Consider the following 71815-nt stretch of genomic DNA (forward strand, 5'->3'; position numbering starts at 1 on the left):
AACACCCAAGCTAGGATCACAATCATTCTCAATGGGGAAGCAACACAGCATAGTGGTTAAGAGCGTGTTCTTTAGCCTCAGACTGCTTCCGTTCATAATGCCTGTTCTGCCCCTTCTTAGCTGCATGACCACAGGCAAGTTACTTCTCTGGCCATGGCTTCCTCATCTCTAAAACAGGGATGATAACAGTACTTGCCTCATAGAGTTGTTGCGAGAATTAAACGAGTTATTATATGTAAAGCACTTAGAACAGTGCCTGGCAATAAATAATAACTGCTATATATATTATTATTATTTACAATTACTATTATTACTAATTCCTCTCACTGACTCAACTTATTTAATTGGCCGTCATATCCTACTGATCTTTTCACTAAAATCTCTCTCAAACACATTTCTTCCATCGCTACTATCACTGTTTCAGTTCATACTATCAGACTGTAACATTTATTCACTTACCAAACAAATTTATAAACAGCTAGGCTAAGGATGAACCAATATTAGATTTGGGAGCTAGAAAGATAGAAAACAAATAAAAACTTACAATTTCAAGGGGCTTCCCTGGTGGCACAGGGGTTAAGAATCCGCCTGCCAATGCAGGAGACACGGGTTCGAGCCCTGGTCCAGGAAGATCCCACATGCTGTGGAGCAACTAAGCCCATGCGTCACAACTACTGAGACTGCATTCTAGAGCCCGCGAGCCACAACTACTGAGCCCGTGTGCCACAACTACTGAAGCCTGCGCACCTAGAGCCCATGTTCCCAACAAGAGAAGCCACCACAACAAGAAGCCTGCGCACCGCAATGAAGAGTAGCCCCCACTCACCGCAACCAGAGAAAAGCCCACGTACAGCAACAAAGACCCAATGCAGTGAAAATAAAATAAATAAAATAAAATAAAAATAGAAAACAAAAAACTTACAATTTCAAGCCTCAATGAATCTAGGGGAAGTCCAAAACAAATCAGAAATTACAGTACAGTATGATTAGTGCCACATACATGTATGCTAAGGGAATACGGGACTACAAAAAAGTATTTCTGACTTCTACTTCCCCCCAAAGACTTAGCATATATTTTCCATGTTCCCTCCAAACTATAAACATATCCCTACTGGAGCACTTAACACATTATATTGTTTATTGGATGTCCAAAGCCATCACAACTTAACATGTTAAAACAGACCTCAATTCCCCCACCTGCACTTCTGCTCTCAACCCTGCCTCCACCATGCTCCTTCCCGGTCTTTCCCATGTCACATGGCACTGTCATTTGTGCAGGGATCAAGGTCAAAAACCAAGGCGTTGTCTTTGTTTCCTCTTTTCCTGCACCTCATCAAATCCATCAACAAGCCCTTCGGATCTACCTCCAAAATATATCCCCAATCCATCCACTTCTGTACACTTTTATTATCACCTACTTGGTTCAAGCCACCATCATCTCCCACATGGATTACTGCAATTGTCTCCTAACTGGTCTTTTTGCTTCTGTTGCTCCCTGCAACCTGTTTTCCAAACTGAAATCCAAACAATCATTTTAAAATAATGAGATCCTGCTCAAAACACTCCAATGGCTTCCCACTGCAATCAGAATAAAAGTCAAACATTTTTTTTTTACTTTAATCTCTAGCCTACAAAGGTAGCTCATATTTTTTTTCTTTTTTTCTTTAACATCTTTATTGGAGTATAATTGCTTTACAGTGTTGTGTTAGTTTCTGCTGTATAACAAAGTGAATCAGCTATATGCATATGAATACCCTCTTATCCCCTCCCTCTTGCTTCTCCCTCCCACCCTCCTTATCCCACCCCTCTAGGTGATCACAAAACACCAAGTTGATCTCCCTGTGCTATGCAGCTGCTTCCCAGTAGCTATCTATTTTACATTTGGTAGTGTATATATGTCCATGCCACTCACTTCATCTCAGCTTACCCTTCCCCGTCCCTGCATCCTCAAGTCCATTCTCTATGTCTGCGTAGTTATTCCTGTCCTGCCCCTAGGTTCTTCAAAACCTTTTTTTTTTTTTTAGATTCCATATATATGTGTTAGCATATGGTATTTGTTTTTCTCTTTCTGACTTACTTCACTCTGTATGACAGTCTCTAGGCCCATCCACCTTACTACAAATAACTCAATTTTGTTTCTTTTTATGGCTGAGTAATATTCCACTGTATATATGTGCCACATCTTCTTTATCCATTCATCTGTCAATGGACACTTGGGTTGCTTCCATGTCCTGGCTATTGTAAGTAGTACTGTAATGAATGTTGTGGTACATGACTCTTTTTGAATTATGGTTTTCTCAGGGTATATGCCCAGTAGTGGGATTGCTGGGTCATATGGTAGTTCTATTTTTAGTTTTTCAAGGAACCTCCATACTGTTCTCCAGAGTGGCTGTATCAAATTACATTCCCACCAACACTGCAAGACGGTGGTTCCTTTTCTCCACACCCTCTCCAGCATTTATTTTTTGTAGATTTCTTGATGATGGCCATTCTGACTAGTGTGAAGTGATACATCACTGTAGTTTTGATTTGCACGTCTCTAATGATTAGTGATGTTGAGCATCTTTTCATGTGTTTTTTGGCAATCTGTATTTCTTCTTTGGAGAAATGTCTATTTAGGTCTTCTACCCATTTTTCGATTGGGTTGTTTGGTTTTTTGATATTGCACTGCTTGTATATTTTGGAGATTAATCTTTTGTCAGCTGCTTCATTTGCAAATATTTTCTCCCATTCTGAGGGTTGTCTTTTCATCTTGTTTTTGTTTTCCTTTGCTGTGCAAAAGTTTTTAGGCTTCATTAGGTCCCATTTGTTTATTTTTGTTTTTATTTCCATTTCTCTAGGAGGTGGGTCAAAAAGGATCTTGGAGGCGGTTGCCGAAGAAGGCGGAGGGGCAGGTCCTGGTTCTCGACGGCCAAGGCCATCTCCTGGGCTGCCTGGTGGCCATTATGGCAAAGCAGGTGCTTCTGGGTCAAAAGGTGGTGGTTGTGCACTGTGAGGGCATCAACATTTCTGGCAATTTCTATAGAAACTAGTTGAAGTACCTGGCATTCCTCTGCAAGCAGATGAACACCAACCCCTCCCGCAGCCCCTACCACTTCTGAGCCCCGAGCCACATCTTCTGGCAGACAGTGCGAGGCATGCTGTCCCATAAGACCAAGCAAGGCCAGGCCGCTCTGGACTGCCTCAAGGTGTTTGATGGGATCCTGCCACCCTATGACAAGAAAAAGCGGATGGTGGTTCCTACTGCCCTAAGGTTGTGCGTCTGAAGCCTACGTGGAAGTTTGCCTACCTAGGGTGCCTGGCTGATCAGGTTGGCTGGAAATACCAGGCAGTAACAGCCCCCCTGAGGAGAAGAGAAAGGAGAAGGCCAAGATCCACTACTGGAAAAAGAAGCAGCTCACGAGGCTATGGAAGCAGGGCAAAAAGAACAAGAGAAGAAAATTGACAAATTCACAGAGATCCTCAAAACCCATGGATTCTTAGTCTGAGCCCAATAAAATTGATGGTTTATTCTTAATTTTAAAAAGAAGAAGAAGAAAAAGGATCTTGCTGTGATTTATGTCATAGAGTGTTCTGCCTATGTTTTCCTCTGAGAGTTTTATAGTGTCTGGCCTTACATTTAGGTCTTTAATCCATTTTGAGTTTATTTTTGTGTATGGTGTTAGGAAGTGTTCTAATTTCATTCTTTTACATGTAGCTGTCCAGTTTTCCCAGCACCACTTATTGAAGAGGCTGTCTTTTCTCCGCTGCATAGTCTTGTCTCCTTTATCAAAGATAAGGTGACCATATGTGTGTGGGTTTATCTCTGGGCTTTCTATCCTGTTCGATTGATCTCTATTTCTGTTTTTGTGCCAGAACCATACTGTCTTGATTACTGTAGCTCTGTAGTATAGTCTTAAGTCAGGGAGCCTGACTCCTCCAGCTCTGTTTTTCTTTCTAAAGACTGCTTTGGCTATTCGGGGTCTTTTGTGTTTCCATACAAATTGTGAAATTTTTTGTTCTAATTCTGTGAAAAATGACTTTGGTGGTTTGATAGGGATTGCATTGAATCTGTAGATTGCTTTGGGTAGTATAGTCATTTTCACAATGTTGATTCTTCCAATCCAAGAACATGGTATATCTCTCCATCTATATGTATCATCTTTAATTTCTTTCATCAGTGTCTTATAGTTTTCTGCATACAGGTCTTTTGTCTCCGTAGGTAGGTTTATTCCTAGGTATTTTATCTTTTTGTTGCAATGGTAAATGGAAGTGTTTCCTTAATTTATCTTTCAGATTCTTCATCATTAGTGTATAAGAATGCAAGAGATTTCTGTGCATTAATTTTGTATCCTGCTACTCTACCAAATTCATTGATTAGCTCTAGTAGTTTTCTGGTAGCACTTTTAGGATTCTCTATGTACAGTATCATGTCTTCTGCAAACAGTGACAGTTTTACTTCTTCTTTTCCAATTTGGATTCCTTTTATTTCTTTTTCTTCTTTGATTGCTGTGGCTAAAACTTCCAAAATTATGTTGAATAACAGTGCTGAGAGTGGGCAACCTTGTCTTGTTCCTGATCTTAGAGGAATTGCTTTCCGTTTTTCACCATTGAGAATGATGTTGACTGTGGGTTTGTCATATATGGCCTTATTATATGTTGAGATAGGTTCCCTCTATGCCTACTTTCTGCAGAGTTTTTATCATAAATGGGTGAATGTTGTCAAAAGCTTTTTCTGCATCTATTGAGATTATCATATGGTTTTTATCCTTCAGTTTGTTAATATGGTGTATCACATTGAATGATTTGCATATATTGAAGAATTCTTGCATTCCTGGGATAAACCCCACTTGATCATGGTGTATGAACCTTTTAATGTGCTGTTGGATTCTGTGTGCTAGTATTTTGTTGTGAACTTTTGCATCTATGTTCATCAGTGATATTGGCCTGTAGTTTTCTTTTTTTGTGACATCTTTGTCTGGTTTTGGTGTCAGGGTGATGGTGGTCTTGTAGAATGAGTTTGGGAGTATTCCTCCCTCTGCTATATTTTGGAAGAGTTTGAGAAGGATAGGTGTTAGCTCTTCTCTAAATGTTTGATAGAATGCACCTGTGAAGCCATCTGGTCCTGGGCTTTTGTTTGTTGGAAGATTTTAAATCACAGTTTCAGTTTCATTACTTGTGTTTGGTCTGTTCATATTTTCTATTTTTTCCTGGTTCAGTCTTAAAAGGCTATACATTTCTAAGAGTTTGTCCATTTCTTCCAGGTTGTCCATTTTACTGGCATACAGTTGCTTGTAGTAGTCTCTTAGGATGCTTTGTATTTCTGCAGTGTCTGTTGTAACTTCTCCTTTTTCATTTCTAATTCTATTGATTTGAGTCCTCTCCCTCTTTTTCTTGATGAGTCTGGCTAATGTTTTATCAATTTTGTTTATCTCCTCAAAGAACCATCTTTTAGTTTTACTGATCTTTGCTCCTGATTCCTTCATTTCTTATTCATTTATTTCTGATCTGATCTTTATGATTTCTTTCCTTCTGCTAACTTTGGGTTTTTTTGTTTTTTGGGTTTTTTTTTGCGGTACGTGGGCCTCCCACCGCTGCGGCCTCCCCATTGCGGAGCACAGGCTCCGGGCACGCAGGCCCAGCGGCCATGGCCCACTGGCCCAGCCGCTCCACGGCACACGGGATCCTCCCGGACCGGGACACGAACCCGTGCTCCCCGCATCGGCAGGCGGACTCCCAACCACTGTGCCACCAGGGAAGCCCATTTGGGGGTTTTTTTGTTCTTCTTTCTCTAATTGCTCTAGGTGTAAGGTTAGGTTGTTTACTTGAGATGTTTCTTGTTTCTTGAGGTAGGATTGTATTGCTATAAACTTCCCTCTTAGAACTGCTTTTGCTGCCTCCCATAGGTTTTGGGTTGTTGTGTTTTCATTGTCATTTGTTTCTAGGTATTTTTTTGATTTCCTCTTTGGTTTCTGCAGTGATCTCTTGGTTATTTAGTAGTGCATTGTTTAGCCTCCATGCGTTTGTATTTCTTACAGTTTTTTTTCCTGTAATTGATATGTAGTCTCATAGCATTGTGGTTGGAAGAGATACTTGATACGATTTCAATTTTCTTAAAAAAGTCAAACTTTTTAAGGTCCTACATGATTTGGCCCCTGCCTTCACTTCCCTAAATAGACCTACTACTCTCTTCTTTGTTCACCCCCCAGCTTTATTGGTTTTCTTTCTGTTCCTCTGCTGTGCCAATCTCATTCCACTCTGAGACCCCCTCCCTTGCTTTCCCTCTGTCAGGAACATTCTCACCCCCAAGCCCTTGACATGAATGGCTCCTTCTTACCCTTGGCAATTTGGCTGAAATATCAGAGGGTCCTCCCCAACCTCTTACCTAAAGTAGCCTCTCTCCTACTCAATCACCCATTAGGTTATCGCACTGAACACTATTTAGAATTACATTACTTATTTCTTCATTTGTTTATTGTTTGTCACCCCCCACCAAATGTAAGCTCCAAGTGATCTAGGCTCTTGTCCAGTCACTGTTATATTCCTAATGCCTAGAAGAGTGCCCAGCACAAAGTTGGTACTCAATAAAACATTTCCCAAATAATGAATTTTGATGATTCAAACAAGGTAGTTTCAATGGTAGGAGGACTAACAAATGAATGAGTAGTAAAGAAAAAGAAATAGAAAATGTAGATTTCTTTTACAAAGCATGATTGTGAGAAGAAAGGTAGAACAAAATTTGGGAAAAGACCAGGGTTGTTGAAGGGCCAACAGAAGAGGAGAAAAACTAGCTTCTTAATTTCCTCTATGTCAAGGACCCCTTTCAGAATTAAGCAAAAGCCCTAGGTCGTTACCGCAGGAAAATGCAAACACATACAAAACTTTACAAACAATTCCAGGGGGTTCAAGAACTCCCCAAATTTCTTGTACTCCAGGTTAAGAATTCTTACAGTATAAACACAATGACGATTCCTAAGACATGGGTTAATGTTAACTTAAGGAGAAAGGCCAATAAGCTAGTAAGAGGAAACCCAGGTAAAAGGTGTGCACTGTCCTTTGAGACAAGACAGAAAAAAGCAAGGTCAGGTGACGATTTAGATAAGAAGGGGTAGAAATCTGAAGAAGTTCCTGCCTGGCAGAATTTTAATTTTTCAGTGAAACAGGAGTTAAGATCACATGCTAAAAAGTATCATCAGTGCTGAGCAAAACATAGTATGTGCTCAACAAACATCTATTGAATATTTTGATAGAATAATTGAAAATACTGGAGTATCTTATATAGGATTTTGAAATCTGGTTCCACAAAAGGTCAACTTGTTTTCTTTTTAGAAGATTGTCTCCAAATGTTTAGACTGAAAGACACTTTGAAGTAGGAGGGAATAGCTTCACTAACAGAAGGATGTAGAAAACCACATAAAATTTTATGAATAATTTTGAGGTGGGTTCTGTATTTATAAAAAAATAAGTGAATAAATGTTTTGGGAATTCACTTCAAACAAAACAGTAAGGTCACTTGTTTAACCTTTCTTAAAAAGAAATAATCTCTCCAGTCATTCCACCCAAACCCAAGCTCCTCGGTTCTCTTCAATCCAGACTGTACTGTAAAGAAATAACTTGCCCTTTTTAAGGAGCATAAAACAGTGGCCTTAGGAGAAGAATCATTTATCAGTTCCTCTTGGAAACATAAGAAGGGGGTCAAAGAGTAGTTGTCAAGAGGTTTTTCAGAACCAAAGGAATTTAATATAGACTGACATAAACAGCATAACTAAGACAAATAGAACTACCTTACTAACCAGCACACTTCAAGAGATTATCATGGGGTATGTGTACAAGAAAATTCACAGCAGTGTTCCTCATATTTACCAAAAAACACAGAAACCCTAGTGTCCACCAACAGTAGGTAAATTGTGGTATACTCTTACAATGGAACACCACACAACAAACTAACTACAAGCAATAAAAAGGATCAATCTTAAAAACAATGTTGAGTAATGAAGCAAAATACAAAGGAAAACTTAGTACAATCTCATCTACATAAAGTTCAAAAACAAGCCAAACTAGGAAGTGCATGGTCACATACAAAGATGGTGAAACTACAAGGAAAAGCAAGGAAGTGGCTATCACAGAAGTCATGAAAGGGGACAAGGAGGAGCGTGTGATGGGAAAAGGGAATGAATAACAACACCTGCTCTAACTGCCTCTGTATGTGGAGTACTTTTAAAAGCAAATGATCCTAAAACAAACGGAAAAAGAAGCACCTGAAGAAGAAGACAGAGAGGCCAGAGAACGTCTACATCTGTTGGGCCATAAGCAGTGATTTTTTTTCAGAAGGTAAACAAGATTTATTTTGGAAGCTGCCATTAAATAATGCTAAAGTGGGGCTTCCCTGGTGGCGCAGTGGTTGAGAGTCCGCCTGCCGATGCAGGGGACACGGGTTCGTGCCCCGGTCTGGGAAGATCCCACATGCCGCGGAGCGGCTGGGCCCGTGAGCCATGGCCACTGAGCCTGTGCTCCGGAGCCTGTGCTCCGCAAGGGGAGAGGCCACAACAGTGAGAGGCCCGCCTACCGCAAAAAAATAAAAATAAAAAAAATAATGCTAAAGTGTATACTGTTTAAAATAAATATATCATTAATGTATCTTCCTAGTTATTACTCACTAATTAAGACTAAATGGCTTAGTTCATTCATCAATTAACATACAAACAAAAATCAGTTTTATCCTGGAGGCAGATCTGAATAATGTAACACTTTCCTTTCATAGTTATAACTAAACTATTTTCTTCTAGTTGCAACCCGATTATTCTTCTATTTATTTCCTTACAGGTTAGGAAAAAACACAAAAAAAGTGTGCTTGAAATTTTGAAAACCACTAGAGGAAATTTAAAACAACGAATATCGTGAGATATAATGGCCTGAAGTGGAAAAAGGAAAACAAACAGAGACCCTGTGTCATCTGTGCAACGTTTCCTGAAATCGCTATCTTTGACTTTATTTAAAGAAAAAAAAATGTATTCCTATGCGTGTTTAGGTATCAGCTTCCTGATCGCCGCAGAGTTATTCAATTTAAACCTCAAGTACTTTTTCAAAGGAAAGCCACCGTACCCTGTCTTTCTGGTGTATAATTTCTACTGTAATTATATGACATTTTCATGCAATTGCCTACATAATCTTGGCCCTTCACCTCGCCAAGTCTATAAAGTGGCTTAGAAGTGAGAGGCTGGGAGTCAGGAAGAGCCAGGTTGAACTTCCAAATCTCTGGCTTCCAAATTCCTCAGCTCCACTCCAGAGCGTTTCTAAACAGAACAGTCCCCGCAACGACCAAGCGGAGAGCCGCGGTAGACAGCGAGGCGGTCACCATAGGAACTGGGCTCAACCCTAAGCTCCCGAGAAACGACAACAGGGGCAAAGTTTGCTCCTGGCAGGTTTCCCTGGACCGCAACTCCGCCCGCTACCGCCCCTAACAGCGGCTCCAGCAGCCAATACCCACCTCAGGGGTCGCCCTCAGCCCCTAACACCCGCCACACCCGCCCCCTGCAGCTGCCCTCTCAGAGGCCTTCTGGCCCACGAGATGCTTTTTACCCCAACACGGCGCATCCCCGCGCTTCTACCTGGGGCTGCGGGTCCCTCCCCAGACTTCTCGGCCTGCCGTCCTCTCCGGAGCTCATCCTGGCGACTGCCAGGACTCCGCCTCCGTCAGGGATCCAGGTCCCTCGAGGTCTCCATCCTCCGCCCCTTTCCTCTCCCCTCCCATCCCAAATCGACCTGGCCCCGCCCCGGGGGTCGGAGGGAGGCGGGACCCGGCGGGAAGGAGGAGGGGGTGGTTAGTGCCGGCCTGCGCCGCCATCGGCCCCGCCTTCACGCTCTGTACCTGAGGGGACTCCTCCTCCACCTACCCGGCGCCTTCGCTCCGCTACCGTCCAACGCCCCCCAAGTCCCTGTGCGCACGCGTACCTGGCTCGACCCTCCCTCTCGCGGGGACTACAAGCCGCCCGCGCGCACCCACGCACGTAGCGACGCGTACGTCCTCCTGTCAGCCTTACAGGGCGCTTGAGGATAAGGCCTCTTCCTGGTCCATCCGCGCCGCGCAGGCGCACGCCCACGCAGCGTCTAGACGACCCCTCCGAGAGTCCCGTCTCCTAGTAACCAGCAGCTTTCCCCTTTTCCAAGACTTTTTCCTTACTCCCTGGGGGCGGCGACCGCACCTGAGTGGAATGCGCATGCGCGGGGCTCCATTCCCTCCAGCTGCCTTCAGTTAGCTCAGGGACACCTGCTGCTTTGCTGCCGCTTTTTTGTGCTATTTTCCCCAGGGATCGAGTATCATTCTGGACCCACGTTCAGTGAATTCGTTACTCCGCAGAGTTGCTCTTGGGCGCTGGGAGGGTGGTGCGCTCTCGGTCCGCAGTCAGGGGCCTACTTGCGGGGAGCCTCCCGGGTCGGGTGCTGCTGCTTGCAGCCTCGGGGGAGAGACCGTCCTGTTGGGGTGAGCGCCCGCAGCCTGCAGTCTGGGGAGCCTGCGGACCCCGAGCCCCGTCCGCCCAGCACCATCCAGTCTGGGTTGAATCTGGGAGTGACAGAATTAGGGATGACAGCGCAGGTTCCTGACCGGTATGCCTTCTCCACAAGCCAGGCCTTCTCCAAGTCCCCTTTGAAGAAAAACTGATCATGGTTAACAAAAAAAAGAAATATCACTTGATATTTAATATTGTACAGATTCTGCTCCTGTTTAATACCGTTTAAACTTGTCCTCTCAATTAGGAGCCTTCAGCCTGGGAACACTCATTTAAGTTAACCAGGTGTAATATTATTTTTGGCCATCCAAGTATGTTAATATTGACCACATTACCTAAAAATGAAGAAATGAACTTTTTAGGGAAAAAATGAGAATTGCATTATTCTGACAAATTTTTGGAGCTCAGCTGGAAAAGAAATATTGTCTTTTTAACATTTCTTAATGTTTAACATGTTCCACTTTTCTTAAGTAACCCAAGGGCTTCTGAACTCTAATGGTGGCTTTATCTCCCTGTCTTTTCCTACAGATGAAATAGATAAACTAGGTTTTCATAGCTGTTCTCTGATGATCTTGGTATAGTATTCGCCTGTGTATTTCAAAAGTAATCTCACATTTGAAGACACTAACAGTTCCTGTTTTTGCCAGATGAGTACCCATTTTTTTCCCACAATGTATTTTGACAGGCATAAATAAACTTTACGTTAGAACGAATTTCACAGAACTGCATTTAAATATGTGCCATATGTTTTTCCAATCTCTGCTCTGATTTTTTTATGCCAGTACATTTTATTTGTTATTTGTGCCAGTACATTTTCTCATATTTTGTAGCAATATTTTCAGATATCATATACTTTGTAAGTATAGCTAGATACTAAAAAATTAAATCGTGTCCCTGTTATTTTAGATAAAGAAGTCAGAGGTCCCAAGAGATACATTTCCTGTGAAATATAATTACACCTAACTGATAAAATAAGTTACAAAGAAGCATGAGCTCTCAAAGACCATCCTGAAAAGTTATTTTAGGGAAAACAAAGTATAATCTCATTTCCTCTTAAAATACTAAGATTATTTTGAATAAAATGTTCTCATGATCTAGCATTATTGAAAAGAAATGGGGAAAAATGTACAAACCTCAGAACTCTAAGATGGAGTTGAAGGCTTGTGGGGAGAAGGGGGTTGTTAATATAGGAGGTAGGAAAGTACTTCCTTTAGGGAAAAAATTAGAAGAGTTTAAGCATTTATGTATGCCACCTAGACGTTACTAAAGAGTCTTTGGAAAGACTGTAGGGAAAAGATCATTTTAAAGCCAGACCAGGGCGTGAAGAGTTTCATTTCTTTTCTTATCAAGGGCTGTTGACTTCCTCCCTCAGCCCAAGAAACTGAAAGTTTTCTTTCCTCTGTGGAAACACAAAGAGTGCTGAGTGCTCCATCCTGCCCCACCTAATCCTTTTATAGCACCTGAGCTCTCTCTCTTGTAATACTCCTGTGCAAGTTTAAGATCGGGTTTCTCCATCATTTCACAAGCTTCGCTACTAAAACCTCTGTTTCACCTTTTTTCTTCCTCGGTACCTCCCTGGTCCCCTTAAAAAGAAATTATACACATGTTAAGCTGCTTTTTGCTGTTCTGCAGCTAACTGATGCTCTGTTCATTTTTTTTTAATTGGATAGTTTGTATTGATATATTTTCAAGCTCACTGTTCTTTCCTTTGGCAGTGTTACTCCCATCCACGATATTTTTCATGTCCGATTTGTATTTTTCATCTCTGGATTCCAGTTTGATTTTTTTAAAATGTCTTTCATTTCTCACTTCATCATGCCCATGCTTTGGGAAATATGGAATATATTTAAAATAGCTGTTGTATATTCTATAATCTGTCTCATTCTTGGCATTGTTTCTATTAACTGATTTTTTTTCCTTCTGGTTATGCATCACATTCTTCTGCTTGTTTTCATGCCTGGTGAGGTTTTTTTAAAATTATTTATTTATTTTTGGCTGTGTTGGGTCTTCATTTCCGTGCAAGGACTTTCTCTAGTTGTGGCGAGCGGGGGCCACTCTTCATCGCGGTGCGCGGGCCTCTCCCTGTCGCGGCCTCTCTTGTTGCGGAGCACAAGCTCCAGACGCGTAGGCTCAGTAGTTGTGGCACATGGGCCTAGTTGCTCCACAGCATGTGGGATCTTCCCAGACCAGGGCTCGAACCCGTGTCCCTTGCATTGGCAGGCAGATTCTCAACCACTGCACCACCAGGGAAGCCCGCCTGGTGAGGTTTTATTGGCTGCCAGACGTTGCAGATTTGACATTGATGGGTTCTGGAGGTCTTGGTTTTGGTTTTTCTTTAAATATATTTAGGCTTTGTTCTGAGATGCAGTAAGTTTACTTGGAAACAGTTTGATCCTTTAGAGCTACCCTGTTGAAAATAGTAACCACTAGCTACATATGGCTATTTGAATTTGTATTAATAAAATTAAATAAAATTTAAAGTTTAGTTCCTCATCTGTATTCTGTATATTTCAAATTCCAGCATCCAGCTTGCATCGGTCGTTCAGTAGTAGAATTCTCGCCTGCCAACATCCACACGTGGCTGGTGGCTACTATATTAGACATCCATATAGGATATTTCCATCATTGCAAAAAGTCCTGTTGGACAGACCTGCTTTAGAAGCTTACTTTTAAGCTTTGCTAGGTCCAAAATAGTCTTTATTTAGGGCTAATTTGACCCCATTACTGAGGCAATACCTTTCTGAGGACTCTATTCAATGTCCAGTGTATTAAGAGTTCTTTCTACTCTGACTGGTGAGAACTCTATTCTTGGCCCTGTGTAGGCTCTAAGTACTATTCTGCCTTCTCCTTTTTGGTGTTTTTGTCCCCAGGGCTCAATAGTTTTTTTTACACACATACACTGATCAGTATTCAGCCAAAGAATTGTGGGGAATCTTCTGCAGATCTCTGGAGCTCGCTCTCTCACTGCACCTCTCCCCTCTCTCCACAAATTCTAGCCATCTTGGCCTCTGCAAACTCTGAAGTCTGTCTTCACAGTTCACTGAAGTGACCAGACTCAATCTGGATTCCCCTTCCTTGTGCTGAAGCCTAAAATTTCCAGGCACTGAGCACTCAGGACTTAACCTTATCTCCTTTCTCTTAGGGATCACTCTCCTGTACTACCTATCGTCCAGTATCTAAAAACCATTGCTTCATGTGTTTTGTCTGTTTTTAAGATGTTTAAGGCATGGGGATAAATCTGGTCCATGTTACTGCATCCTGGACAGAAGCAGAAGTCAACTAGCTCCACTAATCATCCCCATCAGAAGTGGTTTGCAATTCAGAAATTGCTTCAGCCTGAGGGAACTGTCAGTGCCTGGGCCATGAAGCAGAAGAGGTCCCTGAAGCATGTGCTGGAGGAACAGTAATGAGGTCATGGGGCGGGGGGGCAGAGTGGAGAGGAGAAGAGCTTGGAATGACAGAATGTTACTGGTGTGTCTGTTTCCTATTGCTGCTGTAACAGTTTGACCCAAATGTGGTAGCTTTAAGCAACACCAATTTATTATCTTACAGTCCTGGAGGTTAGAATCCAAAATGGATCTCACTGGGCTAATACTGAGATGTCAGCAGGGCTGCATTCCTTCTGGAGGTTCTAGGGGAGCATCTGTTTTTCTTGCCTTTCCAGCTGCTACAGGCTGCCCGCTTTGCTTATGAGCCTGTGGTCCCCTTCTATCTTCAAAGCCAGCGATGGCCAGTCATCACTCTAACAGTGACATTCCTGTCTCTCCTTTACTTTTTCTTCTTTTTTTGCTGCACTGAGTGGCTTCTGAGATCTTAGTTCCCCAACCAGGGATCGAACCCAGGCCCTTGGCAGTGAGAGTGCCAAGTCCTAACCACTGGACTGCCAGGGAATTCCCCTCTACCTCACTTATAAAGACCCTTGTGATTATATTCGTAGCCACCAATTAGCCCAGAGTTATCTCCCCACCTCAAGGTAGGTTGATTGGCAACCTTAATGCCCCCTTGCCATGTAACAGAACATTCACAGGTTGTGGGGATTAGGATGTGGACTTCTTTGGGGACCGTTCTTCTGCCTACCACAGCTGGAGACTTGTTAGGTAGAGAATTTGGCTTTACTCTGTGATGGGAGGTAACTAGAGCGTGTTGAGCACAGGATGGATGTGATCTGGCTTATGTTTTAAAAGGCTCATTCCAGATACAGTTAGAAGAACAAACAGTGGGGAGGCATAGGCAAGGGTAGAAACAGAAACAGGATTCACTGAAGGATTGCATGTGGAATGTGAGGTAGGAATTAAAAATTACTCCACCAACAATGCACAGGGTTTCCTGCATTCTACTAAATACTCGGTGCTACCCACCTATCTGCCATTCTGATGGTAGCAAACTTGCATTTCTCTGATTTCTAATAAGTTTGAGCATCGCTTTACGCACACGTTATCTTTTGGGGATTCTCCAATCTGTGAATTATGTCTCTGTATCCTTTGCCCATTTTTCTAATGGGTTTCCTTTTTCCTTGTTAATTCATAGTTGTTCTTGTTATATTTTAGCTATAAATCCCTTGTCAGCTTGGACAGCACATCTTCCAGTCCTTTCTCCGTCTTCTGAACTTTGTTTACAATTTCTTTTTATGTTTGAATTTTATTTTATTTATTTTTTTATACAGCAGGTTCTTATTAGTCATCAATTTCATACACATCAGTGTATACATGTCAATCCCAATCGCCCAATTCATCACACCACCACTGCCACTGCCCCGCCGCTTTCCACCTTGGTGTTCATATGTTTATTCTCTACATCTCTGTCTCAATTTCTGCCCTGCAAACTGGTTCACCTGTACCATATTTCTAGGTTCTACATATATGCGTTAATATACAATATTGGTTTTTCTCTTTCTGACTTACTTCACTCTGTATAACAGTCTCTAGATCCATCCACCTCTCAACAAATGACCCAATTTCGTTCCTTTTTATGGCTGAGTAATATTCCATTGTATATATGTACCACATCTTCTTTATCCATTCATCTGTCAGTGGGCATTTAGGTTGCTTCCATGACCTGGCTATTGTAAATAGTGCTGCAATGAATATTGGGGTGCATGTGTCTTTTTGAATTATGGTTTTCTCAGGGTATATGCCCAGTAGTGAGATTGCTGGATCATATGGTAATTCTATTTTTAGTTTTTTAAGGAACCTCCATACTGTTCTCCATAGTGGCTGTATCGATTTACATTCCCACCAACAGTGCAAGAGGGTTCCCTTTTCTCCACACCCTCTCCAGCATTTGTTGCTTGTAGATTTCCTGATAATGGCCATTCTGACTGGTGTGAGGTGATACCTCATTGTAGTTTTGATTTGCATTTCTCTAATAATTAGTGATGTTGAGCAGCTTTTCATGTGCTTCTTGGCCATCTGTATGTCTTTGTGGAGACATGTCTATTTAGGTCTTCTGCCCATTTTTGGATTAGGTTGTTTGTTTTTTTACTATTGAGCTGCATGAGCTGTTTATATATTTTGGAGATTAATCCTTTGTCCGTTGATTCATTTGCAAATATTTTCTCCCATTCTGAGGGTTGTCTTTTCGTCTTATTTATGGTTTCCTTTTTGTGCAAAAGCTTTTAAGTTTCATTAGGTCCCATTTGTTTACTTTTGTTTTTATTTCCATTACTCTAGGAGGTGGATCAAAAAAGATCTTGCTATGATTTATGTCAAAGAGTGTTCTTCCTATGTTTTCCTCTAAGAGTTTTATAGTGTCCGGTCTTACATTTAAGTCTCTAATACATTTTGAGTTTATTTTTGTGTATGGTGTTACGGAGTGTTCTAATTTCATTCTTGTACATGTAGCTGTCCAGTTTTCCCAGCACCACTTATTGAAGAGACTGTCTTCTCTCCATTGTATATCCTTGCCTCCTTTGTCATAGATTAGTTGACCATAGGAGCGTGGGTTTATCTCTGGGCTTTCTAGCCTATTCCGTTGATCTATATTTCTGTTTTTGTGCCAGTACCATATTGTCTTGACTACTGTACCTTTGTAGTATAGTCTGAAGTCAGGGAGTTTGATTCCTCCAGTTCCGTTTTTTTCCCTCAAGACTGCTTTGGCTATTCGGGGTCTTTTGTGTCTCCATACAAATTTTAAGATTTTTTGTTCTAGTTCCATAAAAATGCTACTGGTAATTTGATAGGGATTGCATTGAATCTGTAGATTGCTTTGGGTCATATAGTCATTTTCACAATATTGATTCTTCCAATCCAAGAACATGGTATATCTCTCCATCTGTTGGTATCATCTTTAATTTCTTTCATTAGTGTCTTATAGTTTTCTGCATACAGGTCTTTTGTCTCCATAGGTAGGTTTATTTCTAGGTATTTTATTCTTTTTGTTGCAGTGGTAAATGGGAGTGTTTCCTTAATTTCTCTTTCAGATTTTTCATCATTAGTGTATAGGAATGCAAGAGATTTCTGTGCATTAATTTTGTATCTTGCAACTTTACCAAATTCATTGATTAGCTCTAGTAGCATCTTTAGGATTCTGTATGTACAGTATCATGTCATCTGCAAACAGTGACAGTTTTACTTCTTCTTTTTGAATTTGTATTCCTCTTATTTCTTTTTCTTCTCTGATTGCTGTGGCTAGGACTTCCAAAACTATGTTGAATCATAGTGAGAGTGGACATCCTTTTCTTGTTTCTGATCTTAGAGCAAATGCTTTCAGTTTTTCACCATTGAGAATGATATTTGCTCTGGGTTTGTCATATACGGCCTTTATTATGTTGAGGTAGGTTCCCTCTATGCCCACTTCCTGGAGAGTTTTTATCATAAATGGGTGTTGAATTTTGTCAAAAGCTTTTTCTGCATCTATTGAGATGATCATATGGGTTTTATTCTTCAATTTGTTAATATGGTGTATCACATTGATTGATTTGCGTATACTGAAGAATCCTTGCATCCCTGGGATGAATCCCACTTGATCATGGTGTATGATCCTTTTAATGTGTTGTTGGATTCTGTTTGCTAGTATTTTGTTGAGGATTTTTGCATCTATATTCATCAGCGATATTGGTCTTTAATTTTCTTTTTTTGTAGTATCTTTGTCTGGTTTTGGTATTAGGGTGATGGTGGCTTCATAGAATGAGTTTGGGAATGTTCCTTCCTCTGCAAGTTTTGGAAGATTTTGAGAAGGATAGGTGTTAGCTCTTCTCTAGATGTTTGATAGAATTCACCTGTGAAGCCACCTGGTCCTGGACTTTTGTTTGTTGGAAGATTTTTTTTTTTTCTTGCGGTACACGGGCTGCTCACTGTTGTGGCCTCTCCCCTTGCGGAGCACAGGCTCCGGACGCGCAGACTCAGCAGCCATGGCTTACGGGCCCAGCCGCTCTGCGGCATGTGGGATCTTCCCTGACCAGGGCACAAACCAGTGTGCCCTGCATCGGCAGGCGGACTCTCAACCACTGCGCCACCAGGGAAGCCCCTGTAGCATATCTTAAAATCTGGTAAGGCAAGTCTCTGTGCTTTTTGTGTTTGTATGTCCAAATTTATTTAGCTCTTTATAGATCTTTATTCTTCCATATGCATACAAGATTTCTTTTGAATGGCAACTGAAATACTAGGTCAAAGAGGCCCCCAATAGACTTCTTTTCCCTTCCTGTCCTCAAAATCCTAGAGAAGTTAAAGTGAGACTCATAGGGCCAAATCTAACCTATTGCATTTCTTTCCTTCTCAGTCCCTCTGTTAGAGTGAAGTTTAATGTGCTAGTGGGTTATTATATACATTACCATTATTTTACCCTCTGTCAATTTCAAATGTGTTATGTTTTATAGTTTTGTTAGTATTTTCTTTTTAATTTTTTTTAAATTTTGTTGCACCAGGTCTTAGTTGTGGCAGGTGGGCTCCTTAGTTGTGGCACATGGACTCCTTCGTTGTGGCACGTGAACTGTTAGTTGCGGCATGCACGTGGGATCTAGTTCCCTGACCAGGGATTGAACCCAGGCCCCCTGTATTGGGAGTGTGGAGTCTTAACCACTGCACCACCAGGGAAGTCCCTTTAATTTTTTTTTAACTTTGTACTTTGAAAAAGTTTTAAACATATAGAAGTTTAGCAAAAATAATACACTGAACAATTTTTTATCCTTTCCCACCTAGAGTCATTAACGTTTTGCATATGTTACTTTCTCTCTGTATCTATCTCTCGCTAGATAATTTGAAAGCAAGTTGTAGATATGATCCTTTACCCCTGTGTCAGCATGTTATTTCCTGAGACCAAGGACGTTCACTAATATAACCACAATACAATTATTCCAATCAGGGGATTTAACAGTGATGCAACATTATTATCTAATAAACCATCCATATTCAAATTGTCCAGTTGTCCAAGAAATGGCCTTTGTAGTACATTTCCTCCACGTTCCAGCCCACCCCACCTCCCACTTCAGCATCACTGACTACATTTGGAAATCATGTCTCTTTAGTATCCTTTAATCTGGAGCACTTTCTCAACTTCTCTTTGTCTTTCATACATTGACATTTTTGAGTTCAGGTTATTTATTTTATATAATGTCTCTCAATTTGGGTTTATCTGATTGTTTCCTCATGATTAGATTCAACTTATGCTTTTTTTTTTTTTTTTTTTTTTTGCGGTACGCGAGCCTCTCACTGTTGTGGCCTCTCCCGTTGCGGAGCACAGGCTCCGGACGCGCAGGCTCAGTGGCCATGGCTCATGGGCCCAGCTGCTCCGTGGCATGTGGGATCTTCCCGGACCGGGGCACGAACCTGTATCCCCTGCATCGGCAGGCGGACTCTCAACCACTGCACCACCAGGGAAGCCCCAACTCATGCATTTTTGAGAGGAGTGTTTCCCTTTTTAATAATCAAAGAGGAGGAACCAAAGAATAGAATAAACTCACTTTTACTCATTTGAAGGTAGTATTGGATATTCACTTGATGAGAAAAAAATTCATCTTCAATTTCCAAATCTAAGAAACAGGTATTTGTTATACTAACAACATTTGAGTAACTACTATGTTTAGGATACTACAGTAGACCCTGGACTCTGTTCTGTTACAGATTAAACACTGATATTCAATCACGAATATGGATAAACAAGGTTTCAAGATGATATCTTTAGAAATCTCCTGTCAGTAAATGATTAGGGCTTGATGGGGTGGAATTGTAAACTCATAAAAGATAACTCCAGTACCTAAATATTAAATAAATACATTCTAAAAGGTGGGTAAGTGCTTTCATTCACAACTGTGGAGTGGGTTCCAGATCTCAAGTTGCTGCTAGAGCTTCTTCAGTAGTTCACTGTTCTGTAACAAGCTCTGGTCCCTTCTGCCATCCTGGTCAACTCTGCTTACCAAATTCCTGACCATCTTTCAAAGCCCAACCCTGATGTAGGCCACCTCCTTTCACAACCTTTCCAAGCCCCTCCCTCCATGTTGCATGCTCATCTCTCTAAGCAGATTGGGCATTGGTAATAAAAAGTACTGTTTCTTTATTGGACATCTTTTTTTTTCTTTAGTTTTTTGTATTGTGGTAAAGTACATGTAACATAAAATGTAGCATCTTAGCCATTCTTAGGTGTATATTTCAGTGTATTAAATATATTCATAACGTTTGCTGTCATCACCACCATTTATCTCCAGGACTCTTTTCATCTTGTAAAATTGAAAGTCTATACCCCTTAAGCAACAGCTCCCCATGGCAACCATCATTCTACTTTCTGTCTCTATGATTTTGACTTCTAGGTACTTCATGTAAGTAGAGTCATACAGTATCTGTCTTTATGAGTTATTTCACCTAGCATAATGTGCTCAAGGTTCATCATGTTGTAGCATATTGCAGAATTTCCTCCTTTTTAATGCTGAATATTTCATCATACTTATATACCACATTTTGCTTACCTGTGATCCATCGATGGACACTTGAGTTGCTTCCACATTTTAGCTATTGTGAATAATAGCTTATGTTATTTGTACATGGGTGTACAAATATGTCTTCAAGACCCAGAAGTTGGTTTGCTGGATCGTATGGTAATTCTATTTTTAATTATTTGAGGAACTGCCACACTGTTTTCCACAGCAGCTGTACCATTGAACATTCCCACCAATAGTGCATAAAGGTTTGAATTTCAGGCTTCCCTGGTGGCACAGTGGTTAAGAATCCGCCTGCCAATGCAGGGGACACGGGTTCGAGCCCTGGTCTGGGAAGATCCCACATGCCGCGGAGCAACTAAGCCCGTGCACCACAGCTACTGAGCCTGTGCTCTAGAGCCCATGAGCCACAACTACGGAAGGCTGCATGCCTAGAGCCTGTGCTCTGCAACAAGAGAAGCCACCACAATGAGAAGCCCGTGCACCACAATGAAGAGTAGCCTCCACTCGCTGCAACTAGAGAAAGCCCATGCACAGCAATGAAGACCCAATGCAGCCAAAATTAATTAATTAATTTAAAAAAGGTTTGAATTTCTCCACATCCTCAACAACACTTGTTATTTTCTGTTTTTTTTAAATAGTAGCTATCCTAATGGTTGTGAGGCCATATCTAATTGGTAGCTGTGATCTGAATTTCCCTAATTATTAGTGATGGTGAGCATTTTTTCCTGTAATTGTTGGCCATTCATATATCTTCTCTGGAGAAATGGCTATTCAAGTCCTTTGCCAAATTTTGAATTGCATTATTTTGTTGTTGTTGAGTTTCAGTTCTCTGTATATTCTGGGTATTAGTCCCTTATCATATATATGGTTTGCAAATATTTTCTCCTTCTGTGGGTTGCCTTTATACTCTCAAGTGTCTATTAATGCACAAAATTTATATATTCTCATAAGTTCCAACTTGTCTATTTTTTCTTTTGTTGCCTCTGCCTTTGGTGGCATATTCAAATCATTGCAAATCCATCAGGAAGCTTTTGCCTTATGTTTTCTTTTAAGAGTTAGAGCTTTAGGTCTTATATTTAGGTCTTTGATCCATCTTGTGTCAGTTTTTGTATATGGTATTAGGTAAGGGTCCAACTTCATTCTTCTGCGTGTGGATATCCAGTTTTCCCAGCACATTTTGTTGAAAAGGCTGCCCTTTCCCCCACTGAATGGTCTGAGCAGTCATAGGTCTATTCAGATTTTCGTTTCTTCTTGACTTAGTCTTGGTAGGTTTTGTGTTTCTAGGAATTTGTCCATTCAGCTAGGATATCCAATTTGTTGGCATACAGTTGTTCATAGCACTCTCTGATAATACTTTTTATTTCTGTAGAATCAGTAATAATGTCCCCTTTCATTTCTGATTTAGTAATTTGAGTTTTCTTAGTCCATCGAGGTAAAGTTTGTCAATTTTGTTGCTCTTTTCAAAAACTACTTTTGGTTTAATTGAGTATACTCTATTGCTTTTCTGTTCTCTACTCCACTTATCTCTGCTCTAGTCTTTATTGTTTCCTTCCTTCTGCTAGTAATGGGTTTAGTTTCTTCTTCTTTTTCTAGTTCATTAAGCTGTAAAGTTTGTTGATTTGAGATCGTTCTTGTTTTTTTTAATGCAAGTATTTATAACTATAAATTCCTCCCTTAGTACTGATTTTGCTTCATCCCATAAGTTTGATATGTTGTATTTTTGTTTATCTTCATCTCTAAGTATTTTTTTAAATTTCCCTTGTGATTTCTTTGATCCATTGGTTGTTTAAGAGTATACTGTTTAATTTCCACAAATATGTGAATTTTCCTGTTTTACTTCTGTTGTTGATTTCTGACTTCATCCCATTGTGGTCTGAGAAGATACTTTGTATGATATCCATACTTTGTATGATATCCATCTTTTTAAATCTACTGAGACTTAATTTGTGGCCTAACATATGGTCTATCCTGGAAAATGTCCCCTTGAGAAGAATATGTATCCTGTTGTTGTTGTTGGGTGGAGTGTTCTGTATGTGTTTGTTAGCTCTAGTCAGTTTATTGTGTTGTTTAAATCCTCTATTTCCTTACTTGTGTCCTGCCTGGTTGTTCTCTCCATTATTGACAGTTCAGTTTTGAAATCTCCAACTATTATTGTACAGCTGTCTATTTCTCCCTTCATTTCTGTCAGTTTTTCCTTCATTATTTTGATAGTGTATTATTAGGTGTGTAAATGTTTACAGTTGTTTGGGTGGCTTTTTTTTCCCCAGAACACGTAGCAGAGTGTTTGACCTTCAGTAATTATTTCTTTAATCCATTAATAATAAATTAAACATTTTTGATAATAATGATAGGCAGGACTAAGTAAAGAAGTTCTATTATTTTCTGCCAGGTGATGAAAGGTAACATCTAGTAAATTCCTTTTAATAAAAAGACTTTCGGAGAATCTGTAGAACCTGCAAACCCTTCCACAAAGAAAATGTAAACACTGAGAGGTGGAAGGCGATTTTACTTTATATTTTTGGCATCATCACCATGAAATTTCATTAAAACAAACATTGCCATGAAGTTAGTTGAAATTCCCACTGTATTCACTTGTAACAATTTTTTCCCCAAGCAATCAAGTTGAAGAAACGTCTCCACTACTTAAAGAGGGACCTGCAAACTATTTTTATTCAGCTGTCCCAATGGGATTTTCTCTTAGTAAATCTGCTACTCAGGTATCTGCTATGCATATGGATTCAAAAGTGGATGATCACTTAATGCAAGGGACTGAGAAAAGCAAATTGGAACCAGTGACTCAGTTATTTCAAAACACCAAGAAAATAAGATTAGAAGACACAAACCAAGAAAACTTTACAAGGAGCAAAGATACTGGCACAGGATCTCTTTCGGAGAAAGCCTTGGGTTCAGTGGTGTATGTTAAAGAAAGTGATGGAATAGAAATGATAGACGTGGAATGAAGTTATTTGTGTATGTTACCAAAGAAACCAAAAATTGCTTTTGACTAAGAGGGCCTGTTGAATGAGAACTTAACCTTATTATGAAAACCTAACAAAATGAAGGAAGACGATTGCTTATTTTTCACTATATGAATCACTGTAGATTGCACTTTTTGATGATACATATTCAGAAAAGTTGCTTTAGAGAGAAGAAGCTTTCCAAAATTCAAAGAAGATTTCTCTGGTATTACATTCTGTCCTTGTTAAAAAATCAGAGTTTTTGTGTAACAGTATTTAAATGGCACCAAAACATTTTAATTATAATGTATTTCTCTAACAAGTGATCAAAACCCCAAAAAACAGTGCCCAAACAATTTGACATCAGTATTTCACATGATTTCTGGTGTACTGATTTTGTATGTTGAAATTCCAGTTAGGGATTTTGCTTTAGAATACTTTATCTTCTTGCATTTTTTCATGTCTGTTCTGTTAAAGATCACTGGCAGCTAAACTCAAAGACCAGTAAATTACGTACCTTGAGAAGCATTTCACATTTCAAATCATCCTTTTAAAACTTTTTTTTCACCCACGTGGAATTCATTTCAGAGTTCACAAAATAGTCTTTACTAAGTGTAATAATTTATCTTGCAGATGTTACCATTTTATACCACCAATATTTAATATAAGAAAACAGCCTAGTTGTTAAAAAAAATTCTTGTTTTGTATATATCAGTTTGCCATTCTTATTAAAACATCTAGTAGTTTGAAACAGCACTATTGTCCCAAGTAATGTAAGCTGAAGTTAAAAACCATTTGTGTCTGGACATATAGTGACCTATAAATATTTCTATTATGTATGTTTTGAACATTTTCCTGTACTTTAATATTTACTGGTGATCTCTAATGCTCAGTTGAGTAATCTCCTTAATATTCATAAAGGAAAAAGGCATATTCAAAGAGGAAAAGGCATCTTCTTTTAGGAGAAGAAATATTTTGTAAATCAGAAAAAAACCAAACAGATGTCACGTATTTGTAGAATTAAAGAAAAAACACATTGAATGGGATGTAAGCCACTAAGATAATGCTCTTTATCATTTATAGAACATAATTCTTTGGGAGAGAAAAAAATACACAAATCATTCATTTGTTCACCTAGCCTGGCACTGTGCTTGGTGCTCAGGATACAGTGGTGAGTAAATTGCCACTACCTTCATAATGCTTACTGTCTGTCTACCAGGAAGGTAGAACATCAGACAGTAATTATATAAGATACAAATTGTGATGCGCCATGAAGAAAAAGTTAAATTTCAGAGAGACAGAAGAGGAGACATAACACATACACTTGACTTTTAATCATGGGAACTAGGAAGGCTTCTCTGCGGACGTGACGTGTATAGCTTTTGCAGGGACATGGCTGTCCAAGTGAGGTGATGGTGATGGCCGAGGTATATTGAGAAGGGGACAGAGTCCAGGTGAAGTTTGGCAGGACAGACTGATGGTCTTAAAGTGGGAAATGAGGAAAATGAAAGGATTTCTTTTTTTTTTTTTTTGAAAATGCCCTTTATTGCATAGGACGTTTCTATTGTCATATGATGTTAGACTGAGTGCCGGTCACTTCATCCACCTTCAGACCACGGCATTCTGTCTGCTACTATCCCGAGGGTCTTTTCTTCTCTCTGCGGGGTCTCTTCGGGCTGGGGACTTCCCCTGTGGGCTGCTCTCCCTCATTCTCCTTTTCTTCTTGCTTCTCTTCCTCCTCCTCCTCCTCCTCCTCCTCCTCTTCCTCCTCCTCTTCCTCCTCCTCCTCCTTCTCGTTCTCCTCCTCCTCCTCCTCGTCCTCCTCCTCAGGGGTGCTCTCGGATTCCACATTGCCCATCAGCTGGGCCATGGTGAGATGAAAGACACGGCAGCTGAAGCCCTCCAGGACGCCGAACTTCACGTGCTGCTGGAGGATCTCCAAGGTGGGGAAGACCCGGCAGCAGGCCATGCACCTGAAGCCGGTCTCCATGGTCACCATCCAGTCCGCTGTCTTGGCGCTGGGTCTCTCCTCGACGGCAGGTGGCCCTGATGGGCTGCCTGGCTCTGCCCTTTCCTCATCCTCTTTCTCCTCCCCAGTGGGCTCACTGTCAGACAGGAGGCTTTCGGTGGACACATCAGAAGAGGGGTCAGTGGCTACTGCGCACACATCCTCAGGAAGGGTCACTTCTTCTATCCTCAGCTGCTTTTCAGGCAACTCCAAGGGTTTTTTTGTCTTCCAGGAGACAGCGACACCCTTGTTCACTTGTACCCGCATGTAGTATATTTTCATGCCTCTTTCCTCTTTGTCTGGGTGCAGATAGTTCTTACAGGGTGAAGAGGGTGAGGAGGAGACACAGTGTGATGGGGAAGTGGTCTCTCCTTCTTCCTGATCCTGGGCTAGGGGTGCTCTAGCAGGGGCAGTGTCTCGATGGAATCTCCAGGTTCCTGAAAAAGGAAATTAAAATCGTAATAACATGCATGGGTCACGCCGGAAGCTGAGGGAGCAGGTGTGGTAGACGAGAGAGGGACATTTGCATGACATAGCTATGTGGTGAGCTTGGTGTCTGTTGGCTGTAGGACGGAGTGGTGTATCTGGTGTCATCTGTGGGCTTTTCATGTGCGTGGGGGGGATACTGGAGCGGTGTCTGTATACAGGGGTGTGGAGTATGGTGGTGAGGGCTGTGGTATGTGAGGGATGCGGCTGGATGCGTGTACGACGAGGAGTGTGAGTTTGGGAATATCGGTGGTGCATTCCTTGTGGAATGGGGCTGTGGTGCAGGAGAAGAGTACTGTGGAGCACGTGCTTGGGGTTGATGTGCACTGAGAAGGGCTGTGCCTGGAGGGCCCGTGTATGTGTGAGCTGTGTGGACCTGAGCTGGATGGTCCTGCTCTCATGCTGGAGGTCTATGATGCAGAACTCTCTCCTTCTCTGGAAGCAAAGGCAAAGACAAAGCCTACATTTTCCTCTGAAGATGCTTCATCTGGTCCCTCTTCCCTCCACCTCAAGCCCAGACTTTTCCGGCCCCTGCTCCTTGACTTCCCCACGATGGTAGTAACAGTATTCACACACACACCCCCAGACTCAGCTGGCATCCACGCCCTCGGAACAGCTCAGCCATCCAGCCCAGGCTCTTCCACAGAGCCCTGATCACCTCTGATGAACCTGGATTTCCTCTCAGCCTCCTTGGGATCTGTGTGCCTCCTGCCTCACAGCCAAGCACCCCCTCACCTGAGGAGCCCTGCGCCCTTACCAGCGTAGATGAGCTTGCACGGAGTAGAAGTACAGGAGAAGTATGTAGAGGCAGAGGAGACCTCCCCTGCCCCTGGGCTGCAGCCTTGGGCCACCACAGTGGATCCAAGGTGAGGGGGATCCTCTTGTGACTTCGAGATTCCTGAGGGAGGAATGAAAGGCTCAGGGTGGGTTCATCAGTCCTCTGTCCACAAATATTTACTGAGTGTGTGACACGTGTCAGGTGCAGTGAATACACACAGTTGAGAGTGTGGTTCCCAGTGGATACTCCAGGATTTAATTGCAATCAATACTTATTCTCTCACTGTCTAGTTGGTAATGTAAGCCTCGGTGGTGACTGTGAGTGTGTGGGAAGAGTGAGTGATGTGTATCAGTTAAGTCTGTGGTAAGTGTGGGGTTGGCATGGGGAGCACAGTGCAGATGTGTCTATCTGTGTCTGTGGCCTTTGTGTGCATGGTTTCTGTTCACAAGTCAGGAATTCTGGGACATGTAACTTTTCCTCATTACATGGTGTGGCTTGTATTTATGGTGCGTGTTCATTCATTCATTCACCAAGATTCAGTAAGCAGCTACTCCTGTGTATCCGGCACTCTTCCATTGTTGTAGTCTTTGGTAACGCTGCACATTCTAGTAGGGGAAGACACACACTAAACAAAACTACAATAAATATATAATACATCAGCTGGTGGTAAGTATAAGGGTTGCCAGACTTAGCGAACAAGAATACAAGGCACCCAGTTAAATTTCAGTTTCAGATAAACCCAGAATAATTTTTTAGTGTAAGTATTCCCATGCAGTATTTGGTCTTACTTATTTTTAGTGTAAGTATGGCCCATACAATATTTGGGACATACTGATACTGAAAAATTACTTGTTGTTTATCTGGAATTCAAATTGAACTGGATAGCCCATATTTTCTCTGGCAATCCTGACATGGGTTAGTGAGACTGGTTTACTTTGGTTTCTACAAAGCGGGTCTGGCATTACTCAAGAATGTGTTATAAATTGTGGTGTGTATGACACGTGACTGGTTCTTATAGAGGTATTTAGAGATGGCTGAAGTTAGCTGTGTTTGTGCAAGAGTTGAGGAGATACATATATATATAGTGTGTGTGTGTGTGTCATATATATATAGTGTGTGTGTCTATATACATAGCTCATCTCCAGCGTTTGGTGTTGGAGGAGAGGATTGTGATACAGGTGGGTTGTATGAGAACGTAGTACAGAAGGGATGCATGTATGTACCTCCATGTGCTGTGTGTGGTTTAATAAGGAAGTTATATGTGGGGTGTGTGATATTTTTGCTGTATCAGAGTGTACATGGGTGTATGAGTTACTGTCTCATAAAACACCCCTAACAAGAATTCTGTATACACTCTTACGTACACCGAGTGTCAGCCAGGTCCAGGCAGGGTGACAAGAACTGTACCACACAGACTTTATATCTGGTAAGCACTCTACCCCCATTCATCCCGCACTTCTCAGCACTACCACTCACACACACACACACACACACTCACCCACACACACTCACACACCCACACACACACAGAAAAATAGAGAAAAATATTCTGAATGGTCAGGGGCAGTCATTGCCTTCCCCAGCCTGTCCCAGCCACTGCCTGAAAATCTGCCTGCTGTCTAGAGCTCCATTCCCAGGGCCCATCCTACAGTCTCCAGGGCCCTGGGCCTGGTAGGAGCTACTGGGCTCTAATCTGGGTCAGAGGCCTCTAGCTGGAGCTCTGGGGTGACCACCCCTCTCCCAGGGCAAGCTACTCGCCTACATTTAATGCACGCAGGCACCCCGTGGCCCGTGGCTCTCAGAGCTCCCCGCAGGACCCTGAGGCCATTTCTCATCCCTGCCCACGTGGTCTCAGTCTCTGGAAAACCCTTCCCTTCCCTTGATCTCCTTTGCGAAATTCTTCCTGTTGAAGGAATAAAACCTCCTTGCTTTCAATATGACACCATCCTTAGACAAACAATCTTCTTTCGAAGTGCATTCCACTTGTCAAGATATTTTTCAACAGGGCCTTCAACTCATGGGGCTTCTCTTTCCACTTTGGTAAAAGAGGCCAAGCAACTCATGGGTCTCTCTCAGCATCCTTGCATCCTTCACATCCCCCACCTCATGACCCCAGGGAAAGATCCAAGAGAATAAGAGAGAAATCGGGGACTGAGAAAAGCTGCACCTCTAGGTCTGTGCAAGCAGGATGCAGCCTGCTGTGAGTCCGACAAAGCTCCAGGCCCGGCTGCCCCAGGAGAGAGTCCTCAGACCAGCGGAGCTGACCTCCCATCTCGCAGGGGGCATCTGGCCGTTCTGTGCCGTCTCACACCACAGGGACGCTCCAGATGGATACGGCAGCATCAGTGAGACAAGGTCTCTCGCTCCCTGCTTCACAGGTGACACGTTCTCAGTCCCCCGCTTCCTAGAGAAGGTTCAGTTTGGCAGAAACCCATGTGCCCCAGACAAGTTGCCCCCCACATACCTCCTCCGTTCTCGGCAGTTTCCTGGGACTCTTCATTTTCCAGATGTTTCCTCTTTTGTCGCCGTTCCATCGTCCCAACTAGAAGTCTCCCTTAGAAGATGCCTCAAGAGATGTCCAACTCCTCCTCTTCCCTACAGGTTGGCCCTTCTTGGCTCTTGGGCAATCCGTTGCAATGATTCAATACAAATAAAAATAGTCAAGTCTCCTAAATGGCTGAAAAACTTGTACCACTTAGTGAACCAGCAGTACTGCCTAGTGCTCACCAGGGCTGTTATGTTTGCAAGGTTGCCAGGCGCACAGCGGAATTCTGTGACCTCAGTGATGACATCAGAGCATTCGGTGGACCTAGCTTGAGCACAGTGTCTGCAATAGCACAGGCCCCATTTTCAAGAACAATTCCTTTTTCCCAGCCGAACCTTTCCCGTGAAAGGGAAAGGTTCATACCATATCTATTATAAATTGTATCATACCATGTCTATTATAAAATTCACATTTTGATTGGAGATCTTTTAATGTCTTTTCTAGAGAGATTTAATATGAATATTTTAAATGGTCTCCAGTTTCCCTGTGGATTATTGACATTTTAAACTCTGCACTTCAATTTTCCCTCAATACGTGTAATTTTGTCACGGCTATTTCTGTACTTAAAGATGAGGAACTATATAACTGATTTCTTCATTTTTTCCCCATCTCTTTCCAAGGTACTGCATTTGATTGTGTCTTAGGGATGAGTGAAAAATGCTAGTCCTTGAGTCAGGACATTGGGCCCTTTACCAAGTAACTCAACCTATCTGGGCTTCAGCTTCTGTATGTGCGATCAAGAGGCTTGGACTAGCTGACTTTTCAAATGCTGTGTTTCTTTGATTCACTCTCACTTACTGATCTGGTACTTCAGAAGAGGGTCTGTTCTCATAAAGTAACAACAGTCTTTTCCTAACCTTGGGTTGGGCGGAGTTTAACTGTTCGTACTCAGTTTGTTAGTTATATTTCCTTCTACGTATGCTTAGCTCTAAATAATTTATATGGCTCTTGTGACAATTTTAGGATCTTATTTTTTTCTTATTTTCTTTTACAGTTTCTAATTTGTTATCGCCAGTGTAGAGGAGCCTGATTGACTTTTAAAATTTATTGATCTTGTATGTGTGTGCCTTGTTGAACCGTCTTATTAGTTCCTGCTAGTTTATCTGTGGGTTCTTTTGGGTCTCCTAGATAAATGAGCATATTAAATGTAAATAATGTGTTCTTTGGGTAAAGTTTATTTTCTTGCCTCTATATATATAGAAGCAATATGTTGAATTGATTTAAATATTTAAATACTTACATACCTTTTATCACAATCTAACATTCTTTATCTTATTTTCTTTCAATCAATATTATGTTTTCAAGATTTATCCACGTGAATCCATATAGATGTAGTCTTCGATTTTTGACTGTTTGATATTATTTCATCACATGCATATAGCATCATTTATTTTCCATTCAAGCATTATTGGACAATTGGATTGTTTCCCTCCCTTCTCTAGAACAAACAACGTTTCCTAGAATATCCCTGAAGATGTCTGACAGTCGAGAAGGGCCAGGCTGCCCGAAAGATTGCTACTTGCTTTTAGCCACCTTCCAACAGTCCACATCCAGCCAGCAATTTGAAGCACAGCTGAAATGAAAACTGCCCCAAATGTGAAGATCTTAGGAGCTTCCTAGAAGGTGGGAGGTTAATGATAGGCATCCTGCTGGGATCCCAGGGGAGTCTGAGCTGGCCTGAAGCTCATCTTCCTCCTCCACCTCTCAAGAGAAATGTGGAGGAAAGAAGACTTCCAAAACTGTGAGCAGGCAGAGGGAGAGAGATAGGGGGCCGAAGCTGTAACTGAGGTCTTGGAGTGGGCTGTGAGCACGCAGAGCCTCTAGAGAGCCAGGCTCTGCCTTCTGAGAACTTCTCCCCTAAGGCTGCTCATCATTCAGGTGATACCAGCCATATAGAGCCGACTTGGCACACACTGTCACAGAAAGCCTTTTCAGAATCTCTTCTTCTTCATACACTCTTGTGTCTGTTACTTGGTTATTGCCTTTGGTACTCCACTGATGTGAACCACAGTCGCCAGGGGATGGAGGACACTAGTGACCCATCTTGCTCTGTGGCCTCAGTCCACAGCTTGAGGGTAAGGGAAGAGGCCAAATGAAGGTCAAGAAGGAAAGATGGAGTTTGAAGAGAAGACCTGAGTTAAGGGTGTCTTCTCAAGTCTTCATGACTGAAATGTAGCTCCAGTACCTGAAGTCCTGCTTGTTCTCCAGGCTGACCACGGGGCTGGGTGCACTCAGTGAAGGAACCATATACACTTAGTACTTCCTTGCTTGCTCACACTTGCCCTCCTCTAATACACCCTCTGCAAGACTGATCTTCCCCTGAAACAACTTTCCACCTGCTACTGTCATCTCATGAACATTTGCTTCCCCTTCCTAGTGTCCCCCTAGAATGCCATTGCAGCCAATTCATAATTTGATAATCATCCTTCTTACCATATTCTCAGCAACTTCTGATAAATTTTATTCACTTTATTCCATAGTCTTCACACATCAATAATCTTCCTTAACTTCCTAGCTGCAGGTTAACCCATTCGGAATCATTTCTTTTTCTTTCTCTTCTTTGGCAAATCCTTTCTATCTTTTAAGGTCTTTTTCTTGTCTCTCTACCATCCTGCCTTCCTGAACTTCTTTTTTTTCCGTTTAAGTAAACTTTCAATCTCCTTCCCCAATTTCCTCATAAACATTGAGAGTTTATTCCTCACACATTAGACAGCGGTTTATGAATGGCCAGGCATAATGGACTCAGAATGAGTTGGCACCCCCGAGGTACCTGTCTTGCTGGGGAGCCACAGGTGAAGGGCTGGCTGCTGGACACATGTTTGCATGGAGTCAGGCTGAGTGGCCTCAGGTTGTTTGCTCTGCCCTTGTGTGTGTTTCTCCTTAGTTGGTTTCCTTGTCCAGCCACCTGTGACCTCCCTCCATCCAGCCCAGGCAATCCTTCTCATCACAGGGGTAGGATGTTTGTCTCATTTTCCATCACATCCTTTCCCCAAAGTTTGGTTGTGAGTTGTTCCCATTCCAAAGACCTTTCCTCTTTGAAGAGAAAAGAGAAAATCTTGTCTCTCCTTTCCTCTCACTTCACTTCTGCTCTATTATCTCCTCCGTCCAGAATGGCCCACTGACTCAAATGGGTGTAGATCTAAAGATGGCAAGAACTGCCAGTGATTCTGAGATAATAATACGGAGGGATCAGGAAAACGTGAAAACCTTTATCCTGCCACATAAAAAAAAATTGCACTTCCAGTGTATTCAGAGTCTCAGTGTCGAAACACAAATGATAGAGAAATTGAATTACACTCAAGTTTTTCTTTCCTCCTTTCCTGATTTATTCTAATCCTCAAAGTTAACATGACGAACTATTTGTTAGGTAAAGTTTCAGACATTTTCTACACATGCACACTTTTCTTTTTTTCACATAAGAGTGTGAACTAGGTCACTTTCAACATGCTGTGATTCTGTGATTCACTGTCTCCCATCGATTCATCCACTGATAAAGTCATCTGTTTAATGGAGAAATATTTCCAATAGCTAATAGCCAATGTCTGTGGAGTGCTTACTCTGTGTCGGTTTCTTGTAACTACTTTACAGATCATTTGTACAACGTACCCATGGACCAGGTACAATTATGACCCCCAAGTGACAGATAAGTGCAGATAAGTACAAATAAATACAGAGGCCAAGTGACTTGCCCAAGACACTGGAGCAAATCAAAATCCATGCCTCTGTAATCATTTTGCTCTATTGCCTCTGTCTGGGAGGCTTGATGATTTGGCAACTAAAACCTTAAATATCATGTTCCATTTTTATATCTGTGACACAAGCGTGGGGCTGTGATACGGGGTAACTAACCTGACTACTTTTGAAAACCCTTATGCACCTGGATGAAAGTAAGCCAGGGACTGCAAGCTATAGATTTAAGATTTCCTACCAACTTTTAAAAATAGCTTCTTGAATGCAATTTATGTAATGTCAAGTCTAAGATGTAGTCCAAATAGTAACAGAAAAATGGAGATATGTAGAAAAATACTTAAAGTTGACAAGTATTGGGAGTGTAGTATTTTTGGGGCCAGCGTGTAGACCACAGGAAAACTTGCTGTTTCCATCCCAAAGGGAAGAGCCCTACGTTGCAACTGCCAAGGTCCCTGGGGCAGCAAGTGGGCTCACTGCTTAGTAAAGAAGCATCCTCAGTTTGATAGAATCATATGGGAGCCTGACATTTGGTTAGCAGTTCTACATTCTTGATGTACTAATATTTTCAGAGTGTGGGAGGGTATCAAGCTCTGAAAATACCCTTGGAGAGATTTGCTTATTAAGTTTGGCTTTTTCAATCTCCCTACTACTTCTTTACTAAACACCAGGCGGTTTCCTTCACTTTTCAGAACCATGTTTTTTTTCTCTTGTCTAATGAACTTTGAAATACTTTTGGATGAGCTATTAAGTTTGGGAAAAAATAAACATCTCTTTAAAATAAGGAAGATAAGAACAATGACAAGTAGAAAAAGCTCTAAAACAGAGAATATCCTCCATTCTAGCCAATGACTGGGAGTGGAAGTTTCGTGCTCGCTGTTCAGGATGTAGAAATAAAAGCTGAGGAGGCGCTGAGGCGTCTCCTGGATCTCTATGAGCCTCCATCATTTCTGCTGAGTAGGGTTGACAGATAAAATATAGGCTGTTTAGTTAAATATGAATGTCAGAAAAACAACGAGTACATTTTGAAGATAAGTATGCCCCAAATAGTACATAGGATCTACTTATACTAAAAATAATGACTTATTATTCATGTGAAGTTCAAGTTTAACTGGGTATCCTGTATTTTTATTTACTAAATCTGACAGCACTACTGATGATCCACAATGGAGGCAGTTCAGGAACGGTACATACTGGCTCTCGGACAGTCAGAAATTGCTTCAGCAGATCCAGGTACAGTATGAAATTCTTTTTGGATGTAGCTCAGAAGCCATGGCCAGCCCTTGACTGCAAGTACTGCCTCGGGTTTCCCTGGGGTGGGGTAAACCTTCCTCTTAATGGCCTTTTGGTAAGTCTGGAAGACCATATCCAAGGGGAGCCCCAAAGTCAGTTTCATCCTCACAACCATGTTTCCAATTCCTGGAATTGGCTGCATGTGACTCACAAGAGCTGAGGAGGTTTGTGGAAATTGGGAGTGTCATAGCTTGAACCCTTTGTAGGTAAAGTTTTGCTGTTGTGAGAGTTTTAACAGGAGCAATGTGAAAGACTCCAGGTCCCCAGGTAGATAGAAATAATCCTGTTCTACTTCTGTGTATGTGACAAGTCTCGAATAGTTCAGAGAGCAAGTATCTGGTCTTAGAAAGACTGATCCAAGCTTGGATGTTTCTGGTGACAAGGCAAGGTCCTGAGTTTCAAGTTCACCTTTTATGGTTGAGGAGACAATAAGGTGGTCAGAAGGGAAATCATGGAGGAGACCTTGGCTTCATCCATTGTGCAGGCTTGTATATGTGGTTCTATGTAGATTGTGTTTCAAAGGTGGAGCTTGTTTACAACTATGAACATTCTCCGATGTGCTTTTTGGACCTTCATTCCCAGAGCGAGAGCAGTGCCGAGGCTCTAGAAATGCCCTGGATATTCTGAGCTGTCAGTGGCATTTCCCAGGTACTGTTCCCTTGGTGCCACTCCTTGAAATGTCCAAAGGGATTATCATGTGTCTTGTGGCGGGTCCTAGCATTGTGAAAGGAAGCTGCTGCACCTGGCTCAGAGGATTTCGGCTGTGGTGGGAGGAGTAGTAGTACTACGACTCTAAATTGTATCACAGCATATCTATTCCATCTTGAGAGTGGGTTTGGGGGTTATGAAGGGGGGCTTTTATTGTACTTTTATACATTGTACCCTTGAAACTAATTCAATTTTTTAAAATTAATTAATTTATTTTGGGCTGCATTGGGTCTTTGTTGCTGCTAGCGGGCGTTCTCTAGTTGCAGTGAGCGGGGGCTACTCTTGGCTGTGGTGCACGGGCTTCTCATTGCAGTGGCTTCTCTTGTTGCGGAGCATGGGCTCTAGGCACGCAGGCTTCCGTAGTTGTGGCACGTGGGCTCGGTAGATGTGGCACACGGGCTCTAGAGCGCAGGCTCATTAGTTGTGGCACGCGGGCTTAGTTACTCCGTGGCACGTGGGATCTTCCCAGACCAGGGCTCGAACCCATGTCCCCTGCATTCGCAGGCATATTCTTAACCACTGCTCCACCAGGGATGCCCGATAATTCAGTTTTTTTAAAGAGAAGATTCCTAATATTATTCCAAAATTTTAAAAATATGTAGTTGGATAACACTACGAAAAATTAACTGATATATTCTTTTATTATTTCTCTTTGCTCCCTGGATTTTTCTCCCCATCCAGTCAGCTAGGCACTGTGAGTTCACTGCATTAGGAAGGTAAAGACTCAGCAGAAATGAGGGAGAAAAAAAGAAAATTCTCAGCTTTGGAATGTTCACAGTGGAGGCCACATTAGAACAGGTGAGAATTCTGTGAACAAAAAATAAATGTCGTCTCAAATGTAAAAAAGTATTCTCTGCACTGGGAGGCAACAGAGGGAGGGAGGGAAGGACTGAAGGAGAGAGATCAGTGTGGCCAGGGACATGGAGACTGTGCTTGAGGACGATATGCCCAGGAAGAGAATCAGAATCTGGAGAAGATTCAGCCTGCACGTGATCATTGCCTCCAGCCAGCACCCTCATCTCAGACGTTGGGAAATTCAGAGAGAGAGTGGGAGTACGTCAGGAGGGCCACGCGCATAGTCTGTGTGGCAGGGGTTGTGGCCATTCCCTATTTGTGAGGAGTCCCCAGCAATTTGCAGGCCTCTTCTGGAAAATGCTGGCGGACGTCTCTAGTGCTTATGTGAAAGCTTGTTCACAAACCTTGAAAGATACAGATGTAGATGACAGATAGATGCATAGAGAGAAAAATGTAATTAAATACAAGCTCCAGGAAAGGTTTTGAAAATGCCCTTTATTGCATAGGACGTTTCTATTGTCATATGATGTTAGACTGAGTGCTGGTCCCTTCATCCTCCTTCAGACCACGGCATTCTGTCTGCTACTATCCCGAGGGTCCTTTCTTCTCCCTGGAAGGGATAAAACAAATGAGGTAGAACAGGAAGAGACAAGAAGCACTCCAAGCTCTGCTGGTCAGGGTTTCCCTCCAGCATTGCCTTAATGCTCAGAGCCACACACACCACAGTGAGCTTGGCTCCAGATCAACTACCACGCAACGAAGGTTCTGGAACATTTCCATATCTCGGGGGACCTCATTTCCACGTGACTCTCTTTCATATTCCCCTTTGTCACAGAAGGCTAGGTCCAGTGGTCAGGGTGAGATCTCAGCTCAGGCCCAAGGCTCTCAGACCTCAAAGTCCTGGTCCTGCAAGGGCCCCTGTCCTCTTTTCAGACCACTCCTGGCTCTCTCTGCCAAGAAGGAGCTGCTGGCAGTATGTCCTCTAAGAGTTGAGGTCCATCGTGCAGACCCTGAGAAAACTCCTAGGAAAAGGCTCCACATTCTTGCTGAAGTCAACAGAGCTCAATTCCTTTGGAAGTGCTGGGTGTGTCCCATTTGATGCAACTGCAGAGCCATTAGGTCAACCAGCACATGTGTGCGGCCCCTTCCCTTAGACTCCTCTGGGCCCTCGTGACATAGGCTCAGAAGACTGCCAGCCTCAAGCCTTACCTCTTCCAAGGGACGGCCACACCGTCTTCCAGGATCTTCTGTCCCATGAATCTCAGTTGCTGTGTGGAACTCAAAGGAGAGAAAAGACCCTGCCTGCGGGGTCTCTTTGGGCTGGGGCTTTCCCCCGTGGGCTGCTCTCCCTCATTCTCCTTTTCTTCTTGCTTCTCTTCCTCCTCCTCCTCCTCCTCCTCTTCCTCCTCTTCCTCCTCCACCTCCTCCTCCTCCTCCTCCTCGTCCTCCTCCTCAGGGGTGCTCTCGGATTCCACATTGCCCATCAGCTGGGCCATGGTGAGATGAAAGACACGGCAGCTGAAGCCCTCCAGGACACCGAACTTCACGTGCTGTTGGAGGATCTCCAAGGTGGGGAAGACCCGGCAGCAGGCCATGCACCTGAAGCCGGTCTCCATGGTCACCATCCAGTCCGCTGTCTTGGCGCTGGGTCTCTCCTCGACGGCAGGTGGCCCTGATGGGCTGCCTGGCTCTGCCCTTTCCTCATCCTCTTTCTCCTCCCCAGTGGGCTCACTGTCAGACAGGAGGCTTTCGGTGGACACATCAGAAGAGGGGTCAGTGGCTACTGCGCACACATCCTCAGGAAGGGTCACTTCTTCTATCCTCAGCTGCTTTTCAGGCAACTCCAAGGGTTTCTTTGTCTTCCAGGAGACAGCGACACCCTTGTTCACTTGTACCCGCATGTAGTATATTTTCATGCCCCTTTCCTCTTTGTCTGGGTGCAGATAGTTCTTACAGGGTGAAGAGGGTGAGGAGGAGACACAGTGTGATGGGGAAGTGGTCTCTCCTTCTTCCTGATCCTGGGCTAGGGGTGCTCTAGGCTGGGCAGAGACTCGATGAAATCTCCGGATTCCTGAAAAAGGAAATTGAAATCGTAATAACATGCATGGGCCATGCCGGAAGCTGAGGGAGCAGGTGTGGTAGACGAGAGAGGGACATTTGCACGACATAGCTATGTCGTGAGCTTGGTGTCTGTTGGCCGTAGGACGGAGTGGTGTATCTGGTGTCATCTGTGGGCTTTTCATGTGCGTGGGGGGGATACTGGAGCGGTGTCTGTTTACAGGGGTGTGGAGTATGGTGGTGAGGGCTGTGGTATGTGAGGGATGCGGCTGGATGCGTGTACGACGAGGAGTGTGAGTTTGGGAATATCGGTGGTGCATTCCTTGTGGAATGGGGCTGTGGTGCAGGAGGAGAGCCCTGTGGATCACGTGCTCGGGGTTGATGTGTGCACTGAGAAGGGCTGTGCCTGGAGGGCGCGTGTATGTGGGAGCTGTGTGCACCTGAGCTGGATGGTCCTGCTCTCAGGCTGGAGGTGTATGATGCAGAATTCTGTCCTTCTCTGGAAGCAAAGGCAAAGACAAAGCCTACATTTTCCTCTGAAGATGCTTCATCTGGTCCCTCTTCCCTCCACCTCAAGCCCAGACTTTTCCGGCCCCTGCTTCTTGACTTCCCCACCATGGTAGTAGCGGTATTCACACACACACCCCCAGACTCAGCTGGCATCCACGCCCTCGGAACAGCTCAGCCATCCTGCCCAGGCTCTTCCACAGAGCCCTCATCACCTCTGATGACCCTGGGTTTCTTCTCAGCCTCCCTGGGATCTGTGTGCCTCCTGCCTCACAGCCAAGCACCCCCTCACCTGAGGAGCCCCGCGCCCTTACCAGCGTAGATGAGTTTGCGCGGAGTAGAAGTACAGAAGAAGTATTTAGGGGCAGAGGAGACCTCCCCTGCCCCTGGGCTGCAGCCTTGGGCCACCACAGTGGATCCAAGCCGAGGGGGATCCTCTTGTGACTTCGAGATTCCTGAGGGAGGAATGAAAGTCTCAGGGTGGGTTCATCAGTCCTCTGTCCACAAATATTTACTGAGTGTGTGACACGTGTCAGGTGCAGTGAATACACACAGTTGAGAGTGTGGTTCCCAGTGGATACTCCAGGATTTAATTGCAATCAATACTTATTCTCTCACTGTCTAGTTGGTAATGTAAGCCTCGGTGGTGACTGTGAGTGTGTGGGAAGAGTGAGTGATGTGTATCAGTTAAGTCTGTGGTACGTGTGGGGTTGGCGTGGCGAGCACAGTGCAGATGTGTCTATCTGTGTCTGTGGCCTTTGTGTGCATGGTTTCTGTTCACAAGTCAGGAATTCTGGGACATGTAACTTTTCCTCATTACATGGTGTGGCTTGTATTTATGGTGTGTGTTCATTCATTCATTCACCAAGATTCAGTAAGCAGCTACTCCTGTGTATCCGGCACTCTTCCATTGTTGTAGTCTTTTGTAACCCTGCACATTCCAGTAGGGGAAGACACACACTAAACAAAACTACAATAAATATATAATACATCAGCTAGTGGTAAGTATATAAGGGTTGCCAGACTTAACGAACAAGAATACAAGGCACCGAGTTAAATTTCAGTTTCAGATAAACCCAGAATAATTTTGTAGTGTCAGTATTCCCATGCAGTATTTGGTCTTACTTATTTTTAGTGTAAGTATGGCCCATACAATATTTCGGACATACTGATACTGAAAAATTACTTGTTGTTTATCTGGAATTCAAATTGAACTGGATAGCCCATATTTTCTCTGGCAACCCTGACATGGGTTAGTGAGACTGTGGTTTACTGTGGTTTGTACAAAGAGGGTCTTGCATTACTCAAGAATGTGTTATAAAGGGTGGTGTGTATGACACGTGACTGGTTCTTATAGAGGTTTTTAGAGATGGCTGAAGTTAGCTGTGTTTGTGCAAGAGTTGAGGAGATACATACATATATAGTGTGTGTGTGTGTGTCATATATATAGTGTGTGTGTGTCTATATACATAGCTCATCTCCAGCGTTTGGTGTTGGAGGAGAGGATTGTGATACATGTGGGTTGTATGAGAACGTAGTACAGAAGGGATGCATTAATATACCTCCATGTGCTGTGTGTGGTTTAATAAGGAAGTTATATGTGGGGTGTGTGATAGTTTTGCTATATCAGAGTGTACATGAGTGTATGAGTTACTGTCTCATAAAACACCCCTATCAAGAATTCTGTATACACTCTTACGTACACCGAGTGTCAGCCAGGTCCAGGCAGGGTGACAAGAACTGTACCACACAGACTTTATATCTGGTAAGCACTCTACCCCCATTCATCCCGCACTTCTCTGCACTACCACACACACACACACTCACCCACACACACTCACACACCCACACACACACAGGAACATAGAGCAAAATATTCTGAATGGTCAGGGGCAGTCATTGCCTTCCCCAGCCTGTCCCAGCCACTGCCTGAAAATCTGCCTGCTGTCTAGAGCTCCATTCCCAGGGCCCATCCTACAGTCTCCAGGGCCCTGGGCCTGGTAGGAGCTACTGGGCTCTAATCTGGGGCAGAGGCCTCTAGCTGGAGCTCTGGGGTGACCACCCCTCTCCCAGGGCAAGCTACTCGCCTACATTTAATGCACGCAGCAGCACGTGGCCCGTGGCTCTCAGAGCTCCCCGCAGGACCCTGAGGCCATTTCTCACCCCCGCCCACGCGGTCTCAGTCTCTGGAAAACCCTTCCCTTCCCTTGATCTCCTTTGGGAAATTCTTCCTGTTGAAGGAATAAAACCTCCTTGCTTTCAATATGACACCATCCCTAGACAAACAATCTTCTTTCGAAGTGCATTCCACTTGTCAAGATATTTTTCAATAGGGCCTTCAACTCATGGGGCTTCTCTTTCCACTTTGGTAAAAGAGGCCAAGCAACTCTTGGGTCGCTCTCAGCATCCTTGCATCCTTCACATCCCCCACCTCATGACCCCAGGGAAAGATCCAAGAGAATAAGAGAGAAATCGGGGACTGAGAAAAGCTGCACCTCTAGGTCTGTGCAAGCAGGATGCAGCCTGCTGTGAGTCCGACAAAGCTCCAGGCCCGGCAGCCCCAGGAGAGAGTCCTCAGACCAGCGGAGCTGACCTCCCATCTCCCAGGGGGCATCTGGCCGTTCTGTGCCGTCTCACACCACAGAGACCCTCCGGATAGATACGGCAGCATCAGTGAGACAAGGTCTCTCACTCCCTGCTTCACAGGTGACACGTTCTCAGTCCCCCGCTTCCTAGAGAAGGTTCAGTTTGGCAGAAACCCATGTGCCCCAGACAAGTTGCCCCCCACATACCTCCTCCGTTCTCGGCAGTTTCCTGGGACTCTTCATTTTCCAGATGTTTCCTCTTTTGTCGCCGTTCCATCGTCCCAACTAGAAGTCTCCCTTAGAAGATGCCTCAAGAGATGTCCAACTCCTCCTCTTCCCTACAGGTTGGCCCTTCTTGGCTCTTGGGCAATCCGTTGCAATGATTCAATACAAATAAAAATAGTCAAGTCTCCTAAATGGCTGAAAAACTTGTACCACTTAGTGAACCAGCAGTACTGCCTAGTGCTCACCAGGGCTGTTATGTTTGCAAGGTTGCCAGGCGCACAGCGGAATTCTGTGACCTCAGTGATGACATCAGAGCATTCGGTGGACCTAGCTTGAGCACAGTGTCTGCAATAGCACAGGCCCCATTTTCAAGAACAATTCCTTTTTCCCAGCCGAACCTTTCCCGTGAAAGGGAAAGGTTCATACCATATCTATTATAAATTGTATCATACCATGTCTATTATAAAATTCACATTTTGATTGGAGATCTTTTAATGTCTTTTCTAGAGAGATTTAATATGAATATTTTAAATGGTCTCCAGTTTCCCTGTGGATTATTGACATTTTAAACTCTGCACTTCAATTTTCCCTCAATACGTGTAATTTTGTCACGGCTATTTCTGTACTTAAAGATGAGGAACTATATAATTGATTTCTTCATTTTTTTCCCATCTCTTTCCAAGGTACTGCATTTGATTGTGTCTTAGGGATGAGTGAAAAATGCTAGTCCTTGAGTCAGGACATTGGGCCCTTTACCAAGTAACTCAACCTATCTGGGCTTCAGCTTCTGTATGTGCGATCAAGAGGCTTGGACTAGCTGACTTTTCAAATGCTGTGTTTCTTTGATTCACTCTCACTTACTGATCTGGTACTTCAGAAGAGGGTCTGTTCTCATAAAGTAACAACAGTCTTTTCCTAACCTTGGGTTGGGCGGAGTTTAACTGTTCGTACTCAGTTTGTTAGTTATATTTCCTTCTACGTATGCTTAGCTCTAAATAATTTATATGGCTCTTGTGACAATTTTTAGATCTTATTTTTTTCTTATTTTCTTTTACAGTTTCTAATTTGTTATCGCCAGTGTAGAGGAGCCTGATTGACTTTTAAAATTTATTGATCTTGTATGTGTGTGCCTTGTTGAACCGTCTTATTAGTTCCTGCTAGTTTATCTGTGGGTTCTTTTGGGTCTCCTAGATAAATGAGCATATTAAATGTAAATAATGTGTTCTTTGGATAAAGTTTATTTTCTTGCCTCTATATATATAGAAGCAATATGTTGAATTGATTTAAATATTTAAATACTTACATACCTGTTATCACAATCTAACATTCTTTATCTTATTTTCTTTCAATCAATATTATGTTTTCAAGATTTATCCACGTGAATCCATATAGATCTAGGTCTTTGATTTTTGACTGTTTGATATTATTTCATCACATGCATATAGCATCATTTATTTTCCATTCAAGCATTATTGGACAATTGGATTGTTTCCCTCCCTTCTCTAGAACAAACAACGTTTCCTAGAATATCCCTGAAGATGTCTGACAGTCGAGAAGGGCCAGGCTGCCCAAAGGATTGCTGCTTGATTTTAGCCACCTTCCAACAGGCCGCATCCAGCCAGCAATTTGAAGCACAGCTGAAATGAAAACTGCCCCAAATGTGAAGATCTTAGGAGCTTCCTAGAAGGTGGGAGGTTAATGATAGGCATCCTGCTGGGATCCCAGGGGAGTCTGAGCTGGCCTGAAGCTCATCTTCCTCCTCCACCTCTCAAGAGAAATGTGGAGGAAAGAAGACTTCCAAAACTGTGAGCAGGCAGAGGGAGAGATATTGGGGGCCAAAGCTGTAACTGAGGTCTTGGAGTGGGATGTGAGCACGCAGAGCCTCTAGAGAGCCAGGCTCTGCCTTCTGAGAACTTCTCCCCTAAGGCTGCTCATCATTCAGGTGATACCAGCCATATAGAGCCGGCTTGGCCCACACTGTCACAGAAAGCCTTATCAGAATCTCTTCTTCTTCATACACTCTTGTGTCTGTTACTTGGTTATTGCCTTTGGTACTCCACTGATGTGAACCACAGTCGCCAGGGGATGGAGGACACTAGTGACCCATCTTGCTCTGTGGCCTCAGTCCACAGCTTGAGGGTAAGAGAAGAGGCCAAATGAAGGTCAAGAAGGAAAGATGGAGTTTGAAGAGAAGACCTGAGTTAAGGGTGTCTTCTCAAGTCTTGATGAATGAAATGTAGCTCCAGTACCTGAAGTCCTGCTTGTTCTCAAGGCTGACCATGGGGCTGGGTGCACTCAGTGAAGGAACCATATACACTTAGTATTTCCTTGCTTGCTCACACTTGCCCTCCTCTGATACACCCTCTGAAAGACTGATCTTCCCCTGAAACAACTTTCCACCTGCTACTGTCATCTCATGAACATTTGCTTCCCCTTCCTAGTGTCCCCCTAGAATGCCATTGCAGCCAATTCATAATTTGATAATCATCCTTCTTACCATATTCTCAGCAACTTCCGATAAATTTTATTCACTTTATTCCATAGTCTTCACACATCAATAATCTTCCTTAACTTCCTAGCTGCAGGTTAACCCATTCGGAATCATTTCTTTTTCTTTCTCTTCGTTGGCAGATCCTTTCTATCTTTTAAGGTCTTTTTCTTGTCTCTCTACCATCCTGCCTTCCTGAACTTCTTTTTTTTCCGCTTAAGTAACCTTTCAATCTCCTTCCCCAATTTCCTCATAAACATTTAGAGTTTATTCCTCACATGTTAGACAGCGGTTTATGAATGGCCAGGCATAATGGACTCAGAATGAGTTGGCACCCCCGAGGTACCTGTCTTGCTGGGGAGCCACAGGTGAAGGGCTGGCTGCTGGACACATGTTTGCATGGAGTCAGGCTGAGTGGCCTCAGGGTGTTTGCTCTGTACTTGTGTGTGTTTCTCCCTAGTTGGTTTCCTTGTCCAGCCACCTGTGACCTCCCTCCATCCAGCCCAGGGAATCCTTCTCATCACAGGGGTAGGATGTTTGTCTCATTTTCCATCACATGCTTTCCGCAAAGTTTCGTTTTGAGTTTTTCCCATTCCAAAGACCTTTCCTCTTTGAAGAGAAAAGAGAAAATCTTTTCTCTCCTTTTCTCTCACGTCACTTCTGCTCTATTATCTCCTCCGTCCAGAATGGCCCACTGACTCAAATGGATGTAGATCCAAAGATGGCAAGAAATGCCAGCAATTCTGAAATAATAATACGGATGTATCAGGAGAACTTGAAAACATTTATCCCGCCACATTAAAAAAAATTGCACTTCCAGTGTATTTAGAGTCTCAGTGTAGAAACACAAATGATAGAGAAATTGAATTACACTCAAGTTTTTCTTTCCTCCTTTCCTGATTTATTCTAATCCTCAAAGTTAACATGATGAACTATTTGTTATGTAAAGTTTCGGACATTTTCTACCCATGCACACTTTTCTTTTTTTCACATAAGAGTGTGAACTAGGTCACTTTCAACATGCTGTGATTCTGTGATTCACTGTCTCCCACCGAGTCATCCACTGAGAAAGTCATCTGTTTCATGGAGAAGTATTTCCAATAGCTAATAGCCAATGTCTGTGGAGTGCTTACTCTGTGTCGGTTTCTTGTAACTACTTTACTGATCATTTGTACAATGTACCCATGGACCAGGTACAATTATGACCCCCAAGTGACAGATAAGTGCAGATAAGTACAAATAAATACAGAGGCCAAGTGACTTGCCCAAGACACTGGAGCAAATCAAAATCCATGCCTCTGTAATCATTTTGCTCTATTGCCTCTGTCTGGGAGGCTTGATGATTTGGCAACTAAAACCTTAAATATCATGTTCCATTTTTATATCTGTGACACAAGCGTGGGGCTGTGATACGGGGTAACTAACCTGACTACTTTTGAAAACCCTTATGCACCTGGATGAAAGTAAGCCAGGGACTGCAAGCTATAGATTTAAGGTTTTCTACCAACTTTTAAAAATAGCTTCTTGAATGCAATTTATGTAATGTCAAGTCTAAGATGTAGTCCAAATAGTAACAGAAAAATGGAGATATGTAGAAAAATACTTAAAGTTGACAAGTATTGGGGGTGTAGTATTTTTGGGGCCAGCGTGTAGACCACAGGAAAACTTGCTGTTTCCATCCCAAAGGGAAGAGCCCTACGTTGCAACTGCCAAGGTCCCTGGGGCAGCAAGTGGGCTCACTGCTTAGTAAAGAAGCATCCTCAGTTTGATAGAATCATATGGGAGCCTTGCATTTGGTTAGCAGTTCTACATTCTTGATGTACTAATATTTTCAGGGTGTGGGAGGGTATCAAGCTCTGAAAATACCCTTGGAGAGATTTGCTTATTAAGTTTGGCTTTTTCAATCTCCCTACTACTTCTTTACTAAACACCAGGCGGTTTCCTTCACTTTTCAGAACCACGTTGTGTTTCCCTTGTCTAATGAACTTTGAAATACATTTGGATGAGCTATTAAGTTTGGAAGAAACTAAACATCTCTTTAAAATAAGGAATATAATAACAATGGCAAGTAGAAAAAGCTCTAAAACAGAGAATATCCTCCATTCTAGCCAATGACTGGGAGTGGAAGGTTCGTGCTTGCTGTCCAGGATGTAGAAATAAAAGCTGAGGAGGCGCTGAGGCATCTCCTGGATCTCTATGAGCCCCCATCATTTCCGATGAGTAGGGTTGACAGATAAAATATAGGCTGTTTAGTTAAATATGAAAGTCAGAAAAACAACGAGTACATTTTGAAGATAAGTATGCCCCAAATAGTACATAGGATCTACTTATACTAAAAATAATGACTTATTATTCATGTGAAGTTCAAGTTTAACTGGGTATCCTGTATTTTTGTTTACTAAATCTGACAGCCCTACTGATGATCCACAATGGAGGCAGTTGAGGAGCGGTACATGCTGGCTCTCGGACAGTCAGAAATTGCTTCAGCAGATCCAGGTACAGTATGAAATTCTTTTTGGATGTAGCTCAGAAGCCATGGCCAGCCCTTGACTGCAAGTACTGCCTCGGGTTTCCCTGGGGTGGGGTAAACCTTCCTCTTAATGGCCTTTTGGTAAGTCTGGAAGACCATATCCAAGGGGAGCCCCAAAGTCAGTTTCATCCTCACAACCATGTCTCCAATTCCTGGAATTGGCTGCATGTGACTCACAAGAGCTGAGGAGGTTTGTGGAAATTGGGAGTGTCATAGCTTGAACCCTTTGTAGGTAAAGTTTTGCTGTTGTGAGAGTTTTAACAGGAGCAATGTGAAAGACTCCAGGTCCCCAGGTAGATAGAAATAATCCTGTTCTACTTCTGTGTATGTGACAAGTCTCGAATAGTTCAGAGAGCAAGTATCTGGTCTTAGAAAGACTGATCCAAGCTTGGATGTTTCTGGTGACAAGGCAAGGTCCTGAGTTTCAAGTTCACCTTTTATGGTTGAGGAGACAATAAGGTGGTCAGAAGGGAAATCATGGAGGAGACCTTGGCTTCATCCATTGTGCAGGCTTGTATATGTGGTTCTATGTAGATTGTGTTTCAAAGGTGGAGCTTGTTTACAACTATGAACATTCTCCGATGTGCTTTTTGGACCTTCATTCCCAGAGCGAGAGCAGTGCCGAGGCTCTAGAAATGCCCTGGATATTCTGAGCTGTCAGTGGCATTTCCCAGGTACTGTTCCCTTGGTGCCGCTCCTTGAAATGTCCAAAGGGATTATCATGTGTCTTGTGGCGGGTCCTAGCATTGTGAAAGGAAGCTGCTGCCCCTGTCTCAGAGGATTTCGGATGTGGTGGGAGGAGTAGTAGTACTACGATGATATATTGTATCACAGCATATCTATTCCATCTTGAGAGTGGGGTTGGGGGTTTACGAAGGGGGGCTTTTATTGTACTTTTATACATTGTACCCTTGAAACTAATTCAATTTTTAAAAATTAATTAATTTATTTTGGGCTGCATTGGGTCTTTGTTGCTGCTAGCGGGCGTTCTCTAGTTGCAGTGAGCGGGGGCTACTCTTGGCTGTGGTGCACGGGCTTCTCATTGCAGTGGCTTCTCTTGTTGCGGAGCATGGGCTCTAGGCACGCAGGCTTCCGTAGTTGTGGCACGTGGGCTCGGTAGATGTGGCACACGGGCTCTAGAGCGCAGGCTCAGTAGTTGTGGCGCGCGGGCTTAGTTACTCCGTGGCACGTGGGATCTTCCCAGACCAGGGCTCGATCCCATGTCCCCTGCATTCGCAGGCATATTCTTAACCACTGCTCCACCAGGGATGCCCGATAATTCAGTTTTTTATAAAGAGAAGATTCCTAATATTATTCCAAAATTTTAAAAATATGTATTTGGATAACACTATGAAAAATTAACTGATATATTCTTTTATTATTTCTCTTTGCTCCCTGGATTTTTTTCCCCATCCAGTCAGCTAGGCACTCTGAGTTCACTGCATTAGGAAGGTAAAGACTCAGCAGAAATGAGGGAGAAAAAACGAAAATTCTCAGCTTTGGAATGTTCACAACGGAGGCCACAGTAGAACAGGTGAGAATTCTGTGAACAAAAAATAAATGTCGTCTCAAATGTAAAAAAGTATTCTCTGCACTGGGAGGCAACAGAGGGAGGGAGGGAAGGACTGAAGGAGAGAGATCAGTGTGGCCAGGGACATGGAGACTGTGCTTGAGGACGATATGCCCAGGAAGAGAATCAGAATCTGGAGAAGATTCAGCCTGCACGTGATCATTGCCTCCAGCCAGCACCCTCATCTCAGACGTTGGGAAATTCAGAGAGAGAGTGGGAGTACGTCAGGAGGGCCACGCGCATAGTCTGTGTGGCAGGGGTTGTGGCCATTCCCTATTTGTGAGGAGTCCCCAGCAATTTGCAGGCCTCTTCTGGAAAATGCTGGCGGACGTCTCTAGTGCTTATGTGAAAGCTTGTTCACAAACCTTGAAAGATACAGATGTAGATGACAGATAGATGCATAGAGAGAAAAATGTAATTAAATACAAGCTCCAGGAAAGGTTTTGAAAATGCCCTTTATTGCATAGGACGTTTCTATTGTCATATGATGTTAGACTGAGTGCTGGTCCCTTCATCCTCCTTCAGACCACGGCATTCTGTCTGCTACTATCCCGAGGGTACTTTCTTCTCCCTGGAAGGGATAAAACAAATGAGGTAGAACAGGAAGAGACAAGAAGCACTCCAAGCTCTGCTGGTCAGGGTTACCCTCCAGCGTTGCCTTAATGCTCAGAGCCACACACACCACAGTGAGCTTGGCTCCAGATCAACTACCACGCAACGAAGGTTCTGGAACATTTCCATATCTCGGGGGACCTCATTTCCACGTGACTCTCTTTTATATTCCCCTTTGTCACAGAAGGCTAGGTCCAGTGGTCAGGGTGAGATCTCAGCTCAGGCCCAAGGCTCTCAGACCTCAAAGTTCTGGTCCTGCAAGGGCCCCTGTCCTCTCTTCAGACCACTCCTGGCTCTCTCTGCCAAGAAGGAGCTGCTGGCAGTACGTCCTCTAAGAGTTGAGGTCCATCGTGCAGACCCTGAGAAAACTCCTAGGAAAAGGCTCCACATTCTTGTTGAAGTCAACAGAGCTCAATTCCTTTGGAAGTGCTGGGTGTGTCCCATTTGATGCAACTGCAGAGCCATTAGGTCAACCAGCACATGTGTGCGGCCCCTTCCCTTAGACTCCTCTGGGCCCTCGTGACATAGGCTCAGAAGACTGCCAGCATCAAGCCTTACCTCTTCCAAGGGACGGCCACACCGTCTTCCAGGATCTTCTGTCCCATGAATCTCAGTTGCTGTGTGGAACTCAAAGGAGAGAAAAGACCCTGCCTGCGGGGTCTCTTTGGGCTGGGGCCTTCCCCTGTGGGCTGCTCTCCCTCATTCTCCTTTTCTTGCTTCTCTTCCTCCTCCTCCTCCTCCTCCTCTTCCTCCTCCTCCTCCTCCTCCTCGTTCTCCTCCTCCTCCTCCTCGTCCTCCTCCTCAGGGGTGCTCTCGGATTCCACATTGCCCATCAGCTGGGCCATGGTGAGATGAAATACACGGCAGCTGAAGCCCTCCAGGACGCCGAACTTCACGTGCTGCTGGAGGATCTCCAAGGTGGGGAAGACCCGGCAGCAGGCCATGCACCTGAAGCCGGTCTCCATGGTCACCATCCAGTCCGCTGTCTTGGCGCTGGGTCTCTCCTCGACGGCAGGTGACCCTGATGGGCTGCCTGGCTCTGCCCTTTCCTCATCCTCTTTCTCCTCCCCAGTGGGCTCACTGTCAGACAGGAGGCTTTCGGTGGACACATCAGAAGAGGGGTCAGTGGCTACTGCGCACACATCCTCAGGAAGGGTCACTTCTTCTATCCTCAGCTGCTTTTCAGGCAACTCCAAGGGTTTCTTTGTCTTCCAGGAGACAGTGACACCCTTGTTCACTTGTACCCGCATGTAGTACATTTTCATGCCCCTTTCCTCTTTGTCTGGGTGCAGATAGTTCTTACAGGGTGAAGAGGGTAAGGAGGAGACACAGTGTGATGGGGAAGCGGTCTCTCCTTCTTCCTGAACCTGGGCTAGGTGTGCTCTAGGCTGGGCAGTGTCTCGATGAAATCTCCGGATTCCTGAAAAAGGAAATTAAAAACGTAATAACATGCATGGGCCATGCCGGAAGCTGAGGGAGCAGGTGTGGTAGACGAGAGAGGGACATTTGCACGACATAGCTATGTCGTGAGCTTGGTGTCTGTTGGCCGTAGGACGGAGTGGTGTATCTGGTGTCATCTGTGGGCTTTTCATGTGCGTGGGGGGGATACTGGAGCGGTGTCTGTATACAGGGGTGTGGAGTATGGTGGTGAGGGCTGTGGTATGTGAGGGATGCGGCTGGATGCGTGTACGACGAGGAGTGTGAGTTTGGGAATATCGGTGGTGCATTCCTTGTGGAATGGGGCTGTGGTGCAGGAGAAGAGCACTGTGAAGCACATGCTTGAGGTTGATGTGCACGGATAAGGGCTTTGCCTGGAGTGCCCGTGTATGTGTGAGCTGTGTGGACCAGAGCTGGATGGTCCTGCTCTCAGGCTGGAGGTGTATGATGCAGAACTCTGTCCTTCTCTGGAAGCAAAGGCAAAGACAAAGCCTACATTTTCCTCTGAAGATGCTTCATATCGTCCCTCTTCCCTCCACCTCAAGCCCAGACGTTTCCGGCCCCTGCTCCTTGACTTCCCCACCATGGTAGTAGCAGTATTCACACACACACCCCCAGACTCAGCTGGCATGCTCGCCCTCGGAACAGCTCAGCCATCCTGCCCAGGCTCTTCCACCTGCCAGAGCCCTCATCACCTCTGATGACCCTGGGTTTCCTCTCAGCCTCCCTGGGATCTGTGTGCCTCCTGCCTCACAGCCAAGCACCCCCTCACCTGAGGAGCCCCACGCCCTTACCAGCGTAGTTGAGCTTGCGCGGAGTAGAAGTACAGAAGAAGTATTTAGGGGCAGAGGAGACCTCCCCTGCCCCTGGGCTGCAGCCTTGGGCCACCACAGTGGATCCAAGCCAAGGGGGATCCTCTTGTGACTTCGAGATTCCTGAGGGAGGAATGAAAGGCTCAGGGTGGGTTCATCAGTCCTCTGTCCACAAATATTTACTGAGTGTGTGACACGTGTCAGGTGCAGTGAATACACACAGTTGAGAGTGTGGTTCCCAGTGGATCCTCCAGGATTTAATTGCAATCAATACTTATTCTCTCACTGTCTAGTTGGTAATGTAGGCCTCGGTGGTGACTGTGAGTGTGTGGGAAGAGTGAGTGATGTGTATCAGTTAAGTCTGTGGTAAGTGTGGGGTTGGCATGGGGAGCACAGTGCAGATGTGTCTATCTGTGTCTGTGGCCTTTGTGTGCATGGTTTCTGTTCACAAGTCAGGAATTCTGGGACATGTAACTTTTCCTCATTACATGGTGTGGCTTGTATTTATGGTGTGTGTTCATTCATTCATTCACCAAGATTCAGTAAGCAGCTACTCCTGTGTATCCGGCACTCTTCCATTGTTGTAGTCTTTGGTAACGCTGCACATTCTAGTAGGGGAAGACACACACTAAACAAAACTACAATAAATATATAATACATCAGCTGGTGGTAAGTATATAAGGGTTGCCAGACTTAGCGAACAAGAATACAAGGCACCCAGTTAAATTTCAGTTTCAGATAAACCCAGGATAATATTTTAGTGTAAGTATTCCCATGCAGTATTTGGTCTTACTTATTTTTAGTGTAAGTATGGCCCATACAATATGTGGGACATACTGATACTGAAAAATTTCTTGTTGTTTATCTGGAATTCAAATTGAACTGAATAGCCCATATTTTCTCTGGCAACCCTGACATTGGTTAGTGAGACTGTGCTTTACTGTGGTTTGTACAAAGCGGGTCTTGCGTTACTCAAGAATGTGTTATAAAGTGTGGTGTGTGTGACACGTGACTGGTTCTTATAGAGGTTTTTAGAGATGGCTGAAGTTAGCTGTGTTTGTGCAAGAGTTGAGGAGATACATATATATATAGTGTGTGTATGTGTGTGTCATATATATATAGTGTGTGTGTCTATATACATATCTCATCTCCAGCGTTTGGTGTTGGAGGAGAGGATTCTGATACATGTGGGTTGTATGAGAACGTAGTACAGAAGGGATGCATGTATATACCTCCATGTGCTGTGTGTGGTTTAATAAGGAAGTTATATGTGGGGTGTGTGATATTTTTGCTGTATCAGAGTGTACATGAGTGTATGAGTTACTGTCTCATAAAACACCCCTATCAAGAATTCTGTATACACTCTTACGTACACCGAGTGTCAGCCAGGTCCAGGCAGGTTGACAAGAACTGTACCACGCAGACTTTATATCTGGTAAGCACTCTACCCCCATTCATCCCGCACTTCTCTGCACTACCACACACACACACACACACACACACACACACACACACTCACCCACAGACACTCACACACCCACACACGCACAGGAACATAGAGAAAAATATTCTGAATGGTCAGGGGCAGTCATTGCCTTCCCCAGCCTGTCCCAGCCACTGCCTGAAAATCTGCCTGCTGTCTAGAGCTCCATTCCCAGGGCCCATCCTACAGTCTCCAGGGCCCTGGGCCTGGTAGGAGCTACTGGGCTCTAATCTGGGGCAGAGGCCTCTAGCTGGAGCTCTGGGGTGACCACCCCTCTCCCAGGGCAAGCTACTCGCCTACATTTAATTCACACAGCAGAACGTGGCCCGTGGCTCTCAGAGCTCCCCGCAGGACCCTGAGGCCATTTCTCACCCCCGCCCACGCGGTCTCAGTCTCTGGAAAACCCTTCCCTTCCCTTGATCTCCTTTGGGAAATTCTTCCTGTTGAAGGAATAAAACCTCCTTGCTTTCAATATGACACCATCCTTAGACAAACAATCTTCTTTCGAAGTGCATTCCACTTGTCAAGATATTTTTCAACAGGGTCTTCAACTCATGGGGCTTCTCTTTCCAATTTGGTAAAAGAGGCCAAGCAACTCATGGGTCTCTCTCAGCATCCTTGCATCCTTCACATCCCCCACCTCATGACCCCAGGGAAAGATCCAAGAGAATAAGAGAGAAATCGGGGACTGAGAAAAGCTGCACCTCTAGGTCTGTGCAAGCAGGATGCAGCCTCCTATGAGTCCGACAAAGCTCCAGGCCCGGCTGCCCCAGGAGAGAGTCCTCAGACCAGCGGAGCTGACCTCCCATCTCCCAGGGGGCATCTGGCCGTTCTGTGCCGTCTCACACCACAGGGACCCTCCGGATGGATACGGCAGCATCAGTGAGACAAGGTCTCTCACTCCCTGCTTCACAGGTGACAAGTTCTCAGTCCCCCGCTTCCTAGAGAAGGTTCAGTTTGGCAGAAACCCATGTGCCCCAGACAAGTTGCCCCCCACATACCTCCTCCGTTCTCGGCAGTTTCCTGGGACTCTTCATTTTCCAGATGTTTCCTCTTTTGTCGCCGTTCCATCGTCCCAACTAGAAGTCTCCCTTAGAAGATGCCTCAAGAGATGTCCAACTCCTCCTCTTCCCTACAGGTTGGCCCTTCTTGGCTCTTGGGCAATCCGTTGCAATGATTCAATACAAATAAAAATAGTCAAGTCTCCTAAATGGCTGAAAAACTTGTACCACTTAGTGAACCAGCAGTACTGCCTAGTGCTCACCAGGGCTGTTATGTTTGCAAGGTTGCCAGGCGCACAGCGGAATTCTGTGACCTCAGTGATGACATCAGAGCATTCGGTGGACCTAGCTTGAGCACAGTGTCTGCAATAGCACAGGCCCCATTTTCAAGAACAATTCCTTTTTCCCAGCCGAACCTTTCCCGTGAAAGGGAAAGGTTCATACCATATCTATTATAAATTGTATCATACCATGTCTATTATAAAATTCACATTTTGATTGGAGATCTTTCAATGTCTTTTCTAGAGTGATTTAATATGAATATTTTAAATGTTCTCCAGTTTCCCTGTGGATTATTGACATTTTAAACTCTGCACTTCAATTTTCCCTCAATACTTGTATTTTTGTCACGGTTATTTCTGTACTTAAAGATGAGGAACTATATAATTGATATCTTCATTTTTTTTCCCATCTCTTTCCAAGGTACTGAATTTGATTGTGTCTTACGAATGAGTGAAAAATGCTAGTCCGTGAGTCAGGACATTGGGCCCTTTACCAAGTAACTCAACCTATCTGGGCTTCAGCTTCTGTATGTGTGATCAAGAGGCTTGGACTAGCTGACTTTTCAAATGCTGTGTTTCTTTGATTCACTCTCACTTACTGATCTGCTACTTAAGAAGAGGGTCTGTTCTCATAAAGTAGCAACAGTCTTTTCCTAACCTTGGGTTGGGCGGAGTTTAACTGTTCGTACTCAGTTTGTTAGTTATATTTCCTTCTACGTATGCTTAGCTCTAATTAATTTATATGACTCTTGTGACTATTTTTAGATCTTCTTTTTTTCTTATTTTCTTTTACAGTTTCTAATTTGTTATCGCCAGTGTAGAGGAGCCTGATTGACTTTTAAAATTTATTGATCTTGTATGTGTGTTCCTTGTTGAACCGTCTTATTAGTTCCTGCTAGTTTATCTGTGGGTTCTTTTGGGTCTCCTAGAAAAATGAGCATATTAAATGTAAATAATGTGTTCTTTGGATAAAGTTTATTTTCTTGCCTCTATATATATAGAAGCAATATGTTGAATTGATTTAAATATTTAAATACTTACATACCTGTTATCACAATCTAACGTTCTTGATCTTATTTTCTTTCAATCAATATTACGTTTTCAAGATTTATCCACGTGAATCCATATAGATCTAGATCTTTGATTTTTGACTGTTTGCTATTATTTCATCACACGCGTATAGCATCATTTATTTTCCATTCAAGCATTATTGGACAATTGGATTGTTTCCCTCCCTTCTCTAGAACAAACAACGTTTCCTAGAATATCCCTGAAGATGTCTGACAGTCGAGAAGGGCCAGGCTGCCCGAAGGATTGCTACTTGCTTTTAGCCACCTTCCAACAGGCCGCATCCAGCCAGCAATTTGAAGCACAGCTGAAATGAAAACTGCCCCAAATGTGAAGATCTTAGGAGCTTCCTAGAAGGTGGGAGGTTAATGATAGGCATCCTGCTGGGATCCCAGGGGAGTCTGAGCTGGCCTGAAGCTCATCTTCCTCCTCCACCTCTCAAGAGAAATGTGGAGGAAAGAAGACTTCAAAAACTATGAGTAGGCAGAGGGAGAGAGATAGGGGGCCGAAGCTGTAACTGAGGTCTTGGAGTGGGCTGTGAGGACACAGAGCTTCTAGAGAGCCAGGCTCTGCCTTCTGAGATCTTCTCCCCTAAGGCTGCTCATCATTCAGGTGATACCAGCCATATAGAGCCGACTTGGCCCACACTGTCACAGAAAGCCTTATCAGAATCTCTTCTTCTTCATACACTCTTGTGTCTCTTACTTGGTTATTGCCTTTGGTGCTCCACTGATGTGAAGCACAGTCGCTAGAGGATGGAGGACACTAGTGACCCATCTTGCTCTGTGGCCTCAGTCCACAGCTTGAGGGTAAGGGACGAGGCCAAATGAAGGTCAAGAAGGAAAGATGGAGTTTGAAGAGAAGACCTGAGTTAAGGGTGTGTTCTGAAATCTTAATGAATTAAATGTAGCTCCAGTACCTGAAGTCCTGCTTGTTCTCCAGGCTGACCACAGGGCTGGGTGCACTCAGTGAAGGAATCATATACACTTAGTATTTCCTTGCTTACTCACACTTGCCTTCCTCTGATACACACTCTGCAAGACTGATCTTCCCCTGAAACAACTTTCCACCTGCTACTGTCATCTTATGAACATTTGCTTCCCCTTCCTAGTGTCCCCCTAGAATGCCATCGCAGCCAATTCATAATTTGATAATCATGCTGCTTACCATATTCTCAGCAACTTCTGATAAATTTTTTTCACTTTATTCCATAGTCTTCACACATCAATAATCTTCCTTAACTTCCTAGCTGCAGGTTAACCCATTCGGAATCATTTCTTTTTCTTTCTCTTCTTTGGCAGATCCTTTCCATCTTTTAAGGTCTTTTTCTTGTCTCTCTACCATCCTGCCTTCCTGAACTTCTTTTTTTTCCGCTTAAGTAACCTTTCAATCTCCTTCCCCAATTTCCTCATAAACATTTACAGTTTATTCCTCACACGTCAGACAGCGGTTTATGAATGTCCAGGCATAATGGACTCAGAATGAGTTGGCACCCCCGAGGTACCTGTCTTGCTGGGGAGCCACAGGTGAAGGGCTGGCTGCTGGACACATGTTTGCATGGAGTCAGGCTGAGTGGCCTCAGGGTGTTTGCTCTGCACTTGTGTGTGTTTTTCGCTAGTTGGTTTCCTCGCCAGCCACCTGTGACCTCCCTCCATCCAGCCCAGGGAATCCTTCTCATCACAGGGGTAAGATGTTTGTCTCACTTCCATCACATCCTTTCCCCAAAGTTTGGTTGTGTGTTGTTCCCATTCCAAAGACCTTTCCTCTTTGAAGAGAAAAGAGAAAATCTTTTCTCTCTTTTCCTCTCACTTCACTTCTGCTCTATTATCTCCTCTGTCCAGAATGGCCCTCTGACTCAAATGGGTGTAGATCCAAAGATGGCAAGAAATGCCAGCAATTCTGAAATAATAATACGGATGTATCAGGAGAACTTGAAAACATTTATCCCGCCACATTAAAAAAAAATTGCACTTCCAATGTATTCAGAGTCTCAGTGTAGAAACACAAATGATGTAGAAATTGAATTACACTCAAGTTTTCCTTTCCTCCTTTCCTGATGTATTCTAATCCTCAAAGTTAACATGATGAACTATTTATTATGTAAACTTTCAGACATTTTCTACCCATGCACACTTTTCTTTTTTTCACATAAGAGTGTGAACTAGGTCACTTTCAACATGCTGTGATTCTGTGATTCACTGTCTCCCACCGAGTCATCCACTGATAAAGTCATCTGTTTCATGGAGAAATATTTCCAATAGCTAATAGCCAATGTCTGTGGAGTGCTTACTCTGTGTCAGTTCCTTGTAACTACTTTACAGATCTTTTGTACAACGTACCCATGGACCAGGTACAATTATAACCCCCAACTGACAGATAAGTGTGGATAAGTACAAATAAATACAGTGGCCTAGTGTCTTGCCCAAGACACTGGGAAGGGCTTGAAGTGGAGCCTGAACCTCGACATGCATCAGAAGGTCCACACAGGAGAGAAACCATATAAGTGTGGGGAGTGTGGGAAGCACTTCAGTCAGGCCTCAAGTCTTCCCCTTCATCAGAGCATCCACACTGGAGAGAAGCCGTACAGATGTGATGTGTGTGGTAAAGTCTTTAGTCGGTCTTCACAGCTTCAGTATCACAGGCGAGTTCATACAGGGGAGAAACTTTACCAGTGTTAGACGTGTGGTAAAAGCTTCAGTTGGCGCTCCAATCTTATAAGTCATCACAAAATGCATACTGGGGATACATTTTATGAAAGCAGCGAGAGTGGTAAGAACATCAAGGAACTGTCAGAGGATAGAAGTTCTACAAAATGATGTTTTCAAAAAACTCACGTGCAACGTGAATTCTTGCAAGCGTCAGGTCTCATAGGAGAGAAAGTATTTTAAATTAGTTGGTGTTGAAGCAGTAACAAAACAGATCCTAGTGTTCAGCAGACCACACAGCAGAGACCCCTTCTGAGTGGTTCAGTAAGGGCTGCATTCAGAACTTTGACATTTATCAGATGTCACTTAGGAGGTAGCACTTAGAAAGGAAAAGAGTTTGGTCTGGGCTTTAACAAAAGTGTAAGGATGAGCTAGTCAAAATTGATGTCCATGAGAATGTGCGCTCCATGAGGGCAGGGACTTGGCTGCTGAATCTACACAACCTTATCATTGACTAGTGCTTTTAGGTGTGCTCAGTACTTGTGTTTTAAAGAAACCAAAAGGGGGAAATGTATAATATATGAAAGTTGTATCCAGATGGGGAAACCTGCAAAATAAAATTAATTCAGGACATGAACTTTTGTTGAAATACTGAAAACCACTGCAGAAAACCAATCTGCAATATATTTTTTTAAATTTATTTTTGGCTGCGTTGGGTCTTTATTGCTGCACGCAGGCTTTCTCTAGTTGCAGTGAGTGGGGGCTACTTTTCATTGCAGTGTGTGGGCTTCTCATTGCAGTGGCTTCTCTTTGTGGAGCACGGGCTCTAGGTGTGCAGGCTTCAGTAGTTGTGGCACGTGGCTGAGTTGCTGTGCAGCATGTGGGATCTTCCTGGACCAGGGCTCAAACCCGTGTCCCCTGCATTGGCAGGCAGATTCTTAACCACTACGCCACCAGGGAAGGGAAGCCCCCCAATCTTCAATATTAATATGCTATTAGCCTATCGCAACTGGCTCCTTGCCTCCCGCAGCCTCTGTTCTCAAGTTGGGTGGTTATTTGAGACCCCGTCTAGTTTTCCAAGGACTGTGTTCAGTAGAAATTGAACTATCTTGTGATTTTTTTTTTCTGATGGTACAGAGTGAAAAAACATGATTAACTTTGCAACAACAGTAACTGCATAGTATACAATTGATTTTTTGTCTGTCAATATTAAGGCAGGGTTTACTGTAACACTTTGAAAGTGTCACAAAAATTGTTTGTCCCTAGAAAAAAAAATTTTTAGTTGACCTTGAACTTACTGATTTCTAATTCTCTGCATTTTCATCCAGACTTTGAAATGTTTGCCTTCTAATTATTGTAGCATTTCTTCTAAACTTCTCAGGTAGGGGCTATGCCATATTCTTCCCCCACATCCATGAGGCAAATACCCAGAAAACTTGTAGGAATTTGATAAAATTATCCAATGTATTATTGAGACAAGACTGACATTTATGTGCTTTTCCCTATTGGTTGCAGTAAAGCATGATTTCAGGAAAGGAGTATATATATCAGAATATATTAGATCTCTTTGATTTAGAAATCATATAATTGGAAGTTATTGATTATGAGATTAAAATACCAAAAAGATGAATACCACATCAATGATGTCACTAAATTTTTTAATGGAAATTAGTGTACAGATGTAAGAATTTGAGTTTTGATAGATTCCTATATTAATCTGAAGCCGGTAAAATGATGACAGGGACTTCCCTGGTGGTACAATGGCTAAGAATTCGCCTGCCAATGCAGGGGACACGGGTTTGAGCCCTGGTCCAGGAAGATCCCACATGCTGTGGAGCAACTAGGCCCGTGTGCCACAACTACTGAGGCTGTGTGCCACAACTACTGAAGCCTACGTGCTTAGAGCCTGTGCTCCGCAACAAGAGAAGCCACTGCAATGAGGAGCCCGCGCACCACAACAAAGAGTAGCCCACACTCACTGCAACTAGAGAAAGCCCGCACACAGCAACGAAGACCCAATGCAGCCAAAAATAAATAAATTAAATAAATAAATTTATTTTAAAAATTTATGACATATCATAATCACAGAAGATACACAATATGGGCTTTGAGAGGTCACAGATTGTAGCCTTCATAGTATAATCAACCATAAATCTTTGTTAATGTTTGTGTATGTGTGCATGTGCACACATGTATGTGTACATGCATAAGATCATGTGTAAAGGGATACTCTTCCAGAGTGGTTTTCCTAGGCAAGGAGCATTTTGTGATATTTTTCCATTTTATAACTTCATGTTATATTTTTTTCATTGAATAGTGGATATTGCCAAAGCAGGAAATTATTTTAATAGAATTTGAAAAAGTATTAAATAATTATCCCTTGCAGTTAAGACCTCATAGGATTGTTCTATATTGTCATAAGGCATATAAGATCAAAATTATGGTATGAACTCTGGAAGCCAATTTCAAAAACAAAACAGTTCTCAGATTATTTTGCGTACACAGAAAAATTCATGAGTTTCAACAATTGAAGCTTTATTATTTATGCTGTGCTTTAACTACAGATCCATAATAGGGAGAGGGAAAATCCTGGAGCTAGAAACAAAAGTGGATACACCTACATTGTGGAGGTTTAAAAAAAAAAAGTTTCTCTTGTTGAAAAGATGCACATGAGGAGAGAACTGAGCATAATAGCAGAGGACCCTCTGGATGTGGAACCAGTAAGGACAAAGCAGGTTTGGATGGCATTCCATACGCAGACCAATGGTGGTATTTTTAATATATTTGGTTAAAGGGCTTTATTTAGCAAGTTACAGTTGACCCTTGAACATTATGGGTTTGAACTGGGCAGGTCCACTTATATGCAGGGTTTTTTTTAATAGTAATTACTACAGTCCTACATGATCTGTGGTTGGTTGAACCCATGGTTGCAGAATTGCAGATACAGAGGAACCACGGATATGGAAGTCTGACCATAAGTTATTTATACAGATCTGTCTATCCATCCATCCATCCGTCCACCCATCTGTAGAGAGAGAGAGGGAGTGAGTGCATGTGCTAGGTATTTACAGAAGTAGATATGGAAGTGTGAGGATATACAAACACACACATGTGTATGTGATGTATATAAGCATGTATAGCCACGTTTCTATTTCAGGGCTGGAGCAAGGAAAGTGTAGAATGATCCTGGAGAAAATTTACTGTGCCAGAAAGTAGGAAAGAGTGGTGGGACGTGTAAAAAGATCCAGCTTGAAGAGACTCACACTGGGTAAATCTGAGCAATTTGACCATAAAATAAATAATTATCATACAGAATATGAATAAAAAAAGAGGAAGGGAGGGAAGGAAGGGCTCTCATAATAGAATGCCAAACCATAAATATATAGAAGGAATGATGTAATGTAAAAATCATTATTTACAACCATCGTAGTAATGATAGGTTCTGGCAAGAGTAATCAATGAATTATAAAACTACTGGTTGAAAGTTTACAAGGAGCAGTATGCTACAAAACCCAAAATATCTCTCCACAAAGTATTAATCACAACAAGAAATACAGTAGGTATAAATTTGGTGAACACTACCTTAGCCAAGAGATGAACATTATCAATAACAGAACAAACGAACGTTTTAGATCTCTGGGGTATGATATACTGAGAAGGACGCAACGTTGCTTCAGTATTATTACTGACAGAAATAAACAACCAGATCTTATCACAAGGAAGCATCCACGTTGAGAGTCTCCTGTTTCACAGTTATGACCACAGGGAGCATAACTGGCCAAAGGTCCCAGCTGCTGCTCTTAAATCCATCACCACGTTTGCCTGGAGGCCGGCCTTGTCCCTGATTGCTCCTAGTCAGCACAGCAGGGATCCTAAGGCAGGCCATTTCTTGGAGACCAGGATTCCTCTGTCCAGTGACCTTTTTTCAAGGACTCTGACAGCCTTGAAGGATTTTACGTAGATTACAAGGCAGTCTCGGATGATTTACCAAATCTTTCTTCCAAATCTTCACTCAGGGTCAGACTTGCACTATGAGCTGATAGTTCTGCCAGCCTTCCAGAGCTCCCTGCCATTTTCTCTCCGATGTTTTCCCTAATGAAATATTTGTTCATTAAAGTCTTTCTCAGCACTTTGCCGTCTAGTTCTTGGAGGACCAGGACAAACCCCAAACCCTAGAAGCATCCCTTTTTGGCTCTTTCTAGTAACCTTCCTTTCCATATGGTAGCCACTAACTTGTAATGGTGTAGATTCACTTAGCCGATTTTGTACTTTATATAAATGGAGTCATGTAATAGGTGCTATTTTGTGTTGGCTTCATTTGCTCCACAGTATATCCATGACATTTATCCATATTGTTGGGAGTGGATACCTTTGATTCATTTTCATTGGTGGATATTACTGCAGTGTGTAAACATATCAAAATCTATTTATTAATCCCATTACTGGTGGGTATTGGGTACTTCCCCATTCTTGGCTATCACAGTTAGTGGTGATGTGAGCAATCTAGAATGTGCCTTGTGCACTTGTTTGAGGGATATTTCTATGGGTGGAACCAAAGGGTTATAGGGTATATGTTCAACTTTGGTAGATACAGTTGACCCTTGAAGAATGCATGGGCATGAGGGATGCATCTGAGTCTTTTATTCCATAGATGTTTTTAAAATATCTCTCACTTTTGGCCCAAGAGTGCTGCGTTTGGATTTACAGTGTTTCTTAACTTTAAAAGAGTCCAATTTTTCAATTTTTTCTTTCACAGTTGGTGATTTTTTTGGTCTTAAGAAATTCTTCCTACTCCAAGGCAAAAAGGCTGTTATCTTACGTTTCTTTCCTAAAGCATCATTGTTTACTTTTCAAATTTAAGTCTGCAGATCTTCTGGAATTTATATTTTTATATCCTATGCAGTAATGATTAATATTTTTCCCATATGGATATCCAGCTGACTGAGAACCAATAGTTGACCCTTGGGCAACATGGGTTTAAACTACACAAGTGCACTTATACGAGGATTTTTTTTAATAGTAAATACTGCACTACTACACGATCCAAGGTTGGTTCAATCCTCAGATGCAGAATTGCCGATTATGGAGAAACCATGTACGTACAGAGGACTGGCTATAAGTTATACTTGGATTTTCAGCTTAGCAGAGGGTTGGCAGCCCTAACCCCCTTGAACCCTAGTTCAAGGATCAACTGTATTAACAAGAGTTCTTTCCCCTCTCTGCTGCAGTGTTTTCTTTTCTTTCTTTTTTCTTTTGGCCGTGCTGCGTGGCTTGCAGGATCTCAGTTCCCTGACCAGGGATTGAACCAGGGTCACCACAGTGAAAGTGCCAAATCCTTACCACTGGAGCACCAGGGAACTCCCTGCAGTGTTTTCTTTTCACACGTTGTTATAATGTCTGTTTCAACATGGATTTTGATGTCTATTATCTTGTCTATCCTTGAGCAAACACCAGACTATCTTATATTGTAGATTTATAGTAAGATTTAATGTGACTAATATCTTTCTTTTCATTCTTCTTTCAGATTGTCCCAGCTCTTCTTTTATTTTTTATTTTTATGTTTTTTTAGATGTTGGGGGTAGGAGTTTATTTATTTATTTTTGCTGTATTGGGTCTTCGTTTCTGTGCGAGGGCTTTCTTTAGTTGTGGCAAGCGGGGGCCACTCTTCATCGTGGTGTGTGGGCCTCACTATCACGGCCTCTTGTTGGGGAGCACAAGCTCCAGACGCGCAGGCTCAGTACGTGGCTCACGGGCCTAGTTGCTCCGTGGCATGTGGGATCTTCCCAGACCAGGGCTCAAACCCGTGTCCCCTGCATTAGCAGGCAGATTCTCAACCACTGCGCCACCAGGGAAGCCCCCAGCTCTTCTTGTAGCTCTTTGCTTTCCCACATAATATTTGTAAACACCTCATCAATTTCCGAGGGAAAAAATGCTGATGTTTTTATTGGGGTTTGATTGAGCCTATAGATCATTTTGAGGATTACTGATATCTTTGTAATATTGAATCTTCAAGCCATGAATATCACTATTTTTAAGAATTTCTCTTGGAGAAAAATAAAAGTGGATCCCATGTAATAAAATGTACATAAGTAGACTCCAAAATATTTAAAGGACCTACATGTGAAAGATAAGTCTAGAAACTTAATTTTTAAAAGGTAGAAATATAGTTTTTCACCTGAGGAGTTTCAGAAGCACAGATATTAAGAAATTATTGGTTTATTATCTTATAATTAAAGATTTCTATTCCATGAAGAACACAATAGAAAAATTTTAGAAACACGTGCCCAATTAGGAAAGGATACTTGTAATTGGTAAAACTGAAAAGGTATTAATAATCAGAATATGTACTAGAAATGAGGAAGAAAAAGATAGCATCCACATTAGAAAATGGGGCAAAAGTTTTAAGTAGACATTTATAGATGAAGCTACCAAGCATTTGAAAAAAAGATCAAACTTATTAGAAATCAGAGAAATTTAACTAAAACAAGATACTACTATACATTTAATACACTAGCAAAACGGTGATGAGTCGTCCAAATGAAGGTAAGTGGTTGCACAAAAACCTGACGTGCAACTCTTTGGTAATCTGGACTGGTGTAGCCATTCAGGAAGTCAATCTGGCTATATTATTAAAGTATACACATTTGCTATGAAATAATTTCACTCGGGTATGTATTCCAAAGAAATTCTCAGATACGTCTATAAACAAATGTAAGAAGATGTTTATTTTATTATCATTGGCATGGCAGTTGGAAGAGTACAGGTAAAATGTGGGTGCAGAAAATGGAACTCTATGAAACAAATTAGATAGATGGGTGAATGTTTTTTTTGTTTGTTTGTTTTTCTGCAGTACGTGGGCCTCTCACTGTTGTGGCCTCTCCCGCTGCGGAGCACAGGCTCCGGACGTGCAGGCTCAGCAGCCACGGCTCACGGGCCCAGCCGCTCCACGGCATGTGGGATTTTCCCAGACTGGGGCATGAACCCGCATCCCCTGCATCGGCAGGCAGACTCTCAACCACTGTGCCACCAGGGAAGCCCGGATGGGTGAATCTTAAAAATATACTCCTGAATGAAGGAAATAAACACCAGAATGAATTTTATGACACAATATTATTTATAGAAATTGAAAATATACACAAGTGCACATTTTGCACAAGAACACACCCAAAAGAAAACACATCAAACAAATTAGAATGGTAGCTTACGGGGTAGAGAAGGGAGTGGAGGGTGCCATAGGGAACAGGAGGTGAATAAATAAAACTTAATCATGTTACCGTATTTCATCATGCTATATCCAAGATTTCACTTTACTTGTAGTGGAAAGAAATCCTGTGTGCTATGTTGGCTTAAGTCAGGAATAGTTCTTGGAGGATATTTTCCTGAAAGAATTTGGAACAAATTTTTGAAAAAATCTTTGTTTATACTATGGATGATCTTTTTTTGTTTGTTTTGTTTTTTTCTTTAATTTCTGTTTTGTGGGTGTGTGTGGGATCTACTTTATTTTGTATTTCATTAATCTGATCTTATATTTTTCCATCTGCCTTCTTCAGTTTTATTATTCATTTATTAACTTCCTGAAATGGATGTTTTCTGAATCAATTTTCAACTGCCTTTCTACTTTATTTTTTTGGTTTTGTTTTGTTTTTGTTTTCCTTGCTGTACGCGGGCCTCTCACTGTTGTGGCCTCTCCCGTTGCGGAGCACAGGCTCCGGATGCGCAGGCTCAGCGGCCATGGCTCACGGGCCCAGCCGCTCCGCGGCATGTGGCATCTTCCCGGACCAGGGCACGAACCCGTGTCCCCTGCATCGGCAGGCGGACTCTCAACCACTGCGCCACCAGGGAAGCCCCCCTTTCTACTTTCATATATGCTTTTAAGGCTCAACATTTCCCTCTATGTATGTGTTCAAATCTCCAGATCCAATTATGAATTTGAATGTTTCTCTTCATGGTTCTGTCAATTTTTGCTTTATAAAGTATCAGCTGAAGTTATTAGTTTCTGATAATTTGAAACTTTTATGACTGTGAAGTGTCCCTCCGTATGTCAAGTAATGCTTTTTTCTTCCCCTTAAAGTTCACTTGGTCAAATAGCAATGTCACAGATTTTATAATTACAGAAATAACTTGAGACCTAGGATGTTGATGTCTGTCTCTAGAAAGGATTTTCCCTTGCTTCTGCACGGGTTGTAAGATGCTAACAAAACACGTTCACCTTTACACAATTTCAGGGAATGAGGTGTTTTGGCGTTTGGCTTCAGTCCCTGCCAAAGAAAGCCCAGTTTCCTTCTCCCCTTATTCCAATGGTGAAACTCTTTGGGCTTTACCAGGAAGCCTTCGTGGCTGGTAATGCTTTTATGTCGCTTAGCCTCTTGAAGACGTCCAAAATTCTACTGAGTTTGTACGCCTTTCAATGAACAGAATCTACACTCTTCTGAGGCCTACACAGTACAACGGCAAGACTGCCTGAGACCTTCTCAGGGATTCCGGAAAGTGAAAACCAGAGTGAAAACATGTAGTCCAGAGCTCCTGCCGGTAGACACCCCCGCACCCACCCTTGCATTCTGGGACATGTAGTCCAGAGCTCGTAAACTCGTGTAGTCCCATATACTGCAGCTACGGTAACGCCTCGCTGTAAAGGTTGACCCGCGGAATTCTGGGAAATGTGGTCCAGGAGTTCCGGGTTAGTCGCAGGCACTTCCGCCCCAGGAGGACACGTAGCAGCCATGTTTTGGCTGATGACGGTGTTTCAGGTCCGCTCTTCACGACCCATTCAAGCTTCCCCGACATGCGCCTGGGGCCAACCTTTGCAGACCTTTCATTTGGGGAGAAAGAGAAGGAGCGGCTAAAAGCGGAGGTTTGAGGGCCTGGAGTGGTGAGGTACGTCCCGCGGGCGGAGCTTCTTTGCGTTTGGTAACGTACCCGGGATGGGGTGGGCTCAGGTCGTGCCTCCTGGGGTTTGAGGGTCTCCCCGGTTTTCTTCACCCCTAACCTGACCCCGTCCCCCACCTATGAGCTAGCCCTACCGCTTCATACGGCGTCACGCTGGGTGAGTTGCTTAACTCCTCTGTGCCTCCGTTGCTGTTCGGTAAAAGGGGGGAAAAAGGAATGCCTTGTTAATATAGTGTTGTGAGAAGAAACGAGATAGCACAAGTAAAAGGTCTACAACTGCCTGATACATTGTTGGTATTAATACTACGCTAATTCGGGAGGCACCCATTCCGCAGCGGGATTCTGTGAGCCCAGGAAGCTGAATTGTCCTGGACTCCTGGCCTGTTTTGGAAGGAGAGGACTTCTAGCTGGTACGGGGGCGGAAGGGGGTGCGGTATGAATTAGTGGGGATGGAAACACAGCCCTGGTATTTCACAGTCTCCTTTCCTTCCCCAGCCCTGGCTTCTGAAAAAGCACTGCACGGAGGAAGAGGCAACAGAGCCCCACGTGAGTAGGACTTGGCATTCTTCTACTTAAGATATTCCTATAAATTGTAGAACGTATGGGACATGGGTAACGATGATAACTGAGCCTTGGTCACTAATTTCCATTCTAAAAGCTTTATGCAAATGAACACATTTCCATCAGGCAGTGGCTGTGTGAATTGGTACTGCTGTTTTCTCTCCTTTAAGGATGAGGAGCTGGGGGCAGGGAACACAACCCTGTTGGCCCATCCTCACCCAGATGGTAGGAGGCAGAGCTGGGGTTGGGACCCAGGCAGTTCGAGTCCAGCAGCTGAGTTTTCTAATCCCTCTGGTATATTCTCTTTGAGCATAGGGTACTGGCTAGAATCATATCATGAAAGTAGGTTGGGACTTAATTGTGGGGACCTTGAGAGCAAGGTTTAGGCTATTTTATGAGTTTTTAAGATAGTTTTCTCAACTGGGTCATTTATTTTATTTCAAATAATATGTATATCATAGAAGTAGCATAATCATTATGGAAAAATGCAGATATATACATAAAGAAAAATTTTAATTATCTATAACTTTAGGATGTAAAGATAACAGTTGTTAATGTTTTAGTGCCTTTTTGTCTGGTTCCTCTTTGTGTATGTTTCTGTGTAGTGGAGGCTGTTTTTTGTGGGACTGATGTTACACTGCAGTGCTACTCAAATTGTGGTCCACAAACCAGCGGCATTGGCATCACTTGGATAGAAATGCCCAGCCTTGAGCCCCATTCGAGACCTTCTGATTTATAATTTCTGCGTAGGGGGCCCAGGAGGCTGCATTCCAACAAGATCCCGCAGTAATTCACATGCACGTGAAAATTCGAGAAGCTCAAGAGAGGGTCTTTTCTGGAAACTGAGGCCGAGGAAATTGACCCTGCTGGATGTCACAGATAAAACTGAGCTGGATTCACCAAAGCCCTACTTAGTCCAATGATTTTATTCCCCCACTAATTATTGTCAACTGTCAGGGCCCCTTTCAGAATCCTGAATTGAGCAGAAGACAGCTAGCAAGTGTAGAGTCAAAATGGAGGTCGTTAGAAGTTGTGAAGATATCTCTCTCCCAAGCTTTGGGGAGTGGAATCATTGCCATCTTTTGTCCTAGATCGAACCCGGGCCCCCTGCATTGGGAATGTGGAGTCTTATCCACTGCACCACCAGGGAAGTCTCCCATTTATTTCTTAAACTTTCCTATATTTATAATGATACAATTACAATTCAGATTCCTGTCTTTTTTCATTTGAATTAGGTATGGACTGTCAAACTATTTTTTATTGTTGTTGCAGAATCCTGGCTTTTATTAGTTCTCTTTACCTCTGTGCCTAATTGTCAAAAGGGTACTTCCTGTTTAAAAAGAAACTTAACGTATTTTTATACCTTTTGTAAAAAGTTGTCCATGTCAATTTAAATATTATTGTTGCAGTCACAAAATCTTTAGGAAGACAAGCAGAGATTTTCAGAAGTCTAAAGACTCTCACATAACAGGGCAACAACGTATGACCTCCACATGTCTGACAGTCTTCTGTTGGTAGAAATCACATCTCTAAGGATAATTTCTAACTAAAATGTCATCTGCTTTACCGCAGTTGCTAAGAAATAAGAAACCCTGACAGTGGTGTTCTCAGAGCTTCCTACCTTATGACGATCTCACGAGGTGGATGCCCGTGTTCTCCCCTACTCGCAGAGGACAGAACTGAGGCGAAGAGATGTGAATAATTTGCCCAGGGTGACACTGCTAGTGAATGGCGTAGCCTGGTCAGAGCCCATGCATATTGACTCCAAAACCTACTCTGACTTACATAGTCTCTGTTTACACCATACCCAGAATAAGAATGACCCCTGTGGAAGCTGCAGGCACACTGTGAGGGGGCCACTGTGTATGGATGGGCAGGTCATTCCTCACACAGCCACTGAGGGGGTTCACGGGGGCATCTGGTATCTGCGTGGGGCTCTGCTCATCAAGCATAATCAGCTGTAGCCACCCCGAGGACTGGGAGCCTTGGTAATTCACAATGAGCACCACGTGGGTTAGTGACTTCTTTTTCTTTAAACCAGTTTCCAGTTTGACTTCTTCTTTCCCCGTCTGTCTTGCTAGGACTCTGCAGTTCTCCAGAAGGAGAGAGAAAATGAGCACATTCCAGGTGAGTAGAGCTTGCCTTTCTTGCTGTTAAAAACGCCATTTTTGTACTCAGATTGGACACAGGTTTTCCTCTTTTTTTTCTTTTTCTTTTTTTTTTTTGATTGGAGTATAGTTGATTTACAATGTATTAATTTCAGGTGTACAGCAAAGTGATTCAGTTATACATATATATACATATATTTTCAGATTCTTTTTTTTTCTGTTTTTTTTTTATTAGTTTCTGCTTTATAACAAAGTGAATCAGTCATACATATACATCTGTTCCCACATCCCTTCCCTCATGCATCTCCCTCCCTCCCACCCTCCCCATCCCACCCCTCCAGGCGGTCACAAAGCACCGAGCTGATCTCCCTGTGCTCTGCGGCTGCTTCCCACTATCTATCTACCTTACGTTTGGTAGTGTATATATGTCCATGCCTCTCTTTCCCTTTGTCACAGCTTACCCTTCCCCCTCCCCATATCCTCAAGTCCATTCTCAAGTAGGTCTGTGTCTTTATTCCCGTTTTACCCCTAGGTTCTTCATGACATTTTTTTTTTTTTTTAATTCCATATATATGTGTTTGCATACGGTATTTGTCTTTCTCTTTCTGACTTACTTCACTCTGTATGACAGACTCTAGGTCTATCCACCTCATTACAAATAGCTCAGTTTCGTTTCTTTTTATGGCTGAGTAATATTCCATTGTATATATGTGCCACATCTTCTTTAACCATTCATCCGATGATGGACACTTAGGTTGTTTCCAGCTCCGGGCTATTGTGAATAGAGCTGCAATGAACATTTTGGTACATGTCTCTTTTTGAATTATGGTTTTCTCAGGGTATATGCCTAGTAGTGGGATTGCTGGGTCATATGGTAGTTCTATTTTTAGTTTTTTAAGGAACCTCCATACTGTTCTCCATAGTGGCTGTACCAATTCACATTCCCACCAGCAGTGCAAGAGTGTTCCCTTTTCTCCACACCCTCTCCAGCATTTATTGTTTCTAGATTTCTTGATGATGGCCATTCTGACTGGTGTGAGATGATATCTCATTGTAGTTTTGATTTGCATTTCTCTAATGATTAATGATGTTGAGCATTCTTTCATGTGTTTGTTGGCAGTCTGTATATCTTCTTTGGAGAAATGCCTATTTAAGTCTTCTGCCCATTTTTTGGGTTGGGTTGTTTGTTTTTTTGCTATTGAGCTGCATGAGCTGTTTATAAATTTTGGAGATTAATCCTTTGTCAGTTGCTTCATTTGCAAATATTTTCTCCCATTCTGGGGGTTCTCTTTTGGTCTTGTTTATGGTTTCCTTTGCTGTGCAAAAGCTTTGAAGTTTCATTAGGTCCCATTTGTTTATCTTTGTTTTTAGTTCCATTTCTCTAGGAGGTGGGTCCAAAAGGATCTTGCTGTGATTTATGTCATAGAGTGTTCTGCCTATGTTTTCCTCTAGGAGTTTGATAGTTTCTGGCCTTACATTTAGGTCTTTAATCCATTTTGAGCTTATTTTTGTGTATGGTGTTAGGGAATGATCTAGTCTCAAACTTTTACATGTCCCTGTCCAGTTTTCCCAGCACCACTTATTGAAGAGGCTGTCCTTTCTCCACTGTACATTCCTGCCTCCTTTATCAAAGATAAGTTGGCCATATGTGCGTGGGTTTATCTCTGGGCTTTCTATCCTGATCCACTGATCTATCTTTCTGTTTTTATGCCAGTACCATACTGTCTTAATTAATGTAGCTTTGTAGTATAGTCTGAAGTCAGGGAGCCTGATTCCTCCAGCTCCGTTTTTCGTTCTCAAGATTGCTTTGGCTATTCGGGGTCTTTTGTTTTTCCAAACAAATTTTGAAATTTTTTGTTCTAGTTCTGTGAAAAATGCCAGTGGTAGTTTGATAGGGATTGCATTGAATCTGTAGATTGCTTTGGGTAGTAGAGTCATTTTCACAATATTGATTCTTCCAATCCAGGAGCATGGTATATCTCTCCATCTATTTGTATCATCTTTAATTTCTTTCATCAGTGTCTTATAATTTTCTGCATACAGGTCTTTTGTCTCCTTAGGTAGGTTTGTTCCTAGATATTTTATTCTTTTTGTTGCAATGGTAAATGGGAGTGTTTTCTTGATTTCATTTTCAGATTTTTCATCATTAGTGTACAGGAATGCCAGAGATTTCTGTACATTAATTTTGTATCCTGCTACTTTACCAAATTCATTGATTAGCTCTAGTAGTTTTTCGGTAGCATCTTTAGGATTCTCTATGTATAGTATCATGTCATCTGCAAACAGTGACAGCTTTACTTCTTCTTTTCCAATTTGGATTCCTTTTATTTCCTTTTCTTCTCTGATTGCTGTGGCTAAAACTTCCAAAACTAGGTTGAATAAGAGTGGTGAGAGTGGGCAGCCTTGTTCCTGATCTTAGTGGAAATGGTTTCAGTTTTTCACCATTGAGGACAATGTTGGCTGTGGGTTTGTCATATATGGCCTTTATTATGTTGAGGAAAGTTCCCTCTATGCCTACTTTCTGCAGTGTTTTTATCATAAATGGGTGTTGAATTTTGTCGAAAGCTTTCTCTGCATCTATTGAGATGATCATATGGTTTTTCTCCTTCAATTTGTTAATATGGTGTATCACATTGATTGATTTGCGTATATTGAAGAATCCTTGCATTCCTGGAATAAACCCCACTTGATCATGGTGTATGATCCTTTTAATGTGCTGTTGGATTCTGTTTGCTAGTATTTTGTTGAGGATTTTTGCATCTGTGTTCATCAGTGATATTGGCCTGTAGTTTTCTTTCTTTGTGACATCCTTGCCTGGTTTTGGTATCAAGGTGATGGTGGCCTCGTAGAATGAGTTTGGGAGTGTTCCTTCCTCTGATATTGTTTGGAAGAGTTTGAGAAGGATGGGTGTTAGCTCTTCTCTAAATGTTTGATAGAATTCGCCTGTGAAGCCATCTGGTCCTGGGCTTTTGTTTGTTGGAAGATTTTGAATCACAGTTTCAATTTCAGTGCTTGTGATTGGTCTATTCATATTTTCTATTTCTTCCAGAGTCAGTCTTGGTAGGTTGTGCATTTCTAAGAATTTGTCCATTTCTTCCAGGTTGTCCATTTTACTGGCATAGAGTTGCTTATAGTAATCTCTCATGATCTTTTGTATTTCTGCAGTGTCAGTTGTTACTTCTCCTTTTTCATTTCTAATTCTATTGATTTGAGTCTTCTCCCTTCTTTTCTTGATGAGTCTGGCTAATGGTTTGTCAATTTTGTTTATCTTCTCAAAGAACCAGGTTTTAGTTTGGTTGATCTTTGCTATCGTTTCCTTCATTTCTTTTTCATTTATTTCTGATCT

General features: G+C 42.9%; 4 protein-coding genes and 1 pseudogene across 5 annotated transcripts; 2 read left to right on the forward strand and 3 right to left on the reverse strand.

Moving 5' to 3' along the window:
• The first annotated feature begins 2528 nt into the window (after positions 1–2528).
• On the forward strand, positions 2529–3488 carry LOC307064463 (large ribosomal subunit protein uL13-like; annotated as a pseudogene). Its single transcript has one exon. The product of its transcript is annotated as a large ribosomal subunit protein uL13-like (transcript).
• A 19551-nt stretch (positions 3489–23039) lies between these two features.
• On the forward strand, positions 23040–23315 carry LOC307064667 (uncharacterized protein C2orf15; the record flags this gene model as incomplete). Its single annotated transcript, XM_079721326.1, has 1 exon — positions 23040–23315. The coding sequence occupies one exon, from the start codon at positions 23040–23042 to the stop codon at positions 23313–23315; it is 276 nt and encodes a 91-aa protein (XP_079577452.1).
• A 1630-nt stretch (positions 23316–24945) lies between these two features.
• LOC307064130 (protein FAM170A-like) lies at positions 24946–29118 on the reverse strand (the record flags this gene model as incomplete). Its single annotated transcript, XM_079720624.1, has 4 exons — positions 24946–25086; positions 25117–25757; positions 26564–26704; positions 29049–29118. 4 exons carry the CDS (start codon positions 29116–29118, stop codon positions 24946–24948), a joined length of 993 nt encoding a protein of 330 aa, XP_079576750.1.
• Positions 29119–36817: 7699 nt separating this feature from the next.
• Positions 36818–41039, reverse strand: LOC307064131 (protein FAM170A-like; the record flags this gene model as incomplete). The annotated part of the gene is made up of 3 exons (XM_079720625.1): positions 36818–37683; positions 38492–38632; positions 40970–41039. 3 exons carry the CDS (start codon positions 41037–41039, stop codon positions 36818–36820), a joined length of 1077 nt encoding a protein of 358 aa, XP_079576751.1.
• Positions 41040–46603: 5564 nt separating this feature from the next.
• Positions 46604–52990, reverse strand: LOC307064132 (protein FAM170A-like; the record flags this gene model as incomplete). Its single annotated transcript, XM_079720626.1, has 4 exons — positions 46604–46853; positions 48746–49607; positions 50419–50559; positions 52921–52990. The coding sequence occupies 4 exons, from the start codon at positions 52988–52990 to the stop codon at positions 46604–46606; spliced, it is 1323 nt and encodes a 440-aa protein (XP_079576752.1).
• Between the last annotated feature and the right edge of the window lie 18825 nt (positions 52991–71815).

Source organism: Hyperoodon ampullatus, assembly GCF_949752795.1.
Source record: "Hyperoodon ampullatus genome assembly, chromosome: 15".
NCBI lineage: Eukaryota > Metazoa > Chordata > Mammalia > Artiodactyla > Ziphiidae > Hyperoodon > Hyperoodon ampullatus.